The sequence below is a fragment of the Schistocerca gregaria genome, chromosome 4 (assembly GCF_023897955.1).
Source record: "Schistocerca gregaria isolate iqSchGreg1 chromosome 4, iqSchGreg1.2, whole genome shotgun sequence".
Taxonomy (NCBI): domain Eukaryota; kingdom Metazoa; phylum Arthropoda; class Insecta; order Orthoptera; family Acrididae; genus Schistocerca; species Schistocerca gregaria.
This window is the reverse complement of record NC_064923.1, coordinates 452,569,682-452,641,770: the sequence shown is the minus strand read 5'-3', so window position 1 is coordinate 452,641,770 and position 72,089 is coordinate 452,569,682.

The following is a 72,089-nucleotide window of genomic DNA, read 5'->3' as shown; positions in this document are numbered from 1 at the left end:
CAGCGTCCAACTTTCACGTCCATAGTGCAACTTACTCCATACAAATGATTTTGCAACTGATTTTTGTCATCCGTATTCATATGTTTGCTGGGTAAAATGTTTTTCTTACACATAAATGTCTGCCAATCCCATCCTTCACTTCCGTTAATCAACTAGTGACTTCTGTGATTATGCTACCAAGAAAAATTATTTCACATGCTGGATTCTGACGCCGTAAGTTTTTAAACTGGTTTTTTTAATTTCTCCCACAAGTTTCCGTAGTACCATTACTTTTTCCTTTGTTAGCTTTTAATTTTCATAGCTTAAGAGTGTCTGGCAGGACTTGTAACTTCTATCACTTCTTTTTCAGAGTCTGCATCTATCACGGCATCATCAGCACATCTGATACAACGTATTCTTTTACCATTGGCTTTTATTTCCTTTGTCTTCTTCATGATCTCGTTAGCTTCTTCAATGGACACCTTAAATAAATATGTGGAAAGGGGACATTCTTGTCTAACTCCTTTTCTAATCTTCGTCTCGTCGTCTACGTTATTGACATTTATTTTCATGCATTGCTTCTGATACAGTGCATTAATCGTTGTTCTATCTTTCCAATCAAATCGTGAGCAGCTCCCACTTCGTACTGTCAAAAGCGTTTTCGAATTCATTGGAGGTAAAGTAAGTGCTTCTGTTCAGATCCATTGTTCTCTCCAACAGCATGCACAACGAGAAAGTTGCTTCCCTTGTTCCTCTGCCTTCTCTAAATCCATATTGGTTTTCTCCATCATACTTATCTCCTTTTCTTTTTATCCTGCTTTTAACTATATTAATGTGCAATTTGGAGGCATGTGACAGCACTGATAGTGTTCTGCAAATGTTGCAGTCAACTGCCTTTCCTATTTTAGATATGGTAGAGGTTCTGCACTGTATAAGTCATCTTTCATGACTCCTCTTTCGAAGCAGTGTTTTATTGCTCTGAGTAATTGCTCTTTCATGTCGTTAAGTAAATTTTTCAGCCTTCTGCAGGAATGTCACCAGCACCAGCTGCTTTCCACTCTTTGAGACTGCAAAAGGGGTGCTCAAATTCATGTCTCATGATTGATAGACCTTGCACTTCTGTTTCACATTCAAACCGAGAGAGTGAAATAAATAGAAAACTTAATAAGAAAGTCCGTTTGATGTCTTCTGATAGTATTATTTTACTATGCTGAAGTACATTTGGAAGTTTACAACTTCTTCATCAGAGCTTCAGTTGTTATTTAAGGGCCATCACTGGCATATCAACGGACTTGAAAAGTTTATCTGCGAGTTTTGTTGATGTATTTTGTCTGTGGCATCACAATTAAGTAGCCTTCACATATTCTGCGTACTCAGTTTTCAACGGCCTTTGAAAAAGTGTACGTTGAAGTTCTACTTCATTGTGAGGTCTTACAGCGAGTCAACAAAATAAGCAAATGAGCGTTTCTGGCATGTTGACAACGCATTGAATGTCCTTAAATAACAACTGAAGCCCCCATGAAGCTTGGGATGGTACAGAATTCGGGTGAATTGAATTCATAATTTTTTTCATAAACGTTAGAGGTGCAAAATTTTCTGTACCCTCCACGCCTATAAATGAACAAGCGTCGGTACAATTAGTTTTGTTATAATTCTAGTAATTAATAATTAAATGGGAACAAAGTAGTCTAGAAAGATGTTATTTACATGCAGACGGTTTCTTATATATGTTCAAATATTTGTTTTGTATTTAATTATTTGTTTGAAGTACTCCTTGGGCAACGTGCGGTGGATGGAGTTGGACAGCTTGAATCCCTACGCAACAGCATGTGCTGCATGGAGCAATCAGTGCCATTCTGTCTGACAAGGAGGGCCTCAGAGTACTACATCACTGCATACTTCAAGGAAAACATAGCACTTCTATACCACTTCGAAATTGAGGAATGAAAGTCTTTTAAACTTTTTTGTTCAGTGTAATTTTAGCTACTGTTAAAATCAGACACTCATATAACAAGATTTCATCGTTCTTTTGAAAATGATGGATATTATTTGAAGTAAATAATGACAGAAGATTACGATTAAAGAAAAGTTTTGTAACTATTCACAAATTTTGGGAAGCTGCAGCAGCCAGAGAAACTATATAATGGATGAATTCCAGCTCTGATAAATATTACACGATTGTTGGTCTTCAAAAATTCAGAAGGTAGAAGAGATAGATTTAAAAAACATACTCATCACTTTAATTTTGACTCCGATCCTCCTCATATTCCGCCTTTCAAGCTGCTGTTTATAAATCTGCGTTTGCATAGTAAAATCACTATGAAAAGCTGTAGATATATTTCGTAGTTAAGTTACTCCAGATATTGGTGGATACGCTTACGAGACCTAATACGAAATATAAATGTTGGAAATTTAAATGCGAAACAGGAACTTCCTCAATGGAAAGCAGGATTTATAACCAGCAACTCCCAACCACTGTGACCGAGCGGTTCTAGGCGCTTCAGTCCGGAACCGCGCTGCTGCTACGGTCGCAGGTTCGAATCCTGCCTCGGGCATGGACGTGTGTGATGTCCTTAGGTTAGTTAGGTTTAAGTAGTTCTAAGTACAGGGGACTGATGACCTCAGATATTAAGTCCCATTGTGTTTAGAGCCATCTGAACCATTTAACCAGGAATGATCGACTTCAAACTGTGATCGATTCATTTCCATTTAGTTGTCCACAGGGACCGCAATCAGCCGAGATGCGCCCATATTTTGTAAAGAAACTTGTTGATCCGTTGTGGGATTCCCGTTTCTCTGTTGACGGGTCGCTGATCCCCAGAGAGGCACCCAGTAAATAACGCTTCGCTCTTTTTGTCGCTGCGACGGAGTGCGAAAGCGCCATCCGCATTGGAAAGCCGTGGCACGCGGACACCCAGCCGTCCCCAGAATGCGTGCTGGGTTTTGCGAGCTGCCGAAAACTGTGGACACAGCCGGCCGGCCGAGACTTTCACCGCTCCTTGGCATTGTTAGAGGCAGGCCGCTGCTTGTTGGAACAGTTAACCAGCCTGGACTTCGGAAAGCTACTCTAAATTTGCCACAATGTCGCTCTTACGTGAAATGGTTGTTGTTCTATTTCATACAGCCTTTTGCTCTCTTGTATGATGCCGATTGAGTTTATTGTTATTCTCTTCAGTCCGAAGACTGGCTTGATGCAGCTCCCTACGCTGGACTAGCCTTTGCAAGCCTCTTCATCTCTGCATAAATACGAAGGGCATTCAATAATTAAAGAGGCAAATTGGTCTGGGGAAAAAGCTGTCAGAAGGGCAAGTTTAGTACTTTTATGCCTTTAAGTTGGCATCGCTGAGATGAGCCATGGTCAGCTGATGTATCAACATTTGTTTATAACCTCAAAAATACACTTCAAAATGGCGAGTTCGCTTGAAACGTCCACATTAGTTGAACAACGTTCTGTTATTCGTTTTTTACTTGTATAAGGCGAAAAACCAGTGAATATATACTGTAGAATGTCTAAAGTTTATAGTGAAGGTTGTATGAATCGTGAAAATTTTTACAAGTGGGTAGAGCACTTCAAAAATGGTTGCGACTCAGTGACTGACGAACACCGTTCTCGCCGACGAAGTTGCAGTTTCTACTCCCTCACTTGAAAGTCGAATTGATGACATTATTCGTGCCGATCGCACGACACGTCCATGTTAGTACTGGTACAGTTCGTAACTTTACCTGTAACAAGCTAAAGTACTGCAAAACATGTGCAAGAGGTGTCCCAAAGAAGTTGACGTGGCGACATAAGAAAACAAGGTTGAGAGTGTGCACAGAACTATAGGGACGTTATGAAAGAGAAGGTGAGCTCATTATCAACAAAATTTTAACTTTTGATGAAACTTGAGTTCACTGTTATGAGCCAGAATCGAAAAGACAAAGCATGAAGCGGAAGTACTCCAACTCACCTGTCATGAAAAAATCAAAACCCAATCATCAGCTGGAAAAATCATGTTGGTGTTTGGGGATGCTGAAGGTCCAGTTTTTTGTGATTATCTCGGAGGGCAGTGTACAATGATGAGTCAATACTTCTCGGATTTGCTTTTAAACAAGGTGAAGCCGGCCATGAGAGAGAAACGCCGTGGATCTCAGAGGAGAGGTGTGATCCTCCAGCACGACAACGCACGTCCTCCTATTGCTCAACTAACCCGTGAAACCATCGATAAAATGGGCTGGGAAGTACTGCCTCATTCCCCTCACAGCCCTGATTTAGTAACTAGTGATTTCCATTTGTTTGGTGCACCGAAGGAGGCATTACATGGGAAGAGGTTATAGGACAACGAGGACACGAAAAAGTTTGTGGGAAAATGGTTCAAACATCAAGATAAAGAGTTCTTTGCAGCCGGAATAAAAAAGCTTGTAGGCCGTTGTAACAAGCGTATAAATGTTCAAGGGGATTATGTTGAACAGTAGTAAAAGTATTGTTTTGTAAAAATAAACGCTTTTTTCTCCTGACCAATTTGACTCTTTAATTATTGAATGACCCTCGTACTTTAATCTATATCTGTTTTAAGCTTACTTAGTCAAGCCTTTGTTTCCGACTACGATTTTCTACACCCACACTCACTTCCATTACCAAAGTGACAATTCCTTGATGGCTCAAGATGTATCCTATCAACCAATCTCTACTATTAGTAAAGTAGTACTATTAATTCCTTTTTTGCTCAATTAGATTCAGTACCTCCTCATTATGATAAGTCTGGAGTGGGTTCTTTCGGATGTGTCCTAAATAAGAGACACCATTTTTTATTCAGCTGTCGTATATATGCATGACGTAAGAGAAATTCAGATCTGAGCCACAAACGGGTATTTTAACTAATCCAATGGTGACAAGTGACAATTTTTACTTGACTGGGACTCGAACCCCACTTTCCCATATTATGCGAACGTTCACCTAACTAATTTGGCTACCGGAACCGCTTCCCGTCCATCTCAAATTGTCACACACTACATATGTAGCACCCATTGTCCATTATCTTCATTACTCACAGCTTCACCAAGTACCGCTGCATTTGGGACGTAGTAAGCATGCAAACTGAAGATATCGTTATTCACCGTCAGACGCATATATTATTATACAGTATGCGTGATGTCTGTTCTTTCGGATATATCTGAAAGAACAGACACCATTTTTGATGCAGCAGCTGCTGATGTAGCTGTACGTGATGGAAGAAAATCTGAGATCTCAGCTGCAAACAGATATTGCAATAAATCAAATGATGAGAAGTGAAAATTTGTTCCGGACGTGGGTTCTAAACTGGGTTTCCCGCTTAACACGAGTAGTCACCTTAACTGCTTCAGCCATCCAAGTACACTTCCCGTCCAGTTTAAATTTTCAACTTGAATTTATTTAAATGCCCACTTCTGGCTGAGCACCTGACAGTGAATAACGATATCTTTCGTGCAGATGAACGCTACGTCCGAGCTGTTAATGGAAGTGAGATGAAGTTGTGAGTAATAAGGTTAATAGACAGTGGACGCCACATGTGTATTGTGCGACAAGTTGAAAATTTGAGCTGGAGGGGATGTGTACTCGGATAGTCGAAGCAGCTAATCTTCCCGCTCGCGTAAAGCAAGATGTCAGGTCCCGGTCCGCCACAAATTTTCGCGTGTCACCATTGGAGTTATTTCAGTGTTTGTTTGCGGCTGACGTCTGAGCTGCTCTTGCTTCTTCATACCTCATCATTTATTATTCGACCCACCCGTCTAATCTTCAGCTGTCTTCATTTCAAAACTTCTGTACTCTCCTTGTCAGAACTGCTTATCCTTCACGTTCCATTTACGTACAGAGCTACAATCCAGACACGTACCATCATAAAATATTTCGTAACTCTTAAATTTATACTCGAAGTTACCAAATTCCTCTTTGCAAGAAATGATTTTCTTGCTCTTGCCGATCTGCATTTTATATTCTTTCTACCTCGGCTATAACCAGTTAGTTTATGTTCAAACAGCAAAAGTCATCTGTTACTTCTTTTTCTTCTTTCCTAATCTAATTCCCTCGGCATCGCCTGGTTTAATCCAGCTGCATCCATTACTCTTGTTTTAATTTGTTGAAGTTCTTCTTGGAGTCTTTTGTCAAGACAATATCCGTATCATTCAACTGGTCTTCCGAACCCTTTCCAGTCAATAACAGAAACACAATATCATTTTTATTTTCTCCCCATGAACTTTAATTCCTTCTCCAGTTTTCTCATTGGCTTCCTCTGCTCCTTGCTCACGGTACATACTGCATAACGCCGGGGTTAGGCTACAGTTCTGTCTCATTCCCTTCTCAACTATAGCTTTCGTTTCATTTCCTTAGACTCTTACAACTGCAGACCGGTTTTTGTAAAAGTCGTAAGCATTCTTTCGCTGCCTGTGTTTTATCGCTCTTTTCGTCAGACTTTCAAAGAGTGTAGGCCAGCAAACATTCTCAATCGCTTTATCTAAACCTACAAATGCTATAAAACCATTATACTGTAATCTGTCTGCAATAGCGATCAGCGCATTAAAGCTTTGAGATGTGAGGAAGTTCGTCAGACAAAATGTTTGTCACCTCTGGCTGGTCTGGAGCGCTGTAGGTGCTGTAGGACTGATAACAGACGGTCGTACAACCCTCTGTCGCTGACATTGTTGTTGTTGTGTTCTTCAGTCCTGACACTGGTTTGATGCAGCTCTCTATGCTCATCTATCTTGCGCAAGCTTCTTCATCTCCCAGTACCTTCTGCAACCTACATCCTTCTGAATCTGCTTAGTGTATTCATCTCTTAGTCTCCCTCTACGATTTTTACCCTCCACGCTGCCCTCCAGTGCTAAATTTGTGATCCCCTGATGCCTCAGAACATGTCCTACCAACCGGTCCCTTCTTCTTGTCAAGTTGTGCCACAAACTCCTCTTCTCCCCAATTCTATTCAATACCTCCTCATTAGTTATGTGATCTACCCATGTAATCTTCAGCATTCTTCTGTAGCACCACATTTCGAAAGTTTCTATTCTCTTCTTGTCTAAACTAGTTATCGTCCATGTTTCACTTCCATACATGGCTACACTCCATACAAATACTTTCAGAAACGACTTCCTGACACTTAAATCTATACTCGAAGTTAACAAATTTCTCTGCTTCAGAAACGCTTTCCTTGCCATTGCCAGTCTACATTTTATATCCTCTCTACTTCGACCATCATCAGTTATTTTGCTCCCGAAATAGAAAACCTCCTTTACTACTCCACTTACGTACAAGGCTACAATCCAGACACGTACCTCCATAAAATATTTGTTAACTCTTAAATTCACACTCGATGTTGCCAAATTCCTCTTTTTCAGAAATGATTTTCTTGCTCTTGCCGATATGCATATTATATCCTTTCTACTTCAGCCATAACCAGTTACGCTATGCTCAAACAGCAAAAGCCATCTATTATTTCTAGTTTTTTCTTTGCTAATCTAATTCTCTCGGCATCGCTTGGTTTAATCCATCTGCATTCCATTACTCTTGTTTTAATTTGTTGAAGTTCTTCTTCGAGTCTCTTTTCAAGACAGTATCCGTATCATTCAACTGTTCTTCGGAACCCTTTGCAGCCTGTAACAGAAATACAATATCATCGGCAAACCTTAACATTTTTATTACCTCTCCATGAACTTTAATTCCTTCTCCAATTTCCTCATTGGTTTCCCTTTGCTACTTATTAACGTTACAGATTGAATAACTCTGAGGTTAGGCTACAGTTCTCTCTCACTCCCTTCTCAACTATAGCTTTCGTTTCATTTCTTTAGACTCTTTTTGTAAGAGTCGTAAGCAACTTTTCGTTGCCTGTGTTTTATCAAATGGACACCAAAATGGTTCAAATGGCTCTAAGCTCTATGGGGCTTAACATCTGAGGTCATCAGTCCCCTAGACTTAGAACTAATTGCACCTAAGTAACCTAAGGACATAACACACATCCATGCCCGAGGCAGGATTCGACCCTGCGCGCGTAGCAGCAGCTCGGTTCCGGACTGAAGCACCTAGAACCTCTCGGTCACAGCGATTGGCTCACTTTTATCTTCAGACTTTCAAAGAGTGTAGTCCAGCAAACATTCTCAAAAGATTTCTCTAAGCCTACAAATGATATAATACCAGTTTTCTGTAATCTGTCTGTAATAGCGATCAGCGCATTAAAGCTTTGAGATGTGAGGAAGTTCGTCAGGCAAAATGTTTTTGTCACCTCTGGCTGGTCTGGAGCGCTGTAGGTGCTGTAGGACTGATACCAGACGGCCATACAACCCTCTGTCGCTGATATAGGTCATGCCAATCAAGGATGAACTTGCAAACTGCGATTATGGTTCAGCATCAGCTGTACAACGAAAAAGTCGCGGCAGTGAAACGATTGTGTGAGCCAGTACATCTACAGCTACACCTACACGGACTCTGCAAGCCATCGCAAGGTGCATGGTGGATGGAGCCTTGTACACAACCAGTGATTCCATTTCTTGGTGCACTCGGAATTAGAGTGAGGGAAAAACGACTATCTGTATGCCTCCATACGAGTGCTAATTTCTGTTATCTTACCTTTGTGCTCCTAACGCGAAATGTACTTTGGCGGCAGTAGAATCATTCTGCAGTCAATTTCAAATGCCATTTCTCTAAATTTTCTCAATAACACTTCGCGAAGTAAATGAGTGAAGTTGTAACGTAAGCTGTCGAAATTTTACAGTAAGCCACACTGTGATATAATGTGGTCTCTTATGTTTTCTCGGCGTGAACAATGGTATGCTTCTGGGTGTTCCGTCGCATTGTTGTTTCCATTTTATGCACAACATTTCGAGGACCGAATCAGTCTTCTTTGCACATGGAGTACACGTAAGAGCGCGACCCGCAGCATCTGAAGAACAACTGAGTCGGTCGTGGAAGTATTGTAGTTGAAATGGAACACACGGGAGCAGATAGTGGAACGCAACGCCTCTCTCACAGCGTCTACTACTGGAGTTGGATGCGCACCTCAGTGACCCAAGTACCCACTTTCACATACCCTTGAGATATTCGCGATCTTGCCTCTGTTTACCATTCACCTTCAAGTGACTGCGAACCGAGCAGGAGAGAGATATCAGAGTTTTCATGTGACGGCAGAGGCGCCACAGGTTCCACAGCTTTCGTTGCAGAAGCTTCAGCGCCAGCGCAGCCTATGGCGGTAGCTGAACGCTGTTGGCTGTGACGTACGTAGCTTGCAACTGTTTCAGGATAGTGGCTAGTTCTCTTCCCATCGGTAAACAATGCGTGTAGCCCCTGTCGACCATGAAATGGAATGATCGTAAGGCATTGTTGGCCGGGAGGCCCCATGCGGGGAAGTTCGGCCGCCGTAATGCAAGTCCTTTTTAGTTGACGCCACTTCGGCGACTTGCTAGTCAATGATGATGAAATGATGATGAAGAACACATAACACCCAGTCATCACGAGGCAGAGAAAATCCATGACCCCGCCGGGAATCGAACCCCGTGCGCGAGAAGCGAGAACGCTACCGCAAGACCACGAGCTGCGGACTCTGTCGACCATAACCCACGTTAACTACGCGTGAAGTGATACATTTTAAAATGAGGTGCAAAAATCGCGTGTGTTTTCTGCACGTTAGGTTACAAAAGCGGCCAAATCCTATTCGGTTGCAAAAGAGGCAGAGTATTAACGGTATAATGGCTGCCGACAGAGGGTACGGTTGCGGAACCGGACATATCGCCTTGTCACACATAACACTTTTTAAAAGCTCCGATTTTTAGCTACATGTGACTAAAATGTTTGGGTTGGCAGTACTGAGTAGATTCTCGTATATTTTTGCTTCTATAGATACATTGTAGTAAGGCATGTACGAGAAGGCATTGTTATATGATAAAGAGACCTACCAGCACACTCGTTCCACAGTGTATTTTAAAACGACTTTGTAAGCAGGTTTACTGTAGCACAGTTCGAAACGGATAAGCATAACGAAGAGGAAATTCCTACTATTGAAGTACATTTCGACGAACCCAACGACAATAGAGCTGAGATTAGCGTTAATGATGAGATGCCACGAGAAACTTTACTTTTAGGAAGAGAAGACGGAATGTACAACAATGGAAACGAAACGTCGAGAAAGGGCAGATGTAAGGAAGGCCACTGCGTTAGTAATATTCAAATATTCGTTACAGGTTTAATGTTTGTGGAATTAATGACCTATCAACGTTACCTAACCTTTTCTGGAACAGATTTCTTGTAAATTCAACGTATCTGGGAATAGAAACACTGAACTTCTTATTGCATTGACATAAAACTACTATCAGTTGGTTTTCAATTTCATTTTTCATTTATCTGTAGGTACCAAGTGAAAGGGTTTCCACAGATGCCAAACTGTAAACATAGTGCTGGAAAGCTGAGAAGTTAAGAACTGACTATGCAGGACGTAAGACGGATCCATCAAAAATTTTACGAACAAAATAACCGAGAATGGCAGAGCAACTACATTCGACAGTATGTCACTTTGTCATCTCCTCGAACATCTAAGCTTACAGGAGACAAAGTATAATGAAAACAACTATTTACGGAATTCAGGCTCCCGAAAAAGCATGAAGGAGTTTCTATAAACATCAGGGTTTGCAGAGCGGCCGCGGTGGTCTCGCGGTTCTAGGCGCGCAGTCCGGAACCGTGCGACTGCTACGGTCGCAGGTTCGAATCCTGCCTCGGGCATGGATGTGTGTGATGTCCTTAGGTTAGTTAGGTTTAAGTAGTTCTAAGTTCTAGGGGACTAATGACCACAGCAGTTGAGTCCCATAGTGCTCAGAGCCATTTGAACCATTTGAACGGGGATTTTGTAGATCAAAAAACTGAGACTCAACAAAATTTTTCAGAGTATAATGAACGATTCCTCACCTGCAACCGCTGAAAGAAGAGGAGGTGGCAAAAGAACGAAGTTGTACGAAGACAGGAAAATGCAGTTGTCAGACACATTGAACAGTTCAAGCCGATCGAAAGTCACTATTCTAGAGGAAAAATGCGACATCATGAATATTTGCCCAGTGAATTAAATGTAAAAATAAGCAGTATTTTTAATATTGGCTTCGGAGCACCTTGTATTGACACACGCTCTACATGCTCGTGCCTACAAAGTATGATTTCCTTGGAAAATCGGGCACTGGAAAATAAAAATTTGGAACATCAGCTTACAAGTCACAAAGTTCGGAGCGATTTTTTTAAATGAAAGATTGGAGGAAGATATTTAAGGTCAACTAATTTTAAGTTATGGCTGCCAGAAAAATTAGTCCTTCCAAAAGTCCCAGATCCGGTGGCTTATTATTTCAGACAGATATATAATTTCGCTGTTTGCCGAGGCTCCTCTACGAGCAGTCAGACGAAAGACAATGTGACATCATATGTTTGGCTGAAGAACGAATTTGCAAAGGGGTCGAATCAGATTGCTTGACCTCTTTATCATCAAATGCTTAACACCAATTTGCATGGTGTCACCAGACTATGCCTCTTTTCGGATGGATGCGGTGGGCAAAACAAGAATACAACGATGATTGGGATGTTGATGTACTGGTTCCTGTACGCTGCTCCAGTACAGGTACAGACAGTTGAAGTGTGGATCCCGTTCGTTGGTCATTCTTTTATACCCCCTGATAGAGTTTTTGGAACCATGGAGAGAAAATTTTCAAAATTGATCGTAATCGAAAACCCTGCAGTATACGTCGACATAATTGAAAAATTCGCCACAGTGGTGCTTTTGGGGTCGGACGGTTGCAAAGTGAAAGACTGGAAGAAGGTCGACACTGACGTCATCAAAGCTCCTGAATCCTGGCACTTCCTGTTTCAAAAGTCGAAGAGAATTATCATCACGAAAACAGCAAACAGAAAATTATGTCTTGTGCAAGGAGAAGCGTTCTTCAGTTTTGAAAGTGGAGAGCCGAAATCTATTCTTTAAAGAGGCAAACGTATCGCGAAAGAAACCCTTCCTGAGGAGATTCCAAAAGGAGTCCCACTGAAAAAAGCTAAAGTTATGGACGTCAAGCGGCTCTTAGAACTACACTGGGGAGAGACATGGCCCCAAGAGAAAAAGTTAAAATCCTACACTAATGTTTTTGAGCAACATAAGATCATGGAAACAGACGAATATCAAAACAGCGAGGATGAACGACTTGATTTTGAGCTCTTAGATGACGACGAATCCCCGAACATAGTTTAAACGCTGTATACTTCATTTTACCTTGTGATCGTTTCTTTGCAATATTTCATTTTCCCATGATTTGTTTCTAAAGATTTGTCACTTTCATGACAGGTGTTAAGACTGAATTCAGTGATTAAACCTGAGTAATTTTAATATTGGACCTTGCAGTAGTTCATGTTTAGTTTTTTACGTAAAGATTTCAATCTTTCTGGATATTTAAAATAAAACAGTATTTCAGCACTTTGTTCGTTTAATTTCCGTCCTTTCGCATCCTTTTAATATACTAATGTAGTCTACCATTCTTACCGACATAGCCAGATAAACCCCGGAATTAATGTTTCGGCCGGTTTGGCAACCGACTGCATTCCGTCATGGCCGCCGTTGCGGTTGCAGAAGCGGCTACTGGCCCATTCGGTTGCAAAACGGGGTAAGTACAAATTTTTACATGAACATACTAAAAAGGGTTTAATGTGGGATTATAGAGACATTTATGATTTGGTCGGTATGTTTTTTTTTCTTTTTTTTTTTTTGAGACATTAACCACCGTTGTAATATTGCTGTGAGAGCAAGGCTACTTTTTCGGCTTTTCCCAAAAATCTTTTAAAACTGTCTTAGCCGCTTTTGCAACTGGGCTACTCAAATGTAAACACTGGGTCAGTCGGCTGGGAGCAGGCAGTGTTATGTAGTGGGCGTGTGGCCATAGTGTATCAAACTTTGTCGTGTGCCATAAAAGAATAAAGCAAGTGTTACAGAAAAAATTCTCCAGAATATTTTTAAGAAGAGACAATTGTGTGCAAAGTTTGTCGCGCTCACCTTTCCTACCAAACAAAAACAACAGCGCGTGGACGCCTGCCGTGACTTGACTAAAATGCAATACGCGGACGATTCTTTTCTGTACAGAACCAACACGGGTGGCGAGACTTTGCGTTATGAAAACTAAACTGCAACTAAACAACAAAGTGCAGAAATACACTTGAAGGCTCATATTTTGGCGATATAATCGACATTCAAGCCAATGAGACGCGCGAGTTGAACAAAATCCCAAAGAAGGACTTTTCTGGCAGTTTTAAATGGTTCTTTAAATGTTTTGCGCTTTGTACTCGAGTGGGGTGAGAGTGCGTAGAATGCTTGAAGTATCAAAACAACTATTTTAACTTTTCTCTATTTTTCTTATTCTACTCTCGAAACTTTTTGGACTGACCTGGTATACTACAGACACAAGCAGTTGCTCCTGGCTCCCAGCTGTCGCTACACTTCAAAGTCAGCTCAAGCGAGATGAATACACACTAAACACGCAAACACGTAGAAAAATTTATGAACACTACTCAACACCGATCAACAGACGTTACTGTTAACTTCTTCACAGAAGCAGGAAAGAGAAAACGCTAAACTAAACGCTGTGTACAAACTAGGTATACGGCCTTAGCGCTTGTGGCAACGTGAAATTATACTACAGACACCTCATGTTCTTGTGCTAATGTGAAATAGATACTAGAAGCTTTTCTCCCAACATTTCCTGGATCAAGATTTTTCAACACATGAAAATACCATAGTGAGTCAGACTTGCTAGCTCCTCTGAAGGATACCATGACATCGCCCAACTTGACGTCAGTCTTATGAGGGGAACACAGGTTGCATAACGCGATTTCCAAGAAACCTCGCTGAGTGGAAAACGGAGCGAAAATAAGCGAACACGTGTCTCGGCTTATCCGTAGATACACTGCTGTTTCTGAGGAAACGACAAAGTTTTCGACGTAATTTCGACGCCTCTTATTTCGCAATAAGCTCGGCCCAGCTGGTGCCTCAGTGACTAGCGTCACGGCCTTTCGCTTTTGCACACCGTGTTCGAAATCTGATAGCAGATTTTATTTACTCTGTTTTATGTTATTTTATTCATTTATTACCAATGTTCGTAGAAGGTTACTACACAGATATTTCTTAAATCCCCGATACAAACACGTTATGTTAACTATAAAATTACAGCTGGGTTTCATTACGCAACATATGTGTATATGATTTTTTCAGAGGTTACAGTCTTTTAAAATTCTCATATTCTTGTATTTAATTCGTAATTCTTATATTTTGTTCTTATGTTTATTCTTCAGGAAGATTTGTTGCATTCCGAAGAGCACGAGCTTCGCGCGAAAGCAGGTTTACGACAGCGACATTTCGTCGTATGAATCACACGTGGGAAGGAAACTTTGTTAACAGTGGTGAAGACTTCACGCGTTAGCAATAATTTCACGGCAGAGCACCCCTAACAAATCACTTTTCCGAAAACTGACGTCTTCAGTTGGTTATGAGTCAAGGTACACTAAAATAATTTCACTGCAAACCATTTCAAAATTTTTTCCATTCATTCATTGTTTGTATGTTTTACATTCATTCACTAGATACACAAGTAGTAGACAAATAAGGACAACTTTCTTTCAATATACATTGAAAAATAGAAATCTTTTACGGACATGGGTAGATAAATGAAAAACAATAATAATAAGAGTAATAATAATGACAATAATAATCGAGTTTCGAACATGGGACGCAAAAGTGCGAAGAAACGACGCTAGGCACTGTACCACCGCTTCCGTCGAACTACTCACTCCCCAAAACGCACATAAATTCCCTCGAAAGCTTTGACTGTCAGGTATCTACGAATAAGTAGAGACATATCTACAGATAAGCTCAGACACGTGTTCACTTATTTTGACCCCTCTTCCGCCGAGTGAAGTTTGTGGGAGATCGGGTAAAGGCAAATTGCCGTGTTCTCCTCGTTAGCTGCACAGATAGTGATTTCTTCCACAGGAGTGCAGTGCCTCAATGAAAGCTGAACAAGGGCAATATATCTGCATCAGTCGGCAGCTGTTTCCTCCTGGTAAGCTGGAGTCAGATGTTTGAATTTCAGTGGGTGGCGCCCCCAGAGAGAGAGAGAGAGTGAGCAGACACGTGTGAGACACGCCTAGACGGCATTTTGTGCAACTGCGGGTCGTCCCAGGCGTCGCGGGAGACCACGCATCCATTGTGCCGTGTGACCGGGGCCGGTGCCAGGGCCGGGACGACTTTTACTTTCCGGGTACTGCCATTGAGCGGCTATCAATTTCTCCAGCCGCAGCTCCAGCTAGCTGGCCGGCTGCCAGGGCAGGGCCCGGACGCCACTTTCGCCGCGCCGCCTGCCCGATACACCACTTTCCGCGCTCTGCGCTGCACCCACCTGCTCTCCGCGTGCCCTTACAAGGTCCCGGCCTGCTCCTGTGCAAACAACAACGTCCCCCCAGCCCGACTGTGCCGACAGCCACACACATTCAGACGGGGGCGCTTTACTAACAACTTAACAGCAAAAGCAGCAACGACGAGGTGATTAGAGACGCAACAGGAGCCCGTAGTGATCACGGATGGAGAAGAACTTTCATTACATTTGTCATGCACTACTGTTGCTGAAAACTGCGACATAAAGAAGGAGAAATGTGCATACAGTGAAATTTATTCCACAGATTTGGGAAATGACAAAACACAAATGTTTAGATTTACAAAACTATACATGCACTTTGACCATGGGAATTACGCTAAGGTGACGAAGTCATGGATTAGCTCCTAATATAATGTCGGACCCCCTTTTGTGGGGCGAAGTGTGACACGTCGACGTGGCCTGGACTCAACGATTCGTCGCAAGTTCCCTGCAGAAATATTGAGCCTCGCTGCCTCTATGGCCGTTCGTAATTGCGAAAGTGTTGCCGGTGCAGTATTTTGTGCACGAACTGACGTCTCGACTGTGTTTGATGGAACTCATGTCTGGCGATATGGGTAGCCAAATCATTCGCCCAAATTGTCCAGAATATTCTTTAAACCAACTGCGAATAATTGTGTACCACTGACATGGCGCACTGTCACCCATAAAAATTCCATACTTGTTGGGAACATTAAGTCCATGAACGGCTGCAAATGGTCTTCCAGTAGCCAAACATAACCATTTGCAGCCATGATCGGTTCAGCTGGATCAGAGGACTCATCCCACTTCAGGTAAACAAAGCCCACATTATCGCGGAGCCACCGTCATCTTGCACAGTGCCTTGTATACAACTTAGAACCAAGGCTTCGTGAGGTCTACGCCACACCCGAACCCTACCATCAGCACGTGCCAACTGAAATAGGGACTCGTCTAATGAGGCCACAGATTTCCAGTTTTCTAGGGTCCAACCGATACCTTCACGAGTCCAGGAGACGAGCTTCCAGCGACGTCGTGCTGTTAGCAAAGGTTCTCTCGTCGGTCTTTTGCTGCCACAACCCACTAACGCCAATTTTAACCACACTGTCCTAACAGATACGTTGCCGTAATCCCTTATTGATTTCTGCCGTTATTTCATGCAGTACTGCTTACCTGTCATCACTTAACATCTCTACGCAAACGCCGCTGTTCTCGGTCGTTAAGTGAAGACCGTCGGCCGCTGCGTAGTCCGTGATGAGAGGTAATGCCAGAAATGTGGTGTTCTCGGCACACTGTTGACGCTGTGGATTTCATAATATTGAATTCATTAACGATTTCTGAAATGGAATGTCCCATGTCTCTAGCTCCAACCACTATTCCGCTTCCAAATACTGTTGATTCCCGCCGTGCCGCCACAATCACGTGGGACACCTTTTCACATGAGTCACCTGAGTACAAATGACAACTCCGCCAATACAATGCGCTTTTAAAATTTGTGTACGCGGTACTACCGCCATCTGTATATGTTCATATTGCTGTTCCATAACTTTTGTCGCGTCAGTATAATACGGCGTAAACCTGCGACGTGCTGCAATCAAATTCTTTAGGTATAACGGAAGTGGTCAGTAAACCTCTTTTTTTCGTACCGTATTGTAGAATCCGATACAAATTATTTTACAACACGATTCGATGAGATCGAAATTGTTATTCGGCATTTATTATAATTTTCCTGCTACAAGTAACATAGTCATGTATTTTATAAACAGAAATAAAGCGTGAACCTAACATCAGATTGTTATATAACAGATATAATGATTTTTATATTTTCGATATATTTCAGTTCAAATGGTTCAAATAGCTCTGAGCACTATGGGACTTAACATCTGAGGTCATCAGTCCCCTAGAACTTAGAACTACTTAAACCTAACTAACCTAAGGACATCACACACATCCATGCCCGAGGCAGGATTCGAACCTGCGACCGTAGCAGCAGCGCGGTTCCGGACTGAACGCCTAGAACCGCCCGGCCACCGCGTCCGGCTATATTTCAGTGATAATCGTATTTGAACTCATAAGTATTTATAGTTAGAATTGCAATCATAATTACTGTATCTATAAGTATTTATAGTTAGAATTGCAATCATAATTACTGTATCTATAATTATTACAAAAGATAAATTAATAGCTATATTTTTTCTCCATGAAGTGTTATCAAAAAGTAAATCTTTGGTTGTATCAATTCTATCCATTGTATACACATATCTTTGCACTAAAATTGCGAAATCGTTATTCTCGTTGATCCATGTAACAAGTAGTTTTGTAGTGGTTGGAGAGAAGTCTGATGAGAGTTATTGTACTGTCAAGTCGTGCAGTGGTAACAAAAGAAATATTTTGATAGCAATGAGAATTTAGTAAAATGTAAACCTATTATACGAGGGTAATCCCAAAACTAAGATCTCCTATTTTTTTCCCCTAAACAGGGGAAAATGCTGTTTGGTGAAGACATGCTGAAGAGATGGAAAGAATACATAGAGGAGTTGTATGCTGGAACACCTCTTTCGGAGGAAGTAATAGGAAGAGAAGAGGAAGAAGACGAAGATGACAAGGGAGATGACATTCTGCAAGAAGAATTTGACAGAGCTCTAAAAGAACTACAGGACAACAAAGCAACGGGTATTGATGACATCCCTGCAGAACTAATAAAGAATGCTGGTGACGGCATGAAAATGATGCTGCTTAAACTTATTAGGTCCATCTATAACACAGGAGAGATACCGACAGACTTCCAGAAATGTATCATTGTTCCTATACCAAAGAAGGCAGCAGCTACAAAATGTGAACAGCACCGAACTCTTAGCCTAATATCACATGCATCAAAAATTCTCATAAAAATAGTTCTGAAGAGAATTGAAAAAGAAGGTGGAGGATATGCTGAGTGAAGATCAGTTTGGTTTCAGAAGGGGATTGGGAACAAGAGAGGCGATTCTGGCACTAAGACTCATTATCGAAAAGCAATTACAGAAAAATAAACCAACTTATATTGCCTTTATAGACATGGAAAAGGCATTTGATAACGTTATCTGGCAAGAGATGTTCAGAGTGCTGAGGAAAATTGGAATAAAGTACAAAGACATCCGCGTGATACTCAGTTTCTATAAGAATGAGATGGCAGTGATTAGGAACTGTCACCAGGAACAACAAGCAAATATTAGAAAAGGGGTAAGACAAGGATGTGCTATCTCTCCTCTTATATTCAATGCTTACATCCAGGAAGCTATAGACCAAGTTCGAGAAACTACTGAGGTGGGGATCAAAATTAATGGGCAGAAGATAGACATGGTACGTTATGCAGATGATATTGCTATAGTCACGGAGACAGAAGAAGATCTAGAGGAAGTCCTCAGAACAACGGAAAAAATTCTATACAATCAGTATGGAATGAGAATAAACAAGAAAAAGACTAAAGTGATGGTATGCAGTACAGGAGCAGAATATGAACCTCCGAGAATTAGAATTGGAAGAGAGGAGCTGGAAGTGATACAGGAATTTACTTACCTGGGAAGGTAGAAGCCGGAAAGAAATTGCGACCAGAATACAAAAGGCCAAAATTGCATTTAATCGGAGAAGGAACTTACTCACCAGCAACAACATCAGTCTGAAAATAAGGAAACGCATCATGAAAGGTTTCGTTTGGAGTGTGGCCCTATATGGATGTGAAACTTGGACAGTTGGAAGAGCAGAGAGAAGACGGCTAGAGGCCCTGGAGATGTGGTGCTATAGAAGGATGATGAAGATCAGCTGGACAGACAAAGTAACAAATGAAGAGGTGCTTAGAAGAGTACAGGAAACCAGATCTCTGTGGAGGCACATCCAAACATGAAGAGACAAACTTGTAGGGCACATCCTACGACACAACAATATCATTGGAACAATAGCAGAAGGAGTTATTGAGGGAAGGAATCGGCGGGGGCGACCAAGGATATCATACATGCAACAGATCATGAATGACGTTGGATGTAACACATATGTGGAAATGAAGAGGAAAGCAGTCAGAAGAGAGGAATGGCGCTCTGCTGCAAACCAACCTCAGGGTTGAACACTAAAAGAAGACATAGACCTGTTTATTTCTACTGTGGCTTACATAAGTTTACAGCTTGAACATTTAGCTGTTTTTCGACATAATCACCATTTCCGTCGCTGAATTTTTGTAGACGCTGTGGCAGTTTTTGTATGCCCATGCCATACCAGCTCGTCTCCATGCTATTCAGAAAGTTATGAACCTCTTCTTACACCTCATCGTCGGAGATGAATCGCTGGGACCGCAGTTAACGCTGACAGGTACTGTGAGACTCTGAAAAAACTCAGACAGGCAATTCAGAACCGGAGAAGAGGAATGTTGAACAAGGGCGTACACATTCTCCATGACAACGCTCGCCCACACATCGCTCGACAAACCGTTGCTCTCCTGCAACAGTTTCACTGTAACATAATCACCCACCCACTCTATAGTCCTGACTTGGCGCCCAGTGACGACCACCTGTTCCCTAAGTTAAATAACATTTGGCAGGAAAGCGATTCAGCTACGACGACGAGGTGAAAGAAGAGGTTTAACTTTCTGAACAGCATGGCGGCGAGTTGGTATGACATGGGCATACATAAAAAAACTGCCACGGCGTCTGCAAAAATGTATCGATAGGAATGGTTTTCATGTCGAAAAATAGCTAAATGTTCAAGCTGATGTAAGCCATTGTAGACATAAACAAGTCTATGTACTTATAAAAAATAGGAGACCTTACTTTTGGGATTATCCTCGTACATGGAATGAAGGGAAACAAAATAACACATGGAAGAAATACGAATCAGTAATGTTCAGATTTCAAGTGTACACCCGATAATACCACCTAGACGACAGAACGTTTATTCCAGCGAATCATGTTCTTAACGAGTCATACTTTCCACTAAGACCCACGAGAGCCAGATGCACACATACACTATGTGACCAAAAGTATCCGGACATCCCAAAAAACATACGTTTTTCATGTTAGGTGAATTGTGCTGCCACTTACTGCCAGGTACTCCACATCAGCGACCTTTGTAGTCATTAGACATCGCGAGAGAGCATAATGGGGCGCTCCGCAAAGTTCACTAACTTCGAACGTGGTCAGGTGACTGGGTGTCACTTGAGTCATACGTGTGTACGCGAGATTTCCACTCTCCTAGACATCTCTATGTCCACTGTTGCCTATGTGACAGTGAACTGGAAGCGTGAAGGGACACGTACAGCACAAAAGCGTACAGGCCGACCTCGTCTGTTGACTGACAGAGACCACCGGCAGTTGAAGAGGGTAATAGGCAGACACCTGTCCAGACCATCATACAGTAATTCCAAACTGCATCAGGATCCACTGCAAGTAGCATGAGAGTTTGGCGGGAGGTGAAAAAACTAGGATTTCATGGTTGAGCGACTGCTCATAAGCCACAGATCACGCCGATAAATGCCAAACAACGGCTCGCTTGGTCTAAGAAGCGTAAACACTGGACGATCGAACAGTGGAAAACATTGTGTGGAGTGACGAATAACGGTACACAATATGGCGATCCGATGGCAGGTATGGGTATGGCGTATGCCCGGTGAAGGTCTTCTGACAGCGTTTGTAGTGACAACAGTAAAAGCCGGAGGCGGTGGTGTTATGATGTGGTCGTGTTTTTCATGGAGGAGGCTTGCACCCATTGTTGTTTATCGTGGCACTATCACAGCACAGGTCCACATTGATGTCTTAAGCACGTACTTAAGAGCTATTCGGTGATGGCGATTGGATCTTTCAACACGTCGAGCACCTGTTCGTAATGGCCTGTGGCGGAGTGATTACACGACAGTAACATCCCTGTAATGGACTGGCCTGCACACACTCTTCACCTGAATCCTATAGAACACCTTTGGGATGTTTTGGAACGCCGACTTCGTGCCAGGCCTCGCCGACCGACATCGATACATCTCCTTAGTACAGCACTCCGTGAAGGATGGGCTGTCATTCCCCAAGAAACTTCCAGCACCTGATTGAACGTATGCCTGCGAGAGTGGAATCTGTCATTAAGGCTAAGTGCAGCCCAACACCATATTGAATTCCAGCATTACCGGTGGAGGACGCCATGAACTTGTCATTTTGAGCCAGGTGTCCGGATACTTTTGATCACGTAGTATTATTTCAAACTTCCTTCTCGCTTTTAACGGCACGATATACTTAGTCTTATTATAACTAAACAACTGGATGTGAGTATTAAATGATTTTAGAAGTAACTGAGAGGAGTTCTTAATACATAGAATCAAAGAGTGCCTATATATGCGGTTGGGGGACACAATGTCACGCGATTTGTAATCATGTCAAGACACGTCAATAGTGGCTCCAGAAAGAATAAATTGCTGACCGATCATATTCTACTCATGTTCGATGGGCGACATGTCTGATGAAAGTGGAGGTCAGTGAAGCCGATCACATGGTGTCATTCGAAGACGGTTTGCACATTCCTCGCTACATGTGGCCGTGCATTGCCGTGTTGAAAAGTGGAATGTGGAGCTGCCTACAGGAGGTGCAATGCCTTGGGCTCTGAAACCTCCCCAGTGTAGCAGTTGCTGTTCAGATTGCCCTCAATGTATAGGAGGCTTCGTAGCATGCTGTAGCCCAAGGGTTTCCAAACTGTGAGTAGCGGCTCCTGGGCGCGTTGCGGCTTTACGATAGGAACATGTCGTAGTTCCATAAAAATAATAATTTGGTTTATTTGCTTTCTAAGTAAATGAAGAGCATGAGCAGTAGTGGTCGAATCATACTACGTGACTCATTTGTTTTTCTTCTTTTTCTTTGCCTATTTCCCGTGTCTCTACACGGTCGGCATGCTATACTGGTTTTGGCAGTGTTACTGGTAGTGAATGGATCCGTTCCTGACGCCACCAGTTCCCTCCGGGACGGAATTTGTGTAGCCCTTGTCTGTGTCCAGAGGAAATGTCACGTTCAATTGTGAAAATGTATTCGAAGTGTTTCCTTCTCGCGTCTCTGTCCGCCCCTGGTAGCTGTGTGGTCAGCACGACGGAATGTCAATCCTAAGGGCCCGGGTTCGATTCCCGGCCGGGTCGGAGATTTTCTCTGCTCAGGGCCTGGGTGTTGTGTTGTCCTAATCATCGTCATTTCATCCCCATCGACGCGCAAGTCGCCGAAGTGGCGTCAAATCAAAAGACTTGCAACAGGCGAACGGTCTACCCGACGAGAGGCCCTCGTCCCATGACATTATTATTATCGCGTATGTGAGGCGGGACGTAGGTACCAGCCCGGTATTTACCTAGTTGGACTCAGTTCTTTGAACGCATCCGGACTAACGCTCTGCAACCTTCAAAATTTTAGCGATCACAAAGAAACTATTATTGTAGTCGAAAAAGTTGATGATAAAAATATAGGCCTACATTGCGCTTTCACTCTTCTTGACATGTTTTCAGAAGATAATGACTCTGAGCAAAGAACTGGCTTGTGTGCAACTTACTGATATGTCCTCAGACTCAACTCCGAAAACTACATCTGTTCCCTCATCACTGCTTGAGCTTGGTGAAACAGGAGTATCCGCAAGTAAGTAACAGAGCTCTACGAGTTTTGATGTCATTTGCAACACCTTACTTATGCGACGTAGGTTTTTCAGCATTGGCGGTCATCAGCACGAAATATAGGTCGCTCTTGAATGTGAAGGACGAAATGCGAGTCGCAATTTCTAATCATTTGCCAAATTTTGAAGAACTGATTATAAAAAAGGATGCCCAACCTCCCCAATAATTTAGTTGCAATAATAAGATGTAATAACAATAAAACTCAATCAAAATGTGTTACGTGTACAGTTAACAAAGAAATAACTATACTTATTAACTTTTTCGAAAGCTAAATTTGTTTGCCCTAAACTTCGAGTACGATGTCATATGCGAAACGAGCCTGACGTAAATTTATGCATCTATACTCGATGGAGATGATTACAGCGAGGAATCCTGATAACTACGACTTGGATTTGAACGAGGGCATGATTAAATTTTATTTCATACAGGTTGAATGATAAGCAAGGGGACAAAATTTTGTAGGTGATTACTTACACGAAAGGGAATGAAAACATATCCGTGCATTGCTAAAGCATTCTCTGCACGCCGACGAGCGTAGTGCCGCGAAACGGCATTAAGAAATCACTGACCCGTGCGCCAATGGAAAGAACGGGAAGCGCTACAATTTGAGGGGAAAAAAAAGTTCAGTGCCACTTGTCAACGCTGACTAAACCAGTCGCCCACTGCTGGTCGGTCCCAGTTCGGTCGCAGATTTCGAGAGCATCAGTTCGGAGTAATAGGAGGATCACACTTAGCCTGCGTTCTGCGAGTAGTAATAGTGTGTAAAGGTATTTGCACGTAGGAGGCACAGAAAGCCACTTCATAACGAGAAGTTAAGTTACGTTTCTTTCCTTTTTAGCAATAAAGAATTCTATTAATCTACACGTGTACATACAGATAATTTTGGGTTCCTGCTACCGGCCATCGCAACTTCTGTCCTTTCTTGTTTGTGTCGGTGCTGACTCGCACAGAAGTCGATAGCACAATATCAACATAAGTACTGAAATGGATGGTGTGTCTGCAGTAAAGCAATTAGTACTGGTACATTAGATTTTATAGGATATTAATTTATTATTTAACTAGTAACCTGCTCTGGTTTCGCACGGGTAGCACTAAATATCTACGGCTGGACAACTTGTCCGGCGTAGTGATTATTCCGTGCACGTGCTACTGCATAGAGTTATGAATACAGTTAAAACAAAAACGTTAGGTAACTAAATATCGTCACTTTCATACAAGTTAAACGATTTAAGCAGTCCTTGCCAAGGAAGTTCTCATAAGGCACGAATATTATCGTGCCAGATGTAATTCGCACCTGCCTGACATTGCGGCTGGTGGTCTTACTCCTATCTCCTGTGCCTACTAACATTCCCCGTGAATAAGTCTGTTAGTGAAAACAAAGTCGTGTTTGCTGAGACTAGCTTTCGCGCACAGACAGAAAAACGTGGCGGGAGACTTTAGTTTACAATACGTGTGGATGATTCCAAGGATTTGTGCCACTGATCGCTAGATGGCAATGGCATCGTGATCACAGTCTCAGAGAAATTTAATTCGTCGTAGTTCAGCCAATTTGCACAAAGGTTAGGTTAGGTTAGGAAGAAGAAGAAGAAGATGTTGATAACTAAATGCATATTTTCAAATTTGTATGGCACTGGAAAACAACATTATTCTCTGTTGTCGCAGGTTGAATGGTTTTATCTGAGTCGAACTGCAAAGGTCCGTCACTCTTTTTGTGTGCCCTTTCAGACAGATGAATAACCAGCACGGTCGCTGCACATTCGTACGCCGCCTATGGAACAACGCAGTCAACAAAATATTGAAAGAAACGTGAGCACAAGCATAGGCATATGACCCGTTAGCATGGAGTAAGACAAATGACGTTACTTAGCCTGCACCGTCTTCAGCGATTGTAGCGCGTTCTGGGGTTATTCGAAGAGTATTTGCCACCAAATAAATGTTTTATTGCTGGTTGTTGGAACAGACCATCATCATTATAGGATTTCTGTCGTCAGTACTCTTCAGCGATCGTTGGTAAAGATGAAATGTACACAGCCGTCATCGGCATGCTACATGAAGTCCTCGTACTCGAGGAATGATTGAAGTGTCGCGTCAGCAATGGTTTAACGTCAATGTTTGGGCAGGGACTATTGACGATTGCTAACATCGACCATTTGCTTTGCCAGAACGTCTTAATTGGCGCACTTAACCCTTTAGTGACCAGATTATTTCCGGAAGTTGTAGACTTTTTATGAACACTTTACTGGGCTAAGAAACCGTTCATAAAATCATAGTTTAAATCTTGAAAGTGAGAGTTTAGGCTACGAGTATAAAAAAATTTGTGGGAACTATTGTTCCCACCGAAGTCTGGAGCAACTTCACTCGCTAATTTAAAAAAAATGTATTTCCTTTATTTTTAGTACAAAAACATGTTAAACATTACATTTACATTTGTATTAGTTCATACTGTCCTTCGAGTTCTCTAAAGTGATGTACTATGGAACTTTGAGAAGCATGGTGCTACACAAAAAGGTACACGACAGTTGCTACACATTATTTTTGTTCTCTTTTCTTTGTTCTTGGTGCTACATTGGCGGCGTCTTCTGTTTGTTGTACCTTTAGTAGGGAAGTGAGTTCCAACTTTCTCCAGACAAACTTCATCTGGTACTCCAGACATACCTCTTTTTGGTGTTTGAAAATGAACAGGCCTTCCTCTTCTTTTACGACTTGAGAAGCCAGAGATAAGCTCCCTTGCCAAGTGCAATCTAAATGTTAGCTGGTCTGCTTCTGACTTCTGTAGCTTCCACATAACGTAGGAATTGACAACTGCCAAATCTACAAGAAAGAAAAACAGTTTGTGCCACCACTTCCATGAACGACAGCCTACAGCATACCGTTCACGCATGTGGTCAAATCTATCCATTCCTCCCATTATTTTATTATACTCTGCCATAGCCAATGGGCAGAGTACTTCACTTCTGCTTCCACCAACTTACCTTGTAATATTTATGTAATTTTCAGTCAAATCCAGCAAATATACACGAATACTATACCCTCATAAATATAAAAGTAGATAAATTCAAGACAAGTCACTTCACACGCAAAAGGAAAGCACACTATCCAAAAAACGCTGTAGTGTTCGAAACAGCGGCTCGTTTCACGCGGGAGCAGCGCTTCTGCATTGATTGACTCACAAGGTAGAAATATAACAGCTTTCGCCTAATCGTTGACAACCTACTCATAGTTAGCACACTCTAACACAGATGGTAGCACAAGTTAGAAGTGGGAACACGGATTACCACTGAAATTATAGCGAAAACAAATAAGTGGGAACTATAGTTCCCATTGGTCACTAAACGTTTAAGTGGAGTTCCTATAGAACAGTCTGCCAGTTTTGCAGGAGATTGTGCCTTGGTCATTATTACGAAAGGCGATGGGGCTGATGCACGATGAGTACCAACCCACTTCTGTGTCATTATTCGTCAACACCCCAACAACATCTTTCCAGGAGACAGATAGGCCCTTGTGCCGGGGCACCTCCATCCTCACACATAAAACCTCCTTGGTATTTACTTGTAGGGACATCTGATGATGGTTTGCTTTAACAGTTACTGACGTGCAGGCCCTTGAACATCGTGTCTGTGTGGCCTGTGACGTTATTCCGCTACAATGTGAAACATTCGAAAGAGCAGAGCAAACTGCGATGCCACGTGTGAGCGCTTACATTGCATCCCATGTCTACTGCTTTGACATCTTTTGTAACATGGAAGAAGTTAGTAACATGTAATATGTACTGCTATGGACCAATACTGTGTGCTCTATTGCAGACTTACAGTTCAATTATGGACACATGTTGGTGTGAAGTTTTTTGTTTCTTTCTCTTACAGGACTCAACTTCTGAAGTTTATCCCCTTACGCAGTATTCACTCTGCATAAAAAAGGTGTGGGATGTATTTAGCGAAGGATCTAATGAGCGGGTCATGGGTGTCGGGAGGCGGATAGGAATTTATTTGTTGTTGTTGTTGTTGTTGTTGTCTTCAGTCCTGAGACTCGTTTGATGCAGCTCTCCGTGCTACTCTATCCTGCGCAAGCTTCTTCATCTCCCAGTACTTACTGCAACCTACAACCTTCTGAATCTGCTTAGTGTATTCATCTCTTGGTCTCCCTCTACGATTTTTACCCTCCACGCTGCCCTCCAATGCTAAATTTGTGATCCCTTGATGCCTCAGAACATGTCCTACCAACCGATCCTTTCTTCTTGTCAAGTTGTGCCACAAACTCCTCTTCTCCACAATTCTGTTCAATACCTCCTCATTAGTTACGTGATCTACCCATCTCATCTTCAGCATTCTTCTGTAGCACCACATTTCAAAAGCTTCTATTCTCTTCTTGTCCAAACTATTTATCGTCCATGTTTCACTTCCATACATGGCTACACTCCATACAAATACTTCCAGAAATTACTTAATGACACTTCAATCTATACTCGATGTCAACAAATTTCTCTTCTTCAGAAACGCTTTCCTTGCCATTGCCAGTCTACATTTTATATCCTCTCTACTTCGACCATCACCAGTTATTTTGCTCCCAAAATAGCAAAACTTCTTTACTACTTTATATGCCTCATATCCTAATCTAATTCTCTCAGCATCACCAGACTTAATTCGACTACATTCCATTATCCTTGTTTTGATTTTGTTGATGTTCATCTTATATCCTCCTTTCAAGACACTGTCCACTCCGTTCAACTGCTCTTCCAAGTCCTTTGCTGTCTCTGACAGAATTACAATGTCATCGGCGAACCTCAACATTTTCATTTCTTCTCCATGGATTTTAATACCTACTTCTAATTTTTCTTTTGTTTCCTTCACTGCTTGCTCAATATAGAGAGATTGAATAACATTGGGGAGAGGCTACAACCCTGTCTCACTCCCTTCCCAACCACTGCTTCCCTTTCGTGCCCCTCGGCTCTTATAACCGCCATCTGGTTTCTGTACAAATTATCGATAGCTTTTCGCTCCCTGTATTTTACCCCTGCCATCTTTAGAATTTGAAAGAGAGTGTTCCAGTCAACATTGTCGAATGCTTTCTCTAAGTCTACAAATGCTAGTAACGTAGGTTTGCCTTTCTTTAATCTTCCTTCTAAGATAAGTCGTAGGGTCAGTATTGCCTTACGTGTCGCAACATTTCTACGGAATCCAAACTAATCTTCCCCGTGGTCGGCTTCTACCAGTTTTTCCATTCGTCTGTAAAGAATTCGTGTTAGTATTTTGCAGCAGTGACTTATTAAACTGATCGTTCCATAATTTTCACATCTGTCAACACCTGCTTTCTTTGGGATTGGAATTATTATATTCTTCTTCAAGTCTGATGGTATTTCACCTGTCTCATACATCTTGCTCACCAGATGGTAGAGTTTTGTCAGGACTGGCTCTCCCAAGGCCGTCAGTAATTCCAATGGAATGTTGTCTACTCCCGGGGCCTTGTTTCGACTCAGGTCTTTCAGTGCTCTGTCTAACTCTTCACGCAGTATCGTGTCTCCCATTTCATCTTCATCTACATATTCTTCAATTTCCATAATATTGTCCTCAAGTACAACATTAGGCAGGAGAAAGGTGGATTGGAGTCTTCATCTGGACAGAGACAAGAATGGTAGCATAGGTTACAGATCATAGGAGGTATGTAGTCCAAGGATGACTTCAAAACCTGCGATGGGAAACCTATTAACATTACATAGAAAAAGGATGGGGAGTATTTTAAGAAGCAGAGAAGACCGGATGAGCTGGTAAAGGCGAGTCAGCAGACTACGGTTTCTAATGAGGAGGATACAGAGGGGTGTTGAAACTCACGTTTGGGGGAACTGTGGAACAAGCGAAGATGTCGAAAGCTTGAGGTGTGGAAACTTCACCAGCTGGTACAGGAGAAGTTACTCGGATAAAGAAAACAAGGCAAAGTGCACGTGTGGTATGAAGCAAAACAGGCGTGTCCCTTTCAAAAAAATACGTCCAGAACTCAAAAGAGACTTAGGGAAACCACTACAAACTTAATCTAGATGACTAATTGGGGATTTGAATTCCAGTTCTCTTCAGTTTAAGACCTGTGCACGTCTTTATATTATGAACATTAAGGGAAACATCGGATCTCACATTGATTTCTTTGCAATGTGGTGTGGGGAGAATAGAACGTAACACATTCTATAATTACAAATTTTCACTTTTTGCATTTTTGAAACAGCCGATTTACAACTAATTTTATCTACATTGCCTTAAATGCCAATGTTCTTCCACAAAGTCTTTGTTACGTAGCACAGATGTAGGAGACTTTTACTTCCTTTCCCACATAACGACATCACCACTACCAACTCAGAGGTTTCTACTTCAACATTGCGAACCAACCGAGTCAATCACTATCTTGCTAAAATACCCTGGATCAACTCTCGACTGCGAAATAGTCTGCCGTTCATATCTACTAACCAACCAAAAGAGCCCGCAGTAGACTAAAGCTAGTAACAAGTGCCCTCCTTCCACCATCCTCATGCCTTATCCAGTCTATTCTTACGTTCTCCATTGTAGTTTGGAACTTGTCACCCCTCAAATTTTATTTCTCACAGGTCATTGTACGCCATCACCTCCAACTCGTTGTATTGCCCAGTTTCCTTCTTCCACGAACATCCTCTACCAATTACTAAATTCACTTATTTTCTTAGATTTCTTAAATATGTCGGTTAATAACATAACTTCTGAGAATTCTAAGAGTAAAATATTATCCTCTCCTAATTTTCTTCCAACCACAGCTCACTTTCGCACCTATACTAACCAATCTTCGTCTCTGACTGCAAATGACGGTGCTGTTTAATCGTCTAATAAAGTCATCTGAAGGTCAAAACAAATTACGAAACGATTTAGACAAAATATCTGTATGATGTGAAAAGTGACACTTGACCTTGGACAATAAAGTAAATGAGGGACTCCGTAAGACTACTACAAACATTGCGTTAAAGTTGGATATAAGGTAAATTTCATAAACTTAAAGCTGTCGATTCAACTAAATAACCAGGGACTACAGTTGTGAAGAACATCAATTGAAAACGTAATGCATCAAAATGTTGCGGCGAATGTGAACCAGATATTCCGTTTTATTGGAAAAACGTTTACAATATTCAAGAAAACTGAGGAAAAGACTACCTGCACTACATTTGTCAGTCCTCTTCTGGAGTATTACTGCGCGGAATGGAATCCTTATCAGTTAGAAACGTCCGACGACATCGAGAAAAATTGAGACGAGGGCAGCTCGTTTTTTATTATGAAGAAATCACAGATATTATAAGCGATTTGGGGCGGCAATCAATGATCTTTTCACGAAACTGCAGACACTAACTTTCTCCTCCAGATGCCAAATCATTTGGTTAGCTTCCACATAAATACGGAGAAATGACCATCGTGATAAAATAAAAGAGATCAGAAATCGCGCAGGAAGATTTAGGTCTTCATTTTCTCCCAGCAAGCTTTAAGAGAGTGGAAAGTTACAGAAATAGTCTGAAATTGATCCTATGATACCTCTGTCAGTCACTTACGTCTGAAATGCGGAGTACTCATTTACAAATAAAGGTAGATATATTTTATTCATTTTGAACTGTAAAGTCACATGTTAGTATAATCTTAGTGCAAGAGACGGATCGTGTTACTGTAACTGTCTTGCAGTAAACGACCAAAGTTTGAATGTTATGCACTTCCTCCAGTTTAGGCAACTGGAGGAAATCGGTTAGTTCGTTTTGCATTAAGGTGGCTTATGGAGACACCATTTACTTCATGGGTGGTATGTAAGAAAAACCAAAAAGCTTTACAGAGTTTATCGCCGTATCTTTCAACGTCAGCAGCAGATATCTAAAATGACCACAGAAAATTGCTCGAATTTTATGGGTATATTCTCTAGGCATTAATCTAGAAATTCATCTTCCCGTTTCGAAAATCTTATCTTTATCCGTTATCGATAAACATGTTTTTTGAGTACCAAAATCAAGCGACAGGTTCCAAGAAGGCTATGCACATAAAATGGCTGAGATTTTTACGAGATTTTCCTAAGATCTCGATCTTAAGCAGACCTGAAAATTTTATTCATACCTTCATCCGTTTCCAAGTTACAGATGTTTAAAGCTAGCTTTCTTGTACAAGTAAAAGACGCACATAAAATCTGGTGTGAGGCGAAATTCAAATCACAAAAAACCTCAGTAAGTTGCTCGAATTTCTAATGGTATATTATCTAGTCATTTATCTAGAAGTTTCATATTCCCATTTCCTAAATTCTTTATTCGTTAGCGAGAACTATTCCAAAAACATAGTTTTGGGTATAAAAACTGAGCTTTGACTTTAAGACGGCTATATCCAGCAGATGGGTGTACTTTTATGATACATTCTTAATATCCCGATCTCGGAAAATCCTAAAAATTTTCTTGATATCTTCATCAATTTCCGAGATACAGAGGTTCCAAGTTACTCGACTTGTACACATAGAATACACACGTGAATTCCGGCATGAGGCGAAGTCGTTTATAAAGTGGCATAGCACGGAATATTTCCTATAAAGTGTCTCCGTTATCATCAGAAAGGTTCCGGGAATCCCATGTTGTAGTATTGAAGCACATGCAAAATTTTTGTGTACGTAAAATCCGGTCGGAGGTGTAAAATCAGTTTTGCATTACTGCAATTTCACATAAGTAAACAATCAAAATTTTACTGACCCATAAACTTCTTTTCATATGAGTGACAAGCTTTGCTGTAACAGGGAAAGGAACGGAACTAGCGGGAAAATGTTCCTATCGGAACACAAAAAAGGCGAATATGCTCCTGTTTAAAAGTAGGGTACCAGCTGCCTCATCCTATCTTCCTCCGCACCTTTAAGGAATTTCTCACAAATTTTGGCATGCGAGCGTATTCACGATTTATCATGCTGAGGGAGGAAACTGTGTCAATGGAGAGATGAATAAGTGTTAGATACTAGAAGAAATCAGACAGTGTTGCGGTGTAGAGAGAAAGAGAGGGACACAGTGGCTGTGGAACATAGTTGACAGTGACAGAACAGTGCTAGCAAAAGAGTGAAGGAGACGGCGCTAGTGGGGGAGGAATAAAGAGAAGGAGAAAGTGAAGGTGGACGAGAGCAAGTGATAATGAAAGACAATCTATGAGGCTGGCAAAGAGAAAGAGAGAGATAGTGACAGTGAGAAGAGACAGCAGCAGTGGAGAGGAAAGAATGAGATCGTCGCAGTAAGAGAGAGCAAAAGGGAGACAAAAGTTGTAAGAAAGAACGAAGGAGACTGTGGCTGTTAGACAGGAGACAGTGACAGTTAGAAACACACAGAGAGATAATGATAATGAGTTGGACTAAGTGAGTGAGTGACAATGGGCATTAGGAGTGGATGCGTATGAGCGCCTTATAGCTATAGCTTAAAGGGAGTGAGAGTGTTACAGTTAGGGCATCTTGTGGGAGCGATAGGTGAGTTGCACATTATTTTTTTTAAGAGCGCGAATATGTTTAAATGCCAGAGTTTTTGGGAAAAATTTTAAAGGTGCTGAGGACGCTAGAATGAGGTAGCTGGTACCCCACTTTCAGTCAGAGTTTTTTAAACAGGAGCATATTCGCCTTTTTTGCCCCGAGAGAAGCTTTTTTCCTCTGATTACATTTGTAGTGTCCATACTGTGAGTGAGCTGCCATTATTTGAAACAAGAACTGATAATCTGCCGTCCGTGTTCCCGAACAATATTCGGTCGGTGCCAAATCTCGTTACCTACGATCAGTGTCGGAAAGTTGGCTTTTACATCATCATCTACATATATACTCCGCAAGCCAACGTATGGTGCGCAGGGGAGGGTAGCACAATTAGTGATTTCCTTTCCTCTTCTATTCGCAAATTGAGAGAGGAAATCCCGATTGCTTGTATGCTTCTTTCCCAGTATCTTCGGCCGATATTTATTCACGGATTTTTCTGACGTTTCACCAGCTCGAGCGGCTGGCCCTGTGAAAGGTTCACCTTCTATTGCTGGTGGAGGGTGAAGCTGTAACTACCGTTGATGAAACGTCGAGAAAATCTTTAAACAAAGCTGACCGAAAATCAAGACAGATGTCAACAGCCAATACGTCAAGTGGGCACGGAAGCCTCAACAGCTTTGTAGTCTCGGCAAGCTGCCAATGGTATATACCAAGTAACCAGAAGACAACGATTTAAGCCGGCCGCGGTGGTCTCGCGGTTCTAGGCGCGCAGTCCGGAACCGCGCGACTGCTACGGTCACAGGTTCGAATCCTGCCTTGGGCATGGATGTGTGTGATGTCCTTAGGTTAGTTAGGTTTAAGTAGTTCTAAGTTCTAGGGGACTGATGACCACAGCAGTTAAGTCCCATAGTGCTCAGAGCCATTTGAACAACGATTTAAATATACATAAACGACAGCTGTGCTTGTTACTTAATCTAAGACTGGATCTTGTGGACAGCGTTATTGACCTTCATATCAAACAACGGTAATCTGAAAAGGAATCAGAGTATGCAGTGGCTGCTTTTGAATAGCCAAGTGAAACTGTAGTCGAATTCCGGACACGCTATCCGTCACCTGGCGGGTTTCACTACCGGTAATCCAGAGACAAGAGTTCCGAGAAACTACGTGCTTTGACGACCTCATTTCCTGTCACCTAGTCACTTTCCCTCTTGCAAAAATCTCACCAAATTCCAAAGGGCTTAGCACATTTTATCTGGCAATGTTTATTACTTCGCAATCTTCTAGTCCTAGGTTCATCGCCACAGCAGTGCAATGTAGCTGTGGTTGTTAGAAATGAGGTCTGAATATTGAACGATGCACTTCGATGTGTGTTCTATACCTAAATTTGTACCCATACTCTACAGTCCTCTGTAAAGCGCGTGGCGTCCAAAGTATTAGAATGTCTTCCCGTTCCATTCCCGTATGTAGCACGGGAAGAAAAACTTCTAAGTTCCTCTATACGCCCTATAATTAGTGTAATCATATCTTCTCGATCTCAGCGCGCCTGATATGCAGAGGACTGTTGTATATTTCTAAGTTCCTCACTTACTGCTGAAACCTTGTATGTAGGCTCTCACGGGACAATTGGCTTGTATCTTCAAGCGGCTGCCAATTAAGATTAGCATTTTTTTTCCATCTCAATGTGGGAAAGGTTACATTGGCCGTTTGATTCGCACAGTGCATGAGAGGTGTGTGGAACATCGCCGTCATACAAGGCTACAACAGCCGGAAAAATCAGCAACAGCAGACCACTGCTCAAATGAGCGACACAGTTTGGAATTTGATGAAACTGTGGTAGTTGCCAACATTTCCGATTTTTGGAAAAGTGTCTATAAAGAGGCGATTGAAATTAGGTTGGCCGGCCGTGGTGGTCGAGCGGTTCTAGGCGCTTCAATCCGGAACCGCGCGACTGCTACGGTCGCAGGTTCGAATCCTGCCTCGGTCATGGATGTGTGTGATGTCCTTAGGTTAGTTAGGTTTAAGTAGTTCTAAGTTCTAGGGGACTGATGACCTCAGATTTTATGTCTCACAGTGCTCAGAGCCATTTGAAATTAGGTTGGCGGATAATTTAATCAACAGAGACAATGGGTTTTCTCTTAGCAAGACGTGGAATCCTAGCATCAAAATTGAACTTTCTTCGGTGCGGCTCTTAGTGTGATATTTCGTTGCTAACAGTGTTCCACCAAGGGCGGCGCCACCTCAATGTCTTGGAGGGCTGCTACTGTGATGGGCGGCGCATGCGCCTTGTACTGAATGGTGGCCTATACAGGACGTCGATTTGCAGCCTGGCGTCAGTTCTCAGCGGGACTCATCAGCAGAAGCAGCATTTTCCTGAAGATGGCGATCAGTTGGATCGCCAAAATATCGGGTCAAGTTGATCCGGCAGCAAACCCGAAGAGACTTTCAAGACTTACTACGCCGGGAAAGCCTACGTAATCACAAGATTAGCATTATCGTAGCATTTTCCCGTGCTTCCGAAATACCTGTGACTATTCGTGCCCTTTACTTATTTTCTTCAACTGAATCACTTTGAAGCTGCTGTATACCTCGTGCGCAACTTCTTCTTTGTGGCCTCGTCCAGCTTCGTTTGAAAAAGCGCAGTATTTGTTGTGGGACATCGTGGAACATTCCCCCTTCAGACACTATAGTTCCATGAATTTCCGATGGGGATTTCAAAATGGTGTTTGCAATGGTGGAACATTCCAAGCAGAAAGCTGTCATTGAGTTTCTTTTGGCGGAAAACGGAGTATCTGAGATATTCACAGGCGCCTGAAGAATGTTTACGGAGTCCTGTCAGCGAACGAAAGCACGGTGAGTGGTTGGGCGAGGTGTCTGTCAACATCGCAACAAGGTAGTGCAAACCTGTCCCATTCCTCACGTGCCAACCGCCCACCGCTCTTGCAATGTTGGAACGTGGGAACACATGTGATTGCCGGCTCACTATCAAACACCTCGTTGCTCAACTGGACGTCTCTGTTGGTGGTTCAAAATGGCTCTAAGCACTATGGGACTTAACATCTCAGGTAATTAGTCCCTTAGAACTTAGAACTACTTAAACCTAACTAACTTAAGGACATCACACACATCCTTGCCCGAGGCAGGATTCGAACCTGCGACCGTAGCGGTTGCTCGGTTCCTGACTGAAGCGCCTAGAACCGCTCGGCCACAAGGCTGGCCTGTTGGTGGTGCTGACACATTCATCCACCAGTTGTGGAACTCAAAGGTGTACGCCAGCTGGATTCCTCGCCTTCTAACAGAAGACCATAAAGAGGAACATCCATCTGTTTGGTCAAAAGAAGGATGCACTCCACAGGCAGCAGTATTTGGAGGGGAGATTATTGATGCAGCAAGACGGTGGTTCAGACGTCGACCAGTAGAGTGGTACCAAGCGGGCATACAGGCCCTGCAGTAAGGTAGCATAAATCCATCGCACTGAACTGAGACTATGTTGAAAAGCATTATACACTTCTCTGCAGAACTTAAGGAGGAGGTAGATGAAGTAGCATAACATATTGACTTCTCGATGTAAACGAATGAAAGTGCCGGAGCATGCTGCCAGTGGTGTAGCAAAAGTGCACAGAAAGTTGGAGTTTACATGGCGAGGACGAGATATCAGCGCCTAATGGGGTAGCCTTGACATGAGGCAGCTGCAGAAACGGGAGAATACAGTGTGCGTGTCAGTCTGCGAACGGTTATGGTGGAGTATGGTGGCATTCTTCATTACAGTATGGTCCTGAGATGACATTTGCATCCATTCAAACGTGGAAAAAACATAGGGAATCTGGGAGTAGGACGAAGAGTGACAAATGTAGCCCAGGAGTTTAGTATAACTGACAGCAATGCTTCACTCGCATGGGTATTCCTCCGAACCACACACACTGCCGCCCGAAGGGGAGGAGGTGCTAGGCCACGGCCAACTGCAGCAGCAGACGACCGCTACACTTTGCGACAGATAAGAAGGGACCCAAGTGCAGCGAGTGAAGTTGCAGCCACGTTTAACAGTACTGCAAGGCAAGCGATCGCACGCCTACAGTGGCACGACGGCTGCATGGATGTGTTCCTTTTGCCCGACGACCAGTACATTGTGTTCCACGGACTCCTGCACATCGCCGGCACCATATACCATCGCGTCAGGGACCAACGAGGAGCGGGGTCGCATTCTCTTCTCGGACGAAAGCCGATTCAGTCTGAGTAGTTACTCTGGACGTATCCTCGTGTGACGAGAGATGACACGTAATGTACCCAGGAACAATGGCGAACATGATCGTTTCTGTGATCCAGATGTTACGGTGTGGAGAGACATAATGTAGCATGTGACCTACAAATCTTTGAGCACAGAACACTCATCAGTCAACGTTCTAATAAACTGTACTCTTCTCACACGTGCGTTTGTTCATAGGTGCATTCAGACATAACTTCTTTTTTATGGATGAAATGCCCGACCGCGAGGACTTCGGCGGGCGGATTGGACTGTCCACTCCCTCGTCTTAAATCCCATGGAGCACGGATGCGGTGGAGACATGTGCTCCAGAGCGTCCACATGCAACAACGACCATAAGGAAGTTAACAACTGCGCTGTTGGAAGACTGGAGCGCCCTAAGACAAGAACTCCTTACCAACCTCGCGTCCAGCATGGAACTACTTTGGTGAGCATGCGTTGCTGCCCTGGTGATCACACTCCCTGCAGAAGGGAGACGTGGTCTGACATAGTCACGTCACCGGATGTGAAACTCAACAGCCAACAAACCTGGAATCTACGGAAGATTCCCCGCATTGATCCAACAACCTTCAAAACGCTAGAGACTGGCGTTTCGCCAAACCAAATCTCCCATCAGCGTCTACCCAATGGGAAAACCAACCATATATTGCTCCGGCGTTCTGTCATAAGAGACCTGGAAAATGAGCACCATTCACTGGAGGCACCTTTCACAGTTGAGGAGCTCCAGGCGGTAATAGACGAAATTAAAAAGAAATAAGGCAGCCGGCCAAGAAGATTTAAGAATAGAACAAATTAAACACTTTGTACGAAAAACTCTAAGGTGGTTAACGGACGTAATGAACAACTGCATCAACACCAAGCAGATCCCCAGCGTAGCATAATCATTAGACTCTCAATTAGTGGCTGGAATGAATGGCTTCAGGAGAAATCAGCTGTCTCTTCATAAATTTTTGAATTTAACTTTCAAGTCGAAAAACTGTAACATATCTATAAGTAGTGGAGAAAAGCAAGAATGGTAGCCCTATTAAAACCAGGCAAGGATCCAGCAAATGTTAAGAAACTTCTCCAGTATCTCTGCTGTGCCACCAGTTTTCCTAGAGAGAATGGTGCTGAATAGAATATCCAAACCTGTAGTAGATGAGGTCCTAAGGCCTGAAAAAGACGGCTTTACACCAAGACGCTGAAGCACTTGGCAAATTTTAAATTAACCCAACACTATGAAGGTGGACATGAAAGAAAGCGGGAGACGTGTGGCTTTCATTCATCTGAGCGTAGCCTGTGAGACTATTAACAGCGGTAGAATAATATAGAAGGTGAATCCCTGAAACAAGAACCTCAAATATTGCGAAAACGGAAAGTGCTATCGATGAGCGGTTTTCACAGAATTGATTGGTAGTCAGGGTCTCGTAATGTTAGCCGGTAAACTGATTGTAATAATATTTAGAAAGTGTATTTTTGTGCAAAGATATACTCTTTAGATGGAACAATGCCCACTATCGTTAACAAACTAAAAGTAGGGTACGTTAGAATGTCAGTGGTGTTGGTTGCGAGATTCTAGTGCGAGCCGTTTACGGGGCACTGTATTTTGAAAAGTTTCGACAGCGACACTTGTTTGTACCGTTCAATCGGCGTAGTTGCTAGGAACGATGTTGTTATGTTTGCTTAAAATGTGCTTGTGTGTTTCTTGAGTGCATTGCGACTTGCTAGTCAGTTAGTATGTGGAAGTCCAAGCAGTACTTTCTGAGTGGACGATTGGATTTATCAATGCGGAAAAAACCGACATGTTCAAAGTGTATGGATAGTGCAGGAAGAATGCAGTAACATCTATACAACGTAATAGAAGGAATCAAGTGACGACAGGAGAGGGGGAATTAATGTTAATGCTGCTGTTGCAGTTGATCCGCACGTTAGCTCTCGCGAAATCGCGCGAGGAAGTGGCGTGGGTCTAAGCATTCTCCATCGACATAGGTTCCATCCGTATGACATCGCTCTCTGTCAAGAGCTGCATGGAAACGATTATGAGACTCGTGTTAACTCCCGTGCATGGGTATTACGACGGGATACTCCAGACATACTATGTATGTTGTTCAATGATGAAGTTACGTTTATCAATCATGGCCAGGTAAACAGCCGAAACAGCGATATTCGTCTGTTGACAGTCCCCGTTGACTTCGTCAGGTGGAGCTTCAGCGTCCATGGAACGTAAACGTGTGGTGTAGGATAGTAAATCATCAGATCATAGGCCCGTTTTTCGTAGACGGAACACTGAATGCGCGCAAGTGTGGCAGCCTTCCAACAGATCATTTTCCACGGATGCTAGAAGACATTCCCATGCAGACTAGGAGGAGCCCGTGGTACCGACGTGATGGCCGGCCAGCTCTTGGTGCACGAAGTGCTACAGCACGTCTTTACGAAATGTTTCCAAATCGTTGGACTGGACACAGGGGACCTGTACCTAGGCCGGACCAGACCCCAGATTTGATATCTGTAGATCCTCTGGACAGTTCCATACCAGATTGAAAGCGTGTATTCCTGCTGCTAGTGGGCATTTTGAAGACAACCTGCGATGGTCAGTTGTATCGTTACTGGTCAGAATCCACATAACTAGTGTGTGCACTTGTTTTTCTTTAATGTGTGCTACCACAAGTATCGTACAAGTGTCGGTGTAGGAACGTTTCAAAGGACGATATTTCGTAAACGACTCGCACTAGAGTCCTGCAACAAACACACTGACTTTCTAATTTACTCTAATTTTAGTTGCCGGCCGCTGTGATCGAGCGGTTCTAGGCGCTTCAGTCGGGAACCAAGCTGCTGCTACGGTCGCAGGTTCGAATCCTGCCTCGGACATGGATGTGTGTGATGTCCTTAGGTTAGTTAGGTTTAAGCAGATCTATGTCTAGGGGACTGATGACCTCAGATGTTAATCCCATAGTGCTTGGAGCCATTTGAACCTAATTTTAGTTTCTTAATGTCAACAGGCATCGTTCGATTAAAAAACAATATGTTTGCACAAAAAATACACTCTCTAAGTTTTATTACAACCTGTTCATTGGCTAACAATACGAGCCCCTGACTGCTAATCAATTTTGTGAAAACCACACAACAATAGCACTTCCCATTTCCGCAATATCTGCAGTGGACGTTTTTGGTGATTCACCCTGTATAAGGTTTACCAGGCGACTAAGGATTTTGGATTTTCTGGTATTTGTGCAGTGAGTACTACAGAACGATACAAGGAAAAAAAATAGTAGGTGAATAAACAAATAAACAAAAAAAATAGTCTCACTCAGGGGAGTGCATCAGTTCCGTTGTTGTTCAGTATATACACCGGCGACTAGCCAACGCATCCCGGTGATGGGCAGTTTATATGCGCTGAGGAAACGGCCGAGGCTGCCCAAGGGAGCACCTTTGGAGAAGTAATTAACTAGCAACCTTGAAATACTGGGGGATGACTAATGCCAAAACCACCTGAAACCAAACCCAGTAAAGACGCAAGTTTGTAATTTCCACATGACGAACAAAGAAGCCAAAAGAGAACTCTTTTTGCACTGGAAAAGGAAATAGCTAGAGCACTGCTACACGCCCGAATACTTAGTCGTGAAGTTGCACAGAATTTTCATTCATCACTGTTACGACAATAAGCAAAACGTCAGTGATACACATAATATCATTCGTAAAGTGATCAACATAAACTGGGGTGCTGACGCACAAGTGCTTCCAACGACTGCCATTGCACTCAGTTTGCCGGTAGCTGAATATGCCGTACGTGCCTGGAATAATTCGGCCCACGTGAAACACACCGATGCGGCCGTAAATGAGTCATCCCTCATCATTTCAGGATGTTTAAGATCCACGCTGACAGAGAAAATCCTACCCTTCCATAGGGTTAGCTTCCCCACTATGCAGCGGCAAGTAGCTGCCGGGATGGGGAGGAAGAAACAGATGACAGATAATCGTCACCCAATACACAGGTACCATCAACAGCCCAGGCTGCTTCATTCAAGAAAAAGCTTCCTTTGGACGTCAGAGCCAATCAACATGACACTCAAAGAGAAGAGACTTCATCTGTGAAGGAGGTAACATCAAATCCTTTCCTTAGGCTGAAGGAAGAACCTGCTGGTGTAAGTTACAAATCCTTCACAACCTGGAAGGCTGGCAACAGGCTGAGCATTAGGGTCTCAAATTGCAAGCATAACCTTACCTACTGGAGCTACTTCGGTGACGAACTACCGTGTGACTGCGGGAATGTTCAAACGAACGACAACCTACTAACGTGCCCAAACCTGAGCTCTAGCTGTACCCCGCTAGATTTACAGTTAGCTAATAATAAGGCCATCGCCGGCCGGTGTGGCCATATGGTTCTAGGCGCTTCAGTCTGGAACCGCGTGACCGCTACGGACTCAACTGCTGTGGTCATTAGTCCCCTAGAACTTAGAACTACTTAAACCTAACTAACCTAAGGACATCACACACATCCATGCCCGAGGCAGGATTCGAACCTGCGACCGTAGCAGTCGCACGGTTCCGGACTGCGCGCCTACAACCGCGAGACCACCGCGGTCGGCATTTGCATTCACATTCCGATTAGCTACTGAGTGAATGGCTCACTTTTTATTACTTTCCGGTGATACGCTTCAACGAAGTTCAAAAGTTGCATATAATGGTGGAGAAAGTCCTATTAGGAGAAGAAAGTTGCTCCTTGCATAGTCCAGAATTCTCTTGCAGTGAAGTATATAAATTCTTACCTGAATCTAATACTCGCTTTCAGAACAATCACCAACGCTTTCCATCATATGAGATAGTGTCGAAACTTAATTATCTACTCTTTGCATGCAACGGCAACAGTACCAAATAACAGGTTATTTATTTGTTGGCAGAAACAATGTGATGGCAGATTTTTCAATAGCAATTTTTAGTTGATAGCTACTACTAAATGTTTTTACACCATGATTTTTTTTATTTTCAGACACCTGCACTGAATAATGACGTAAGGAACCTTTTTATTCTAACAACAATTCCTAAGAAGAACTTTGCCCAATCAAACACATACACAAGTGCTGTTGGTGCACAGCTAATAGTAATTCAAACTACGAAGAAATGGGATCATTGTTAGGTGCATCTATTTTGATGCAGTAAAATGAATTACTGTGTATCCGATGACAAGCATTAAGAGACTGTGGCTGAACATTCTCTAATAAGTAAAAGAAGTCTTAACGGTTCGAAAAAACTGGCAAAGAAATGTGCTCCAGTTTGATTAGTTCGGAGATTTTGCCGTTACAAGGTAGGTGTTCCACTGAGAGACAAACTAATAATTTTTCTTATAAAAATTATAGTGTTATTGAACTAATATAGCTCGAAACAGAGAAACGCCTTTGCAGGCCAAGCAATTTCAACCTCAGAAGCGGCCGAGGATTGGATGGAACGACTGTTTTTCGAATGACGTGACACAAAAGTTAGTTACAAATCTTCAAATTACGTTCTGTTGAGGAATACAACTACACTTGTCTAAAGGCCAGAAAGAATCTGTAGTTGTAATGAAACCAATGTATAGTTTGATTGGAATGGATCGCATAACTTGTACTAGCGTCCGAATCATCAATTTATGGACTCCAACAAGCATGTGATCTTAAGCTGTCAACTACAGAAATGTATTACACTCAAGGAACAACACGTACAACTCAGTGGAAAACAGCTAAAGAGTGGAGAGCAAAATAAAATACTTCATTTTATTATCGGAACCTAACCCTCTATGTCTTCCAGCCAACGATACTTTTCAAATTTGCTTTTATCAGATACCAATATTTCTATTGACTCGACGTTAAGAGTGTTTCGACATCACACCAGCTGTCGTTTCTGATACAGACAGTCTGAAAGGTCAAGGAAGATGCACACCGTTCGCCGCTAGAGATACGGGGCAACTGACGCCGACAGGGGAGGCAAAACTCTATAACGGCCGTTACTGCTGAAATATCGTCGCGATATACCTCCTCTGATAACGACAGACTAGCTGTTATGGAGGGTTCAAGGAAGAGCAGTTTCCTTCGCCAAAGACGTGATGACACGACTGGAGGAGGGGAGAGGCAGTTACGTGCTGCTTCCAGAGTCGATATCGCCGTGTGTTTTCTCTGCCTCCCGTACACAGTGCGCGAACCTCGGCGACACATACGAACGAGAGAAACAAGAGAATCGTCTGTATCCGTCATTCCTTCTGTCTCAGAAAAGAATCCACTGCAATACTTGAAAGTTTCTTTAAGCACTTATCTCTCAGCCCATGCAGAGAAAGTACGTATGTAGTGGAGGAAGTTTACACAGTTAAAAGCCTAGCTGCCCACTCGCAATTACAGCCGCTTGCTTAAGCCTGCTAGCTAATGTACTGAAAATAAATAATAATAAAATGCAGGGGAGAAATCAACTTCTTTTTGTGCATTGAGTTATTTAAGCACTGAAAATGAAAACTAAACGCACTTTCTGTACTGCACCAAACAGTCCTTGCGTATATTCTTTGTGACATTTACGCCGCGTCATTATTTCATTATGTTCTGAGATGAAGTTTGTAACATGGAATAAACTGTTCGGTGACCGCTACGTTGACTCTGAAGGTGTTCCTGTAGTGAATGTCCATTCATTATACCATTTTTACAAAGTTCTTAATTAAATAAATAAAAAAGTGATCTAGACGGTTTTTGTCTTTCGATACATACAAAGCCCTGGGAACATTTTATTTTCAGTTACGAAATTAATTTGAAATATTTTTACTCTCACGAAGCATATTAGCAAGGAGATAATTTTGCAACTAGATTACTTCAGGAAGAGGTCGAACAGATACTACAACGTGTAAGACCAGTAATCGATAGATTTATGTATACTCTGCATTAGCTCTCTGCTGACATTGCACACTAGTGTATCTGCATAGTGAAGATCTTTGGTTGAGTAAGTATGTAATGATTACGTTCATTATTTTGGTGTTTTTAGAAATTATATTGTAACTGTACCTCTGGTTTTATTTGTAATACTCTGTGAATGTAATAATATGTAGAAACCCTGTATATTTTACTGATCCACAAGTAGGGACGCTAAATTTAAAACCTGTAGCAAAGCTCCGACGCTACGGAAATAATTTGGCGAGACTGGAAGAGGTGGACTCGGCGCGTAAGGCGCTTCATTCCTTTGTGGTGAGTGAGAGTTCGATTCTGGCGGTGAGTTGTCAGCGGCTATCTTGCTCAGTTATTGCGGTTAATTCGGATATATAAGTTGAGGCAAGATGAGCTTTCAAGCATGTAAATTAATCTCGGATAAAATGTAAAGTAGCCTCTAGACCATGGTATCATTACTGGCCCTGTTTGGTAAAATGTACGACACCAAGGAGAGCTATATAAGGCCGTGGCTAACATCAAGAACCATGATTACTTTACAGCCAATTTTATAGTCACTGCAATTTTCCACAAGCGCCACCGCCTTCAGCAGGACTGTTGTATGTACATCCAATGGATCGGGAATTAAGTACTGAATAATAACTCATTGTGGAACATCTACATTACATGTGCACACCTATGGTTATCTCCAGTCACATTCCTAGACAAGGTCCTCTCCAAATGAATTAATTCCGTGTTTCCTGTTTTTATTAAACTGACAATTCTAGCAGTAAAACAGTTTGCAGTTTTTATTAACTTTGTGGAGTATGAAGTCTGAATTACTTTTCTGTATAGTAGTAAATGATTTACTCCACATAATTTTTCATAAGTTTCCTAAAGTGTGTCCATAAAGAAAGCTTTCATTAAATAAGAAGCCGCCATTAAAATAATCAGTGACAAAAATATAAAGTGCTTGTAGCTGTCTGTAAGTAAAAATTATAAAAAGACAGCAGAATTATATCACTTTGAACAGGTGTGTAAAATTTTAATTGTTTGTTTCTTTGTATATGTTGATTTATAGTGATTTTTCAAGTCGTGTAGTCATTTACAAAGCAGTTTGTCTAGTTACTCGGCCCCCTTGTTGACTGTCGAACATTTTTTTTAAATATTCATTATATTTAACGTTGTATATTTAACGTTGTTACTAAAGGTGCTTGCCAGTTTCTTAATTTTCTGTTACTATTTACAGTTGATTATGGTCTTTAAACCAAACCAATTTAAGGAAACCCATCAACTACTTAACTTACGTGATAAATGAAAGTAAAGGATTTTTCTGTGCAAGTCCAGCAATCAGTATTATCATTTATTCTGCACCAAAACTTTTCTTCTGTGCTGCCCATTTGTGCAGAGGATCTTCATGAGCAAAAATGTGAGGTCCTTAGTAATCAGTATTGTTTCAAATCATGATTTTTTTGTAGTAGTTAATTAAAACAATATTTCATGCTATTGACAGTCAGACTTTATTAGATTCGTATACACTTCATTTGTTCACTATACTGTATACTAGTTTTGCCAAGAGCGTTATTGTGAGACAGTGTATACTGCCGCATTTATTGGCCATTTTGTGTTCCACACTGGGGTTAGCTGTTGTGTTGTTTGGTAGGATCCGTTGCTGTATAATACTGAAACTGTGTTAGAAGAAATGAATTGAAGTATCAAGCGAGATAAGTTTTTTTAGGTGAATTTTATTTCCGCTTTGCCATAAAACTTGATACCGTTTTGCTTAATTACTCTGCCGACCGCGTGTATGTACTGTATAATTACAGTCTGCTTTCGTGTTAGTAAAACGTCAGTTCAAACACCGTTTGATTCACTGTTGTTACTGTTTCACTTACTTCGCGATTACGAAATTATAGTTAGAATCCTTGTCATCAGATAGTGAAGGTCAGGCTAAGCTAAACCCTTAACAGAAGGTTAACATTATCGGCGATTGGCAATTTGGTAAAGGGCGGTAGAGCTCCAAACATACGCACAACATGACCATGGTAAGTACTTTACTTTGAAACAAGTAATGTCCACACAGAAGCCACTGATTAAAATTGTCTTTAACTTGAGATAAGTTCAGAATAACTGTTCTATTAGCACGCAGTCGGATCTGCACCATGACAATACTGTCGCCGTTAGTGAGGATTACAAGTGTTCTCTGATTACATAGACTGGTCTATAGCATTCACTGGGCAGAGCGGCATTGCACTCGGACATAAATAACTTTCCGGCTGGACGGCATGTTTACGCCGACGTCTCCGGTTCGTTTGTGCATTCGGCAGCCAATGTCTTTACTTGTGGTACCGTCGTGAGGTACCAACTTTTGGATGAGACCTCGTTCTGCAGGCACCATCACAATAATCACTGCGTGTTTCAAGTAACTTTGGTTGTTTGAAGGCGAAATTAGTCAAAAGGATAACTAAATACTGGTGACAGTTAACACGTGCAGAAAGGCATTCGGTCAGCAAAAGTGTTGCCTGAAACTCTCATTTGTGTGAAGAATATTATTGCCAGTAACAGGGAAGTATACCTCTTGCAGAATTTTTGTTTGACTGTCAGTTAGACAGCACGGATCTGTAGATACTGGACACAGAAAATTAATCTTAAAATCAGAAAAGTGATTTTTCCATAGAGGGTTTGCTGGAAACTTGAAAAATTCTAACAGAAAATATTTCCACAGAAAATTACTCGCTTATAAATAACATCGGAACTGGCCTGCAATTCATCGCTATGGTACAGTTGTTATTTTGGTCATACATGACGAAAATGTTGTTCTCTAGGCTGAACATATGCACCATTTAATTCCAGGGGCGGTGTGTGGTATAGTTGCAACACAGGAAAACCCCGAATACTTTTACATTCATTTGCTGTCTTTTCTTCTTAACAAATGTGACATATCCTCTAAAATATGTTGGAATCAACCGTATTTAGTCGCTCAACGTCCTAACGCTTCGTACTGTATCAAGAAACTGTGCTGGCTTCGGATCAAACTGGCTGGTAGTTTTCTTACTACAGCTTGCCAGCGGAAAGAGCGCTGCAGTTTAGTTTCAGCAGCGATGAGCCTGCGCTATACGTGGCAGCAGATAGAAACCTTGCGCGTATCAGCACTTGGGTGTTGCAGCACGCATGCAAACATACCCTATGAGGGAACAGTTCCAAACGTCCTCTACAGATTGTACCACACTGCGGAGATGATTTTAGCCTCTCGCGCTGACAATTTCTTTCCACTGCGGTATCTTATGCCTTTCTGTTCATCCACAGTATTACCGACACTGGTATTTCATTTGCAGTCATAAACATTTTCGAACACTTACAAATTTGTTATGAAGAGAGTTTCGATGGAAATGTTTTCTCATGTTATAAGGTGGGCGCTGTGTTCGTGTTAAGCACGTAATTTTTGCGGTGTTTCGAGGTAATCGCATGTTTTGGTTTCAGGGGCGTTGTTATATTTGACAGTCTGAAGGAGTACTTCGTCAGTGTAGTAAGTGTGAATGAAAGTGAATAGAGTAAATAATTTATAAGTTACAGCGTTTTCCCATTTTCTGGTAAGGAGACCATCATTGGATTTAAATATTGAGCAAAATGTTAATACTGCAAATTAAAAATTCAAGAGAACGTTTAAAAGGGATTTTTTTTTAAAAAAAAAGATTGTTTATGTGGGTGTCAAGTTGGAAAAGCGCTGTTCTGTTTTCCGTGCCGGTTATTTGGAGAGGAACCCGCGTGGACTAAAGCATGGGTCACCAAGATAAACCATCTTAGTACGAAAATAACGAACAATTAATCTTCAAGTTTGACATACAGGATTGTTTAAGACTGCCATTTTTTGGTACTGCCAAGATAGCTGCACAGTTATATACTACATACAAAATGAAAATTATAGAGTGTAACAAAGAATTTAGCCATTAGTGGTTTCTATGGTTCTGTTAAACTGGCCTTAATGGATGATGATGAAACTGAATCATCAGCCAAACGAAGGTGTTTTCGGAGGAATAAGTAATTTACTGTTGAATTGGATGCTGTAGTAATAGGTAATTTAGAAAAAGCAACTGTGTTCAAACAAATAGGAAGGTGGCCTGCTACTTTGAAAGGAAAAAGGGCTTTTTTAAGGAAATCTGTGATCCAGGAAAGATTTCTATTGAAAGAAGTCAGCTGATGGAGATAGCAGATTTCAGTAATTAGCTTACTGACAATTCTGCATCGCTGAAAAATAGGAGGGAAAATTTGAATACACGTGACGTAGGAAGAAATATAGTTACGTTCTATAATTTACGTCTAATTACTGGTGTTTTATTTTAAAACGAATGCAGTTCACTAATTAACTATATTGGAGTTAATAGTTATTTTTATAAGCGTCTCTTATTTCTGTAACTGCATAATATGTGTATCTTTTGAATTTTGGTGTCTGATTTTAAAAGTTTCGATGAATGATAATGTGAACATGCTGTGGAAAAGGCGTACTATGGCGTGTCCATTTATTGAGACAGAATGTTGTGTTTCGGGGTGCCGAGATAAAAAGTAGTTGCTTATAAAGGCTTCTCCTATAAAAATGCGACACTGAAAGGTTTGGTGCAACACCCAACTTCAAATGCTACCACCCACTACTGTTTAATTGTAAGCCAAGTGCTAGTATAAGCTTGCGATGGAATGAAGTAAAACACCTGTTAAACGGGATTAACGGTTAGTAGCCTCCGTTAGTAATTCGTTCAAAAATGTACGAAACATGATTGTGGAATGTATTTACTGTTGGTCTATTTAAGAGCTCTAGAAAGCGAGTGGAACTGATGGGTACGAATGCTCAGTAGATGATACGAGAAGGTTTACGATGAACAATAGAGGATACGAACACTACTAGAGGAAAGATGAAAGATCTGAAGGAGAATCGAGGGGGATAAAATATTTGAGATTCAGGGAAATTGAGTTCTCAGAAATGGTCTGAGTGATACAGTTTTCACCACAGGGTGCTAATCATTGTGACTACGGCGTGCTACATAAGTACCTCAATAATTAACACAACAAAGGAAGGTTCATTTCTATGTGTACAATAATGCCATTTCTATTGATTTTCAAATACCCCCGTATAAGAAAGATTATTTTTTGCAAGAAAACTTTGTTGCCTAAGAAAAATTCTGTAACAAAGTGCAAAACTGGTTCACATCTCTAGCTCGATGTGTTAGTTTTTAGCTAAAATGTTTTATTAAAAATTTATGGGAACTGATTTTCATTACCGCAGGTCATGCTCTACAGTTGCTGTATGAAGTGTCTGCTACTAGATGACAGACGCTGCAGGTAACGTGCAAAGTACAAACTTCATACCCAAGACCTTTATATTTAATTGATGCAACCGTGCAGTGAAACAATTTTAAATGAATCTGGTTTGATAGTAATATTTTTGCTCTAATGCTCAAGTGCATGGAGGACGAAATACTCTTTCTATATCCAAAAGAGTCACTTATTGGTAAAGACAACGCGAAGGTATGTTTTGCTGCTTCTTAGGTGCTCACAGTTTAGCTCGGGTGTCGTAGAAGTACCAGGTTGGAAGTAGAGCTTAATGTGTACGCCTCCCTAATTTTAATGTTCATCCAAACAGTTGAAATCTCCTTAAATTTTATACTTTGCAATTAATTTTCCTTATCCATGTTCGTGGAGTTATCTTAACAAAAAGTTGTAACGAGGAATTAGAGTTAAACTTCTCCACCGGCAGAAAATTTCCAGTAGAAAACGTATCTCTGCCAGTAGTTTATTTATCCACAGATTACCAATATCAAATAGTTCTTGTGACACTATGGATCAGTTACGATACCTCATATGTTTTTAAGGAACTTGAGACAAATATGTTAAGTGTCACCAGTTCATGAAAGTCTGTATATACTGTAGCAATAAAATCTTATGTTAGATGATGCTCATATGGGTAATCCAGAGTTATAGCTCCCTTAAACCACTATTTTTGTCACAGTTTATACACCGAAGGAAAAAAATCGCAGTACCAACGAGGAGTTGTGCGACATAATGGAAAGTTTCTAGTGGTGTTTCCACACCTGAAAGATGACGTCTGTTCAAATTTCGCGCCAGTCCCATAAGAGCGGCGCTATTAGCACCAATATGAGGATGGAAATCATGTTTGAATTAAATACACGCTGTGAAGGTTATGAGTGTTAGTTACATTTAATACAGGACGTGATGATTTGACGTCAGTCAAAAATGCCTTTAGGCGAGAAAGACATTATCAGCAGCTCACTGAGTTTGAACGAGGTCATGTTTTAGGGCTGCGAGAAGCTGGATGCTCCTTCCGCGATACTGCAGAAAGACTTGGCAGGAATGTAGCCACTATACATGGTTGTTGGCAGGGGTGGTCCAAAGAATGTGCAGTCGCAAGGAGACTGAGCTCCTCACGAGAAGGGTCATACAGAGAGGGAGGACCATCCAGTTCGGCGTAAGGTTCTGGCGGTAGTGCCGCATCTGTAACAGCAATTTGGCCAGCCGTTGGCACCGCAGTGACCCAACGAACTGTTAAAACCGGTTGCTTCAGGGCAGCTCCGAGCCAGTCGCACCATAGCATGCATTCTGCTGAACCCAAACCACTGCTATCTGCGACTTGGGCTGTCAAGAAGAGCTCATTGTAGGACAGGGTGGAGGTGTGTTGTGTTTTCTGGTGAAAGCTGGTTCTGCCTCGGTGCCAGTGATGGCTGTGTATTGGTTATGAGGAGGCCAGTTGAGGGCCTACAACCAACCTGTTTGCGAACTAGGTACACTGGACCTACACCTGGAGTTACGGTCTGGGGTGCGATTTCGTATGACAACAGGAGCGCTCTCGTGGTTATCCGACCCATCAAGGCTGCAGATTTGAAGGTCAACCTAGTGTTTCGACTTGTTGTCCTGCTATTCATCAACAGCATTCCAGGCGGTGTTTTCCAACAAGATAACGCTCGCTCAGATTCCACGGATGTAACCCAACAAACCAAACACGCTCTACAGAGTGGCGACATATTGTCTTGGCTTGCTCGATCACCAGATTTGTCTCCAACTACACACATCCGAGACATCATCAGACGACAACATCAGCGTCGTCCACAAACTGGAATTAACCGTCCCTGTATTAACCTACCAAGGGCAACAGGCACGAAACTCCAACCCGGTAACTGACATCCGCCACCTATACAACACAATGCATGTACATTTGAATACTTGCAATCATTCTGGTGGTTAAACCGGTTATCAGTGTACCAACATTTGATACTTGCAATGGCTCATATCGCACTCATCTGTGATGTTGCAATGTAAATCAGATAAATATTGATTATATATAAATTATACAATGAAACTGACCGAGGTCTAGGTGCTAATTATGGAACAGGAAATACACAATGAGTATGATACATAACTGTAGCATAGATACAATACAATGCTTTGGTTTAAAATAAAAAATAAAAAAAACGTAAGCAATAAGCAGAACTTCTATCCATTATGTGTGACTTATTCATGGAGTCAATTCATAACGTAGCCCAAAGTTTAGATGCTTTTTAAGAATCGTGGTACCGGTAAATAACAACCAATAAGCAAGCAGTACACCGTAAATCTCTCATTGGCATTTAATAATACGATGTATGACCGTCACTCAACCTGGAGCGAAATAATGTACAACGTATAGATAAGAGAATGATATCATTGTAATTACAGTACACTGCTTATAGATGAAATATACAGCGGGAATTTGACACAAAGATTAAAATAATAACTGACATAACAGACATGCATTACATTATTTGTAAACAAAAGGTTGATTTACAATGTATTGTTTATTTATTTCTCCTTATCATTTACTAAGACCAAGATTATGTAGCATATAGATCCAAGGCTATATTATGGATTGATTTCATGAATAATTTACACCAAAGTATTGTATAGTACTTGTCATAATTATGTATGGTACTCCTTTTGGATAATTAGCACCCAGACCTCAGTCTACGTTTTTGTGTGTCTTTTATCCATAATAAGCGAAGTATACTTTCATCACAACGTGCGTCATCCTCTTAATGACCAATGAAAAAACTTCACATGGTTTTATCAAATTACATTTTTTGCTTGTTGATGTACCAGTTTCTAGCGTGGAACAGGCATCTCATTCTACAAAGTCCATCGTCACTGCTTCTGCCAATACTTTAGAAGACATAATGTGGCAAATATGATCAGAGTACACATATGTAAACTACCTTATTCTATCTGTGTGCATTACATATGAAGACCTATTATTCTGGGTAGGAGTTATAGTCTAAATCTACACTCCTGGAAATTGAAATAAGAACACCATGAATTCATTGTCCCAGGAAGGGGAAACTTTATTGACACATTCCTGGGGTCAGATACATCACATGATCACACTGACAGAACCACAGGCACATAGACACAGGCAACAGAGCATGCACAATGTCGGCACTAGTACAGTGTATATCCACCTTTCGCAGCAATGCAGGCTACTATTCTCCCATGGAGACGATCGTAGAGATGCTGGATGTAGTCCTGTGGAACGGCTTGCCATGCCATTTCCACCTGGCGCCTCAGTTGGACCAGCGTTCGTGCTGGACGTGCAGACCGCGTGAGACGACGCTTCATCCAGTCCCAAACATGCTCAATGGGGGACAGATCCGGAGATCTTCCTGGCCAGAGTAGTTGACTTACACCTTCTAGAGCACGTTGGGTGGCACGGGATAGATGCGGACGTGCATTGTCCTGTTGGAACAGCAAGTTCTCTTGCCGGTCTAGGAATGGTAGAACGATGGGTTCGATGACGGTTTGGATGTACCGAGCACTATTCAGTGTCCCCTCGACGATCACCAGAGGTGTACGGCCAGGGTAGGAGATCGCTCCCCACACCTTGATGCCGGGTGTTGGCCCTGTGTGCCTTGGTCGTATGCAGTCCTGATTGTGGCGCTCACCTGCACGGCGCCAAACACGCATACGACCATCATTGGCACCAAGGCAGAAGCGACTCTCATCGCTGAAGACGACTCGTCTCCATTCGTCCCTCCATTCACGCCTGTCGCGACACCACTGGAGGCGGGCTGCACGATGTTGGGGCGAGAGCGGAAGACGGCCTAACGGTGTGCGGGACCGTAGCCCAGCTTCATGGAGACGGTTGCGAATGGTCCTCGCCGATACCCCAGGAGCAACAGTGTCCCTAATTTGCTGGGAAGTGGCGGTGCGGTCCCCTACGGCACTGCGTAGGATCCTACGGTCTTGGCGTACATCCGTGCGTCGCTGCGGTCCGGTCCGTGCACCTTCCGCCGACCGCTGGCGACAACATCGATGTACTGTGGAGACCTCACGCCCCAAGTGTTGAGCAATTCGGCGGTACGTCCACCCGGCCTCCCGCATGCTCACTATACGCCCTCGCTCAAAGTCCGTCAACTGCACATACGGTTCACGTCCACGCTGTCGCGGCATGCTACCAGTGTTAAAGACTGCGATGGAGCTCCGTATGCCACGGCAAACTGGCTGACACTGACGGGGGCGGTGCACAAATGCTGCGCAGCTAGCGCCATTCGACGGCCAACACCGCGGTTCCTGGTGTGTCCGCTGTGCCGTGCGTGTGATCATTGCTTGTACAGCCCTCTCGCAGTGTCCGGAGCAAGTATGGTGGGTCTGACACACCGGTGTTAATGCGTTCTTTTTTCCATTTCCAGGAGTGTATATTTGATTGTCATGTATTTTTACGCTGTAATATTGTTGTCATGATTTAAATGTATTTTTAGTGTAATTTACATCATTGCTCCATTGGAGTGTACAACAAACGATCCTGCTGGCACAAATTATGACCATGTTTCCCGCCGTTTGGTGGATGCACACTAATGTTTTGTTTTCGTATGTGTAGAGTGCTGGAACGTTTATATTAACTGTTTGAACTACTGTGCCTCTTAAATGCACTTTTTCATATCACAAACCTGAAGGTGGCTTGTGTGTGAGCCGAGAATAGTAATCAAATAAAATAAGCTTATCCATTACGGATATTTTAGAACCCGTGACTGTTAATTGAATGTAAATACATAAAACTGCGAACCTGAGTGCCACGGGTTTATCTGATTACACGCCTTTATTTGTAAAGTAATCACACGTTTGAAACTGTTTTATGCTTGCGAATTCGATTCTTTAAAGACTCTGGGGTGTACTGGATTTATGTTACGCAGTGTGATACGTATGTGTGTGTGTGTGGTGTGTGTGTGTGTGTGTGTGTGTGTGTACGCGTTTTAGCGTGGGTGCAATGTAAACGCATTCTGCTGTTTGGTATTTGTTTCAACTGCGTAGAACACAATTGTGCATTTCCGTTATTGTATAAATCACTAATAACCCACCTGCTGCGCAGCTTCTGAACCTCAAACACTGTCTACAGTACAGTCAATAAAACTTGCAACGACGCTTCGCATTTCATGTGCAGTGCGTAGACGTCCAAATAGCGGCGATCCTTTCCTGACGTACTCGTTCTTCTGCGCCTTTAACTGAGGATAGCTCGAATAAGGCGCAGTAATGCGCTGAGGTCGCGAAACAGATGGTCCCAAGGACGACACGGTTGAGCAGCGCACCGTTACTCAAATCAGCCGGCGTGGGCGCAACGATGCAGAGCTGTGCGATAGGAGTAGCAACCTGCAAGCGTAGCACTGAATCATGTTTCGTTTTGCTCGTGATTTTCTGACCTGTTTGACGACAGATAGACGCTGGATATCTTTCTGTTAATTCAATATACTATTCAATTTTGTGTATGGGCCACATCATATTAAAAACTGAGATACAGGAGTACACCTTGACTATTGTAACATTATGGATCTGACTGTGGGCCATTTTATAAGAAGTGCCACTACATCTATTGAATGATGGTTGGCATTCGTTCACATGCCGTACTCTGACCACGTCACAGCTGTAGTAACTGTGCTGTTATAGCAGATGTGGCATGTCTTTAACTATGTTAGCTCATGCAGTGTTATATACATAAACGATCACATTTTAATTAATGTCGATTTAATAACCATGCGGACATTAAACATCGGACATTTGCAACATAATAAGCTACCTTTAGGCACACGATGAAGCGAGTGGCATGCATCAACATTCAGATAGTTTTGAGAGGAAATAGTTATGTTTATTTTTAAATACTATCTACATTTTCGTCTTCTTACAACTCCAGTTCGATGAAATAATTGTAAATATTGATTCCGTACCAAAACAACTGGCATTCAGCCTGAAATGCAATTTAATTGAAGTGATTCATCGCTAGTTTAGTCATGCCTTCTGCCCAAAAGAAAATGTATTAAAATATCTTTTGACTGGAAAACTACGATGCAGTTAGTGGTGTTTATAATTATAACCTTTTCGTATTGCAATTTAGGTAGTGTAAAGGTATCATACGAAACAGACAAATGGTGGTAGTACTTCTAACATTCTCATACCACCTTGTTAATGGCACTAAGATAGCAAATATTTAGTGTATTTTCCGCTTTCGTTTTACGTAATTAATTATTCATGTTGTAATATTAACTGTTCGATAGCTCCGCTAAGAGAAAAACAAGTTATTAGATCTTTATGGCAGAAATTGTCTTCTTCCTCATTTAGCGAGGCCTTTGTCAGGAGCGTCAGATTGTGTTCATATGGTAGTTTCTGGCGTGGAACAGGCACCTCTTTCTACAGCTTCAATAGCCGTCAGTGTTTCTGCCGTTTCTTTAGAGCAGGCGATGTGCAAAATATGATCACAGTGCCCACTTAAGTAAACTGCATGATTCTGTAGATATGCATTACATAAGACGTTCTACTATTTTGTGCAAGAGTTGTAGTGTCAGTTTATATTTACTTAATATGTATTTCTACACGTACATTATTGTCATGATTGAAACATTTTTTACGATAATTTAATTAATTGTTCCACTGGATTATTCAACAAACAATCCTGCTCACACGAATCATAACGATGTTTCGCACTGTTTGGTAGTTGCACACTAAGCAATGTATTTTGTTTTGGTCTGTACAGCGCGATGGATTCTCTTACACTCAATTTTCTATGTTACAGGTCTCAAGATGGCTTGTGTATATGCCAAAACTAGTAATCAAATATAATAAAATTGCGACCTTGACTATCAAGGGATTTTCTGAGCTCACAGCCTCAATACAACAGATCGCATATCTGCATTTTGACCGTGCCAGACAATAAGAATTTTACAAACGAGTTAATGACTTTAAGGATGTAAGCTGTAAAAGTTTAGGAAAGCTTTGAAACCATGATTAAAGTTTCTCGGAAGTCGCTAAGTGCTCTTTTTATAAAACATGGGATGAATATAAACGGGACCATTTGCGCCCCTCATCATTTGCCACATGATATCTCCTGAAATATGTGTTGTACAATGATATAATTTTGGAAACTCATTCAGCTATATATGTAGATACTATGTGTAAAGTGTGTTGCAAATACACTAGGAAGTAAAGAAGTGATAAATTAAATCTTAATGCCTGATGCCAAAGTCTGACTGAATGAACAGCGAAAATGTAGTTGGCGATAAACTCTTGGTCTTTCATAATTTTGTATGTGTATGTGTTAAACTTTTCACGTAAGACTATACCTCTTAATGAGTACATTATGACAGCCTTCAAAATCTTTAAATTCGATCAATAATTGCGCGAAATATTGAAAATATAATTTTAGTGGCCCCTGCCATGCAATTGGTATCGGCTTCCAGATTCTGAGTTTGAAGTCAGCGTTTTTGTAACATGGATAATTTTAGGTACCTGAAACATATTAGTGCAGATGAAAGAAGAGACAAACTAGATGAAGTGGTATACAGTCTTTTCTCAGAAGTACAGCGAATAAGCCATGACCCAACAGCATTGAAATGGGGATACATGCTTTGCTACAGAATAGCAGATCAGGAAGGAAATTGAAGTGTAGGCTTTAATGTACAAAAGAAAATTAAAAGCAGTATTATAAATATGTAAGACACAACAGGAAAGCTTGTTTTAAAACAAACAAATAATATTCCATGAAAATTAGTAGCGTCTATTATAGTATGCGACACCGGCTTGAACAAAAATCAGACTTCGAATTAACGTAAATAATGAAGCCGACACATAAATGTTGTGACTCACCTATATTTTAGATGTAGTAATTTGGTGTTGACAGTAGAGAAATATTACATGTAGAATCGAACACATCAGAAATCGCCTCTGTTTTCTACGAGACTTAGTCAGACACATTTATTCCATATTGATTACTATTTTAAAGTTCGCTTTTTCAAAGATATGTACAAGAGTGAACCTAGCGTAAGGAATTTCTCTGATTTATCACTCACCGCTGGTGCAAGGATAACGAACGATAGAGTGGGAATAGCTATGGATTGAACATTCAAATGTGCAGAACGCAATTTTTCGCCAACATACTCACACTCCAAAAATCACGTGACTATAGTGTGACGTAAGGTTTCTGCGTAAGTGCTCCGCAGACTTAGAATCCCATTACATCGCTAATGAAGACAGATACCGCTCATTAGTACCGTGAATTTCAAGACGTTTTTCAGGAGGCATCTCAATAGTTTGCACTTGATATTTGGAATGGGCATGACTTAAGCCTTTGAAGAAATAATTGCGTGTGTCACAGATGGTCATAGACAAGGAAGAGGCAGTCACAGCTTTGTTTTTTACTGCATTTGATCGCGTTGCCTAATCTCTGCATGATAAACTATATTGGCATGATGAGATGACTCCCTAGTTCACAAAATTAAAAGGTTTCATCGAATTTCAAAGAATGACTAGCAGTAAATTAGCGATACATCACAATTTTAAATATTTTCAGGGGCGAAATTCTTCTGTGTTTACTTTCTGATACCATATTTTTAATATTCGTTCATTCTTACGGAAACTAAAATGTCACATAATCGTTTTCCATGTCGCAGGTACTAGCAGAATACAGTAGCTTCCTAGCATAGCTAATATAGGAAAAATATTCAGTTCACTTACGAAAATGCAGGCTGATAATCACGGTTATTGAGGAGTATTTCAGGATGTATTCCGGTACGTTATCTGAACATTCATATTTCTAGCACTTGTCTAGCAGGTAATTTCCAAGATCACTTGCAATCGATATATCGTCTTGTAAATATGTGGCGATGCAGCCACATAAATAAGCGCTAAGTTATTAATCCTTAGTGCACTGTATCTTGATATTAATCAGCACATAGCAAAGCGCCTCTTACTAGTATTACAACTGCAATTAGATCTTTGTGCTGCTTACCTATGAGAAGCATATTTTCATCCTTTGGCGGATTTCGATTTGTATCTGTAGCAGCAACAATGCAGCACCATCGCTGTTACTAAAAAATTAATGTGTGAAAGAAAGGAAACTACGTGTAATGTTCAAGTTTCGGTCTTAGCGCAAAATGTAAACAACAGCGTCATACCGGCGTCCCTTGCCAATTTCGGTTTGACGTTAGCGACTTGCGCAGTACGCTATGCTTATTCTGTATATGTTTCTGATTTATGGTTTAGTGCCATGTTCCAAAGTTATGCTGAAGCATTTCACCAGCAAAATGCAATCACTTTTCTACTGAATGTAGTGAAATGTGGTTGATAATCACTACTGCTGACACGGCATGTTGTCTCGACTGCAAACGCAATACCTACTTCATGGAAGTCCAGATACAAGACTAAAAAATCTCCTTCAGAACACCGTAGTTGTAATAACCAGTGAAACTGTATCATCTAAATTACAAATAAATAATAGGAAATATAGAAACACAGATAAAGTTAGGTATGTAGGAGAAACGATCCATCATAACGGAGGAGAAAAAGATGCGACTTAGCGGTTTACTAAACAAAAGACATCCATAACACAAAATCATTATCTATAAATATAGAAATTCACCATTGTAAGTCAGTAACTCAGGCAGAAGACGCATAGCCTACGCATCAGAATCAATATTTTAGTATAGATAAAAGAAAATGAAAAAAATCAGGAAAAAGGACAGAAAGAGTGTAAGATTTTAGACTGTAGAACAGCGCAGAAATTTTCAGATTAAGAAGCAACACGGAAATATATAAACATGCACAAAAAGATAGAGATTAAATTATTGAAAAAGTGTTTTACTTATATATCAGTTTCCGTGGGCACATGCGAGTCAAACCTACTTTATTATGAAACGAGTCAGTACGTCGTTTACAGAATATTATGTAGAAAATTTGTCAACCAATACGAGGAACTGGCTTCTGCTGGAAGCTATTGAAAATGAAACCTGCTGAATAGGACAGTTCTCATAGAAGCGTTATTCATGTGCAATTTTTTACGATTAGAATGAATGTTGAAATTTCATTTGAACGGGTCAGCAGTGTGAACAACAAATCCCATAGTGGAGTGTATGTGCAGAGTTGATATAATTAAAATTCTGACACAACTGAGCAACGGCCTACACGAAATTCAAAAACATACAACGCTGATCTCACTGACCACTCTTTTCTGGGCTAAGAATATTCTTGGTACATACAACGAGTTTCCCCAAAATATGACAATAAAGTATACAACATCGTAAGAGTAAGATAAGTAAGCAAAACAAGTCTTCTCTCATTGGTGTTACAGACAGTGAAGATTATTTTTATGATGTAGATAGCTACATTCAGTTGCTTCACAAGATCTTGAACACGATATTTCTATGAAGTTATTCATCTACCCTCACTCCTATGAATTTAAAATGATCAACATGATTGACTAAGTAATCCCCTTGGCAGAATAAAATATTACATGGACACTTGCAAGAAATGCTTTCTACCATGTTGACCGAAAAACATTCCACATTTTGTGAAATTAAAAAGTAAACCTACAAGCATTAAGCAAGTGCGTGGATACCTAGGGGATGATGTCATACATAAAAATTTTCCCATAATTTTACGCTATAGAGGTACTACACTGTTACCAGTTTAGTCTCAACATGTATATCACGTGTAATATTATACTTCTTTGCAATATTGCACTAGTTTGTGACAATATTGTCTTTTTCAGTTATCTCCGTGAAACATGTCAACAAATTGTCATGTTTTTCCCAGTTTATTTATCTTCTCTGAATAATTATTGTCATTTGTCACGTAGTTAATTAATTAAATGTGCCATATATTTTACTAATTTAAGTACTTTTTATTTCACATTTTCATCGAAATAATTATTCTCATTTTAGGCTTATATAGAGCATTATTAATTCTCATCTTTGGCAGGTAATTGAGAGGCTCTTTACATACACCTTGTTTAAAATCTTTTATCTCACAATATTTGCAGCCGCACATATTTGCCTTTGCACTTGATGGTCTAGCAGCCAAAAATCATGTAGATAAATAATAAATATTGTGAGATATTCCAAGTGTGGGTTTTCATTCATTTATGAAAAATATTCTACCATGAAATCATGAAATAGTCAATTAAAGCAATAAAGAAGGAAAAATTGAAGACAAAACGATGTGTGGAAACAAAATTATGAGGTTACATACAAAAGATATGCCAAGATTGCTAGAAAGAAAATGGGCTGGGACATAGAGGAAAGCAAGCAGTGCACAGGTGTAGGAGAAATGGACAGATCTGAAAGTTAACTTACCGGCTTAAATGTTGTCATTAGATTCAAAAAAAAGTTTCTCAAAATGTCCCTATCTTCTACGTTGCACTACTTCAAATGTTACTGGTTCTGCCTTCCTGCCTCGTTAGCCAGATATTTGTGTTGACTGGACGTTGGACGTGTAGCCATTACTATAAGGATTCACTCAAACTATCAGTATTCCTCTCTAGGATAGGAGCCTTCGGTCAGCTGAAATTAAATTAAAGGGGTCTCGTCAACAACAGGCCACAGTGACTTCTGACGCTTTGGACTTATTGACTACTAAGTACCTAACCGGAATATTGATTTTGTGTCGATTCTTATCAAATAGTCAAGTTAATGTGAGTTTTATCAGATCTGTACGGTAGAGGAAACTGATCTAAACTGGACTCCCCACTGCTCCATCCCCTTCCCCTCCCCTCTTGGCTCTGAATTCTCCTGAACTCTGGCAGGACCAAGTGTAAAAAGTAGTTTAGGCTTCTACCACGCTGTAGCGGAGCAGCAAAATAGAGGTAGACCTACAATTTTGAGTAAATGTCTTTAGGAAGAGTTGGTTTTGTGTTGCTATCGAAGCTTCTTTTTTTTGGGTTATTCGTAATAAATTGTAAGGGATGGCCATAAAGTTGGCAGAGAGAAGTGACATCGAAAACCCTTCCACACCCGAAATTGTTGGGAAAAAGTGGGTTAATCTTTTTCTTGAACGCTAAAAAACGAACCTGTTAGCGACAAAATCTAAACGACCATCATTTAGCAGGGCTCCTGGATTCAGGAAGGGAAAAATACAGAAAGTCTGGAAGATATTATGTTTACACTGATGTAAACCGTTTTCTAATTTTATTTTGTGTTATTTTTATTATTTTTACAAGGGTTCCGATGTTGGCAACTATTTCACAAAATAATGGAGTATAATTATATGAATGCGTGGTTTCTGTTCTTTTGTACATGTCTGAAAGAACGGACACTGAGTGGAACACGCAGCTGTGATTCATATTATGTAAATTGAAAGCGCGGGGGGGGGGGGGGGGGGTAAGGGGGGGGGGAGAGGAAACGAAATGAAAGGAAAAGGAACTAATGATATCAGCTGCATCGGAACGTTATGTGGAATCAGCGACGACGAGTGAAAATGTGTGGCGGACTGTGATTCGAAACCTTGATCTATTGCTTACTAGGCTGTAGTGTTAACAACTGCGTCAACTTCTTCTTTTTATTATCCTCCGGCGAAAGGTTGAATATTCGAACACCTGTATACTCATTTTCAGCATCTGCTAGTGAGACCATACTAACGAAATTATCACGGTGCTTGAATAGACTTGAGAACCATGTCACGACAGTAGTCTTTCAACGTGAAGGGCATCCATAAATTTCAGGTAAACACGTATTCTCCTGCTTCAAAATAAAAGTAAAGTAAAGCTCAGAGTACATTTTCGTGGAATACATGTGGAAACCATGGTAGCCACAGATGAGCTGCCGACGCTGCTGCAAGCAGACGAGCACAAACAAACAGAAAGGCGGAGCGGAGGCGCTACAGCTCACTCGACAAACAGAACAGTACTAGCGAGGATAACTTCACACAAGCGACGCTGCGGGAAGTGAGACAAAGAACCTTCCCGAATGAAATTTTCACTCTGGAGCGGAGTGTGCGCTGATGTGAAATTTCCGGGCAGATTCAAACTTTGTGACGGACTGAGGCTCAATCTTGGGACCTTTGCCATTCATGGGCAAGTGCTCTAACGACGGAGCTAACCAAGCACGACTCACGAACCGTCCTCGAAGCTCTACTTCGGCCAGTACTAGTTTTACTCTGCCAGGCAGTTTCATATGAGCACACATTCCGCTCTAAAGTGAAAATTTCATTTCGGAAACATCCCCCAGGCTGTGACTGAGCTATGTCTCCGCAATATCCTTTCTTTCATGTGAGTACCAGTCTTGCAACGTTCTGTGGAAGACAGAAGACGAGGTACTGCCTGAAGTACAGCTGTGAAGAGCGGTTGACAGTTGTGCTTGGGTAGCTCAGTCGATAGAGCACTTGCCCACGAAAGGTAAGGATATGTAAATTAAGCATAATATTGTAAAGTAAATATTACATGCTTTTGAAACACAAATTTTTACTATTTTCTGTTTTTGGAAATAAAAAACAAAACGCAGATCCAGTCTTCTTTGCCTGTTAGCTTCTTATGTTCGTGTCCTCTGCTTCGCTCGTGGAGGTCGCAGACTGAGGAACGGGCGCTTGAGACTTGTCTCGATGGTGTATCAGACGCAGCATTTCCTTTGCCGTTGGCAGCTGCAGATAGTGTGCAGCGGGACAAGTGTGGGGCAGTCACGAGATGTGAGCTTCTCGCGTGCAGACTGGTCGGCGCCGTACGGTCCCCTGCGCCTAGGAGCCGTCGCAAGCAGGGGAGACGCACTGAAAACATATTGATGGCTATATATAGCAGTCGCCAAAGGCTAAGACGGTGGTCCGAAACTAAAATACTGTGCGCTGAAGTGTTCGATCTCAACCTTTCTTTAAGGTTTGTTACCCAGAGAGACTATGCTGGACGACCAAAGTAAAAATGACACGAAAAATGTTTTCGGCGTCTCTCGACAACCTGATCTAAACAGGAATGAGATAATTATATATGTATACGAAATAGGCGAGAACAGTAGAAAACAATACTCAAGTGGAAAACATGCCGCCTGTTAGCTGTACAGATGGTAATTTAACTGATAGTAGTGTCAGAACATTATCAGTGAGGATCCCTACATCCAAAAGTTCCAGAATTCTAACACTGAATACAATCACATCATACAAGATTTTTATTCGCCACTGTCATTTTCAGAGTAGTCCTCTGAGCTCAGACATCGAGCCCACCGCTTCTACCATGAACACAAGGTGCCCTGAAAGTCTCTTTTAGACAGTATGTTCAGCATCTTTTGTGATTCCGCGGGAATCTCCTCTGTCGGATCAAACCTTTGTCCTTTCAACTTTATTTTCAACGAACGGAGCCACTCGGGGGAAAACGGTGGATATTGAAAAACAGCCGTGCAGTTTTTGTGCCAAAAATTGCTGCACAATGAAAACTACGTAGCCTCGCACTGTTGTGGTAAGGGATATCATTTTTGTGCCACTTCTGGATGTTTCCTTCTCACGTCCTACCTTGGCCAGCTTGCGACAGCCGCGTGGGATTAGCCGACCGGTCTGAGGCGCTGCAGTCATGGACTGTGCGGCTGGTCCCGGCAGACGTTCGAGTCCTCCCTCGGGCATGGGTGTGTGTGTTTGTCCTTAGGATAATTTAGGTTAAGTAGTGTGTAAGCTTAGGGACTGATGACCTTAGCAGTTAAGTCCCATAAGACTTCACACACATTTTAACTTTTTTGAACCTTGGGACACTACGATAGAATTGTCCATTAATGTTCTAATCTCGAAGTATGAACTTCTTGTGGATAGTCCCATCGTATCGAAGAAACAGATCAATAAAAATTTGATGTTCCTCTGAACATGACAGGCTGTCTTTGGTCTACGTGAAGGTTGGCTCTCCCATTGCGATGATTGCCATTCGGTTTCAGGGTCATATGCATAAACCCAACTTTCGTCACCTATAACGACATTAGAAAGAAAATCTGTGAGTTCGAAGCAGTTCTTTCAGTTCCCTGCAGACGTTCACACGATGCTCTTTCTGATCGTCACTCAGCACTAGTAGCACGAACTTTGCAACAATCCTCATGTTTACTTACTCTGACAATATCCGCTGACAGGTACCACGTGATTACACCTCGATGATTCAGGTGACGTGGATGTTCTGCCTACGACCTTTCACAACAGCACTAACATTTTTTGAAAGGTATAACCACTATCTGACTGTACAATACGTTTTATTCCACAATCTAGACTTCGGCCTTAGGTCATTTTCAGGCGCAAGAAGTATCAAGAATCAACAGACTTTGCTACAACACAAGTCGTCCTCGAAATATGTATCTTCGGTTATATAAACCAATTTTTTCAAAAGTAAATGAAAGAACATTTGTGTAATAGGCTAAATTACTGGAAATTAGCATGACTTATCCACTTTGAATAAAATAAATGACCAAATAACAGCCGGCCGGAATGGCCGAGAGGTTATAGGCGCTACAGTCTGGAACTGCGAAACCGCTACGGTCGCAGGTTCGAATCCTGCCTCGGGCATGGATGTGTGTGATGTCCTTAGGTTAGTTAGGTTTAAGTAGTTCTAAGTTCTTGGGGAGTGGTGACCACAGCAGTTAAGTCCCATAGTGCTCAGAGCCATTTGAACCATTTTTGAACCAAATCACAGGTTTTAACTTAGCTACACTGTGTCTAAGCAACTACTGACATAGTGTATCGAAGTTTAAAATCTGCAGTTTGGTCAACTATTTTTTTCAACAACCAGATCAAGTGAATAAGTCGTGTTAATCGCTGGTAAATTATTACACAAATGCTATCACATTTACTTTTGAGAAAATTGGTTTATATCACCGAAGATTAATTGTTCTACCCTAGTGTAATGGTTTTTGATGCTTGTAACAATTGAAAATGGCGTAAGGCTGAACTCTAGGTAGTGGAGTAACACATGTTGTATAGTCAAACTGCGGTTATAACTTTCAAAAAGTTTTACAAGAAAAAGTGTCATTACCGAATGCTTGCACAAACATTTTGTACGTTTCTGCAGCTATTTTTCTGAGTTTAAAACAGAAATTGATGTAGAAAACCTGTTCTCTCAGGCCGGTGATTGCAAAAACGTCACAAAGGAAAATCGCCCGCCAACAATCAACGACGTCCACCTAGATCGAAACTGCTAGGTTTACTGACGCACGACACGAAACGTGTACTACGCTTCTCCTAGTGGCGCTTTTTTGCCTTACCGTTTGTGACCGTCGGTCGTAGAAATTTTGAAAACTTTTGCGAAGTACTTCGTACTTACAAACATTCTGTTATACATGACTGAATGCTACCAGAACAATTAGTGAATTTTCGTTTTAGGGAGTCAGTTGTGAATAGAACACATAATGGGCGGTCTTCAACCATTACTTACTTTGTTACTTTTAACAAAGTTAACTCTTGATACAACTTTATCGTACAGTTTATTTTGGTCTCTCGTGGTATTTAAGCACACGATATTGCCTTACTAAACAGTGCTGTAAATTTCTGGGTATCTAGATCGAGAGTAGGTCACGTCCAACCCGCCAGCAGATAATCATCTCAATTGTTTACCCTATCGATTATCCCGATATTTACGATATTGGTTTTTTCAGCATTTGGCCAATTTTTATTTCACTGTTTAACTTTGCCACCGGATGCTCTTCCTAAGGCCAGTATTACACTGTCATATTTCTTTGACGGATAAATATGATCAAATATTCGTCAAATTTCTTTGACAGAAATCTTTGATGTGGCGCTAAAAAGGGGTCTTAGACGGGCGTTAAATTTTTTGTCTAATTTCAAGATGGCGGACAACAACTACTTGTTGTTATGCACTGCAGTTGCTTTTACCACAGGTGTATTGTGTGTGCATTTGGAAGAAAAGCGGCGGAAAGAAAGGAAACATACCCGGGTGAAGCCATGGGTATTGCATCGAGATAGTAAAAGCATTCTGCATAATTTTTTACGAGAGCTGTAAGTGGAGGGCGTCAAGTCTTATATAAATTACTTCTGAATGGATGAGAGTGTATTTCTGTATTTGCTCAATAAAGTAGCTTCTCGTAGTACAAAACAGAATATTCACTGGAGAAATGCTATATTTACAGAGGACAGGCTCACGGTGACACTACGACTACTTGATACAGGAGAGAGCAGCTCTATTGGTACTCATACCACATTACACATTAACAATGTGCCCGTTGTGTAAGGATTCAGGGGAATTGGCCACCGTCCGTAAACAGCTGGAAGCTGTGTTGGCCGTTTTCGACAGGCTCCAGGCTGTTGCCCTGGGCCGCGGTGACATTGGGACACCAGAGGCGAGCGCTTCGGTGCCTCTCGAACCTGTAGCATCGCCTGGGATCTCTGATGTCACTGCGCCCTCGGATTCGGACGTCCCTGCAAGTCGACACTTGCCTGACGGTGATTGGCGAACCGTGGCGGGGTCGCGAACCCCTGGGCGGAAGGCGAAAGTTGATGCTGGCCGCAAGGCTGTACCCTTACGCCGCCATAACGGGTTTGAGGTACTGCCCACTGCTGGAAGTATTTCTGAGCCAACAAGGGCGGCCTCACCTGTTGCGGCAGTGGCTGGTCTTCCTGAGAGGTCCGGACAAGCGCAGAGCGTGGGATTGCTTGTCATTGAGAGCTCCAATGTTAAGCGGGTGATAGAGCCCCTTATGGAAGTGGCAGCTAAGGACGGGAGGAAAGCCAATGTGCACTCCGTGTGCATACCGGGGGGAGTCATCCAAGACGTGGCACTAATGACGTGTGTCGCTATGGATCGGAGGAGCTTCTCCCTGGTTTCCGGCGGCTGTCTGAGTTGGTGAAGATTGCCAGTCTTGCTAGCGAGATGAAAGCAAAGCCCACCATCTATAGCATCGTCTACAGGACCGATTGCGGACCTTTGGTACAGAGCTAAGTGGAGGGTCTGAATTAGAGGCTCAGACGATTCTGCGACCATGTAGGCTGCAGATTCCTCGACTTGTGCCATAGGGTGACGGGGTTTCAAGTTCCGCTAAATAGGTCAGGTGTCCACTACCCACAGGAGGCGGCTACACGGGTAGCAGGGGTTGTGTGGCGTGGACTGGACGGGTTTTTAGGTTAGACAGTCTCGGGAAAGATCAAAAAGGGCTCCAGTCTCAAAGGGTTCAGGGCAAAGAAACGACTAGAATGGACCAAGCAACAGTCGATATTGTAGTTGTAAATTGTCGTAGCTGTGTTGGAAAAATACGAGAGCTTCAAGCTCTGATAGAAAACACTGAAGCTGAAATCGTTATAGGAACAGAAAGCTGGCTTGAGCCGGAGATAAAATCTGCCGAAATTTTTACAGAGGTGCAAATCGTCTTCAGAAAGGATAGATTAAATGAAATAGGTATTGGTGTGTTTGTGTTTGTTGGTAGTAGTTTATCTTGCAGTGAAGTTGAAGTGGGTAGTTCCTGCGAATTACTATGGATAGAGGCTATACTCAAATGGCAGTCTTCACCAACTCAGTTAGCCACCGGAAACCAGAGAGAAGCTCCTCCGATCCATAGAAACACACGTTATTAGTGCCGACATGAGTTACCACCTGCGATTGGCCTCTTCTACCGACTCCCCAACTCAGATAATATAATAGCTGAACGGTTCAAAGGAAACTTGAATCTTATTACAAATAATGTACCCCAACCATACAGTTATAATTGGTGGGGACTTCAGTATACCCTCGATTTGTTGGCGATAAGACATGTTCAGAGCTGGTGGTGGACAGAAAACATCTTCCGAAATTGTACTAAATGCTTTCTCTGAGAATTACTTTGAATAATTAGTTCATGATCCCACACGAATTGTTAACAGCTGCGTAAACACACTTGACCTCTTAGCCACAAATAATCCTGATCTAATAGAGAGCGTCATGACGGATAGAGGGATTACTGAACATAAGGTCATTGTAGCGAGGCTCAAAACCATATCAACCAAAACCACTAAAAATAAACTCAAAATATATCTATTTAAAACAGCAGATTAAAATTCGCTTGATGCCTTACTAAGAGTCTCCATTCCTTCCAAGCTAATTATGTAATTGTAGATCAGATATGGCTCAAAATCAAAGATACAGTGTAAGTTAATAATAAGATACCGCATAAGTTAATAAGAGACGGAACTTGATCCACCATGGTACACAAAATACGTCACAGCACTGTTGCAGAAGCAACGAAAAAAGCATGCCAAATTCAGAAGAACGCAAAATCCCCAAGACTGGCTAAGTTTCACCGAAGCTCGAAATTTAGTGCCGACGTCAATGCAAGATGCCGTTAATAGTTTCCACAATGAAAGATTGTCTCAAAATATGGTAGAAAACCGAAAGAGATTCTGGTCGTATGTAAAGCACACCAGTGGCAAAAAACAGTCAATACCGCCACTGCGGGATAGCGATGGAAATGTACCGATGATGGTGCCATTGAAGCGGAGTTGCTAAATACAGTTTTCCGTAATTCCTTCCAAAAAGAAGATAAAGTAAAAGTTCCAGAATTTGAAACCAGAACAGCTGTTAGCATGAGTGACATAGAAGTAGATATCTTAGGTGTTGCGAAACAACTCAAATCAGTTAAGAAAGGCAAGTCTTCCGGCCCAGATGGCATACAAATCAGATTCCTTTCAGAGTATGCAGACACAATAGCGCCTTTCTTAACAATCATATACATTTGACGAAAGGTCTGTTCCTAAAGACTGGAAAGTAGCACAGGTCACGCAAATATTCAAGAAAGGAAATAGGAGTAACCCATTGAATTACAGACTCATATCACCGACCTCAGTTTGCAGTAGGATTTTGGATCATATACTGTACTCTAACATTATGAATCACCTTGAATAAAATGACTTGTTGATACATAACCAACACGGATTCAGAAAATATCGTTCTTATGCAACACAGTTAGCTCTTTATTTCCATGAAGTAATGAGTGCTGTCAACAAGGGATCTCAGATCGATTCCATATTCCTAGATTTCCAAAGGTCTTTTGATATCGTTCCTCACAAGCGACTATTAATCAAATTGCGTGCATATGGAATATCGTCTTAGTTATGTCACTGGATTTACGATATCCTCTCAGAGAGGTCACAGTTCGTAGTGATAGACGGTAAATCATCGAGTAGAACAGAAGTGATATCTGGCGTTCCGCAAGGTAGTGTCATAGGCCGTCAGCTGTTCCTGATTTACGTAAATGGTCTAGGTGATAATCTGAGCAACCCCCTTACATTGTTTGCAGATGACGCTGTAATTTACCGCCTAGTAAAATCATCAGACGATCAATTCCAATTACAAAATGATCTGGAGAGAATTTCTGTATGGTGCTAAAAGTGACAATTGGCACTAAACAAAGAAATGTGCGAGGTCATCCACATGGGAAATCCGACAAATTTTGGGTCTACGAGAAGTCGCACAAATATAAGGGCTGTCAATTCTACTAAATACCAAGGAATTACAATTACGAGCAACTTAAATTGGAAAGACCACATAGATAATATTGCGGGGAAGGCGAAACAAAGACTGCGCTTTCTTGGCAGAACACTTAAAGATGCGAGATACCCACTAAAGAGACAGCCTTCATTGCACTTGTCCGTCCTCTGCTGGAATATTGCTGTGCGGTGTGGGATCCTTACCAGGTGGGACTGACGGAGGACATGGAAAAAGTGCAAAGAAGGGCAGCTCGTTTCGTGTTCTCGCGCAATAGGGGTGAGAGTGTCACTGATATGATACGCGAGTTGGGGTGGCAGTCACTGAAACAAAGGCGGTTTTCTTTAAGGCGAGATATGTTTACGAAATTTCAATTACCAACTTTCTCTTACAAATGCGAAAATATTTTGTTGACACCCACCTACATAGGGAGAAATGATCATCATAATAAAATAAGAGAAATCAGTGCTCGACTGGAAAAATTAGTGTTCCTTTTTCCTACGCGTCATTCGTGAATGGAATGGTAGAGAAGTATTATGAAAATGGTTTGAAGAACCCTCCACCAGGCACTTAAGTGTGTATTGCGGAGTAACAATGTAGACGTAGAACAAAAATAATTCCAGAAACGTGTGAAGCGACTTATAAAACACTGAAGAGGGAATACCTGAAGGTAAATAAATGTTTATACAGTGTAAAGACAATAAGAATTATTTTTATTTTTAAAAAATTTTATTAATGTAATTAGTGTTCCAATAACTACAAAACTGATAAAAAGGACGAAACAAATGAAACGCTTTTTAACTCCAGAGTCCAAAAATAGAGGCAATAAAATGGAGAGCTAAGAAAATTTTTTTTTGTTTTAGAGTATGGCCACATCCTTCTTTCCGGTTTGCTGGAAACCTGCGTGAATATTTCCTGGTGTAGAGGTGGATGGCTCTAGCAGTGGATGTGATGTCACCTGGAGCATATTCTAACTGCCTTTCAGCACACGATTAATAGCGTACATTGTGCCTCTTGCTCGCCCCCCACCCCACTCCCTGTACCAAGCAAGAGTATTAAAAAGAGTCCCAACCATCACCGGTCCCAACTTTGAAGCCATGTTTACAAACACACTAGAGAGACGTCAAATACATATAGCGATTCCAATGCTCCAAGCGGTTACATTTCAATTTGCCATGAACAAAAGGCGAACGACTTTTATGATCAAATCTATGTTGAGACTCTAGATTTGATCATATTTCCTGGACAAAAAGCGGGGTTTGACAAAGTTCCCTATTACACTTTCAAATTCCTTTGACATAATTTTTGACATCAACTTTGGCAAGGAAATATGATCGTGTAATACCGGCCTAACAGTCGTTAAGGTAACCTAACGGAGGGACTTCGAGTGAGTTATCTGTCTGTGAGTCGTGTAAACTTTCCTGTGTATGTTGCCGTATTTTAACTATCCGTATATCGTATAGTCTGAGGTGGACTTTGGGAATAAGTTCATAATTTGCCTAAATGAGTATTGGAAATCACATGAAAACGACGCGCGGACTAGCCGCTGCACGAGCCGACAGTAATTAACTCACGGGTGAATTCGAGCCGGCCCATCTCTCGCATTTGTCATGCGATGTAGCGCGCTGCGTGTTGCGCTATACGAGCACATACGTGAGGGTTCTCGAATGGAAGTTACCCATGGCAGTTGCCCAGTTGGGCGGGGGAAGCACCCAAGGAGACCGTAATGAGGCTTCCTCGCCACGGCTCTCATAGCAGAGTCAGTGTTAACTGACCTTACTGGACAAATACCTCGTTGCAAAATTCGTGTATGACTTCCAGACAGCGCTGGCCGGGGTGGTCGAGCGGTTCTAGGCGCTACAGTCTGGAACCGCGCGACCGCTACGGTCGCAGGTTCGAATCCTGCCTCGGGCGTGGATGGGTGTGATGTTCTTAGGTTAGTTCGGTTGAAGTAGTTCTAAGTTCTAGGGGACTGATGACCTCAGATGTTAAGTCTCAGAGTGCTCAGAGCCATTTGCACTTCCAGACACATTAGATACTTCGATCAATATTTCTCTGGGAGCAGGGTGTGCGCTGAAATGTCTAGCAGATTAAGAGAGGGATGGAAAGTTAGAAGTTAACGACTAGTCGAAAAAGTGGTTATTACAGGCAGATTATCGAACAAGTTAAGAGAATCAATAGACAACGGTGTTGTCTAAAAACAATGATGATATTCTCCTCAAGTGGTTTAGGGAAAATGAGGAAACAGATTCAAATTGTTCACTGGGCTGGGTCTTCAACATAGATTTATGTCTTCCGCAGACAACGTTCAACCAAGCAGTTATGACAACTTCGCTGTTGCCGTTATTTTGTTCTACAGGACTGAACCTCACAGCTGGTATAATCTGTGATGTCTTTAGGTTAGTTATATTTAAGTAGTTCTAAGCCTAGGGGACTGATCACCTCAGATGTTAAGTCCCATAGTGCTCAGAGCCATTTGAACCATTTGAACAGTCATTTGCTTCACATTATCAGCTGATTTAAACGCTTCCTCAAAATGTGTGATTTCTCGTTTATTGTTATTTCACCCCCTCGCCCCACAGGTGATAAAGGGAGGATGTGGGTGGTTTTTAAGGCATTAAATTTCACCGTTCTTCAGCCGACATAACACACAGTCTGCCATTTAAATACACACTAACTGTTCAAAAGTATCTGGAGATCCGTATGTACCGCGGAATTTATTAGTAGATGAATGTAGATACCAAGTATTGTGTAGTCAGTAGAGAAGCAAAAACAGGACAATGGGCCGATCAGGGAGCCCAG